The following is a 70749-nucleotide window of genomic DNA, read 5'->3' as shown; positions in this document are numbered from 1 at the left end:
AGAACACAATTTGCAAATGAAAAAACTCGATTTTTGTCAGTCCTTCCTCTTCTGCAGCCTGGGCTCCACCCCGCCTTTCTTGTGTTTTCTGGTTTCTTCTGGGGTGCTGATTGCGTCCCTGTGGCGCCACATGCGGACCATGAGGGCCAAGACCAGCGACTATCGCGACCCCAGCCTCGTGGCCCACATCAAAGCACTCAAATCCCTCATCTCCTTTCTCGGTGTCTATGTGGTGTCATTTGGTGCAGCCCTCCTCTCCGTGCTGCTGCTGGTGCTGTGGCATAACAAGCTCGGCGTTATGGTGTGTGTTGGGGTGATGGCGGCCTGCCCCTCGGGACACGCGGCCATCCTGATCTCAGGCAATGCCAAGTTGAGGAGAGCTGTGGACAGCATCTTGCTCTGGGTTCAGAGATGCCTAAAGGTAAGGGCAGACTGCAAGGCAAACCCAGGACACCAGGTCTCTGCTGAGGGTGAATGTGAAGTGGGGTCTTCACGAACACATCTCTGATAATTCAGGAGCCTATTCCAATTTCTTCTGCAAACAACTGAGCAGTCTCTTTGTTCTACATCAAGGGACTCGCCCATAGAAGAATAAAATAATGAAGTCCTGTAGATGGCCTAAACAAGTAGAATCATAGTACTTCCCTAGGTTTCTTTTTTTTTTTTTAAGATTTTATTTACCTTTAGAGGGGAAGGGAAGGGAAGGAGAGAGGGAGAAAAATATCAATGTATGGTTGCCTCTCATTTGCTCCCTGCTGGGAACTGGCCTGCAACCCAGGCATGTGCCCTGACTGGGAATTAAACCATGATCCTCTGGTTCATAGGCCTGCACTCAACCCACTGAGCTACACCAGCCAGGGCTCTAGTTTTCTTTTGATAAAAGGAACAAAATAGAAAGATGAGGTACTCAGTATAAATGCCTTGTATGCTATAGCATATCGGTGTTTGGCATGAGCAAAACCACGAAAAATCAGTTCCTTCTGAAATAATGTCTAATTCCCAAGATAACATGGCTGACTTTTCAAGTGACTGCTGAGCCTATTCCTTAGAATAGGTGCTATCATAGCGTTTGAGAGTGTGCACCGCCATGACAATTAGATAATCCTGCTCCAGCTCCGCAGCGTTATGAGGTATAAAAAAAACAAACTTGGAAGAACAGTGATGTCGGCATTAAGAGGGACCTTCATTAAAACTTCTGCAGGAACCAGAGGATAGAGGGCATTTTGTCTAAAAATATACTGACTCAGAAAAGCACACTCAACCGGCTGTGCAGTGGTGGCCAAGGGGGCAAGGGAGGGGGACTTTTCCTCAGTAGACACCCCAGCGCCTTATGAGTGCCTTCTTGCTCTGCTTGATTGGCCCTTGAAGACAGTACTTTGCCTGGTACCAAACATTGATCAAGATATATATAGCAGACATACAAGGCCTGTCCAGAAAGTATCCAGCTATGTAATATGAAAAATAGAGACATTTATTGAAGAAGATACAAAAAACATTGTACATAGGACAATGACGCCTCAGTCACCTTCAAAGTGAGCACCTTGGGACTTCACACAGTTCTCCCAGTCGCCATCAGCTGCCTCACTGTGTTTTTCTGAATCTCATCAATGATCTGAAATCTCTTTCCTTTAAGATGATTTTAGTTTTGGAAAAAGCCAGAAGTCACAGGGTGCCAAATTTGGGCTGTAGTGGGGGGCTCAGTCTCTTGGGTGATTTGATGTTTTGCAAAGAAACTCTGCATAAGACATGATGCATGAGCATGTGCATCGTCATGATGAAGCTGCCAATCCCCAGCTGTCCATAGCTGTGACCTTCTGGATCATCCAAATAGTTTCTGCGGAGGAATGTTCAAGTTTAACGCAAAATTTAATGCAGAATCACTGCTCTACTCACTCATTTTGAATGTGATGGCCACACAGTGCACATGCTCACTCAACAACATCTACTGCCCCCTACTGACTAGTACAGTGAAGTTACCACTGTTCACGCATGTGCATTCCAGTCCACTCTATTTGCTGCCAGGTTACATCAGTGTCATGCAACCTGTTCTCATTACATTAACAGTGGCTGGACTTTTTCCAGACAATCGTCATAGATCTTGATGAACTTCAAAGGCAGAGCAAGGACATCCACAGTGTCTCCTACTACTGCCAGCTGTGGGTGCTGCTACAGAACTGCTTCCTTCTCTCAGGCACCCGGCCTTGATAAATCCAATTCTTCCTCTGGATTTTCCCAGATTTTCCTTTTCGTCACCTCCGTGGCCATGGATTACAACTTCATCTTGCCTTGATGAACACCCAAGTTGTCCTCAGTTTCCTTTAAAAAGTAGTAGCTCTGACTCTTAGCTGCACAGTAAAATCTCCTGGGAAGCTTTAAAAAAAACCTCAATGCCCAGGTGACATGCTAGGTCACTGGAATGGAATCTCTGGAGGTGGGGTCCAGGCATCATTTTTAAAGCTCCCCCAGGTGACTCTAGGGTGCAGCTAATGTTGAGACCCTCTGTCCTAGGTGCCCTTTGTCTCGACCTGGGTGATGGGACTCTATAATTCCATTTCCCCCTTGAAGACTTGGAGGAATATCATCATAAAAGACAAACATTAGAGGACATTTTCATTGTGTTCTCCTCGTTTTGCATAAGTTGTCTCTGGATAGGTCTCCACATTTTATTGTTCTCTGTGGCTTTATGTTTAACATTATATTTTAACACAATTTCAAATTGATAGAAAATTTGCAAGAATTCCCGTATACCTTTTGCCCACACTTACCCATTATTGACATTTTGCTCCGTTTTCTCTTCTCTTCCCTCCGATCCCATGCTGATACCTCCAGTTCTCACCCAATTATATATGATTTGCTTTAGTCTTCTCTTTTCCACACTTAATTTCCTTCTCTAATCATGAGAAATATCTTCTATCCATGCTCAATATATTTCCTTATTTACCTACAACCAGAATACAGAAAAAGTGGTTTCAGAACTGCTGTCCTACAACAATGCGAAATGCAAAACAACTAACTAAAGTTTAGTATTTGTTTATAGCAATTTTTCACTTTTAAAATTTACATACAGCAAAATGCCCAAAGGTTAAATGTGTAACTTGGTGAGGTTTGATAATATACACAGGCATGTAACCAACACCCCACATAAGACACATAAATTTTCCATCAGCACTTTCTGTGTGTGTGCCACCCACTATGGGCAACCACTACACTGATTTCTTCCCATAGAATAGTTTTACCTGTGTTTGTGTGCTGTGAAATAGTAAATTTGTTTTTGCTTCTTTCACTCCACACAGTGTTTTGAGACTCATCCTTAGTAGTATGTGAGTCACAACTTGTTTGTATACTCATTGATAATAAATATTTGTATTGTTTACGGTTTGAGGCTATTATGAATGAAGTTTTTATAAACATCCTCCAATCCATCTTTTTGTGGCTACAGTTTTGGTTTCTCTTAGTAAATACCTTGGAGTGGAATTACTGTGCCATACAGTCGATGTACATATAACTTTACAAATAACTGCTAAAGAGTTTCCCAAAGTGATTCTGTCATTTTATGCTCCCCTAAATAAGGCGGAGGGGTTGTTCCACAGTTTTATCAACATTTGGTATTGTCAGGATTGAAATTTTGGCCATTCCCATTCTAGCGGGGGTAAATGCTATCTCATTGTGGTTTTAATTTGTGTTTCCCTGATACCTAATAATATGGAGCACCTTTTCACGTGGTCATTTGTGTATCTTCTATTATAAAGTAACTACGTGATGTTTGCCCTTTTTAATATTGAGTTGGCTTTTATTATTTATTCGTAGGAGTTTATTGATTCATAGCATTGTGTGTATGTATAATTATTCTGGATATAAATCCTTTATCTGATAGATTATGTATTGTGACTATTGCAACCTAGACTATGATCTGCCTTTTCATTTTCTTAATGATGTCTTCTGATGAACAGAAATGTTGAGTTTTGATAAAATACAATTTATTAATTATATATTTTTCTTTAATGCTTAGTGCTTTTTGTGTTCTAAGAAATATTTGCCTGCCTCTAAAATGCAAAAATAATCTGCTACAGTTTCCTCTAGTATTTTAATAGTTTTCATTTTTATATATAAGACCATAATTCATTTTGAATTAATTTTTGTATCTAATGTTAAAAAGCATCAGGGATTGAGATGTATTTTTCCATACATCTATCCAGTTATTCTAGTACCATTTTTTGAAGATTTCCTTTCCTTGATGAATTGATTTGACACCTTTGTCAAAAATCATGTGACTATATATTTAGGTATCTCTCTCCATATATATTATATATATGTCGTATACATATTGTGGTTCTCTATATTGTGTTCCATTGATATACTATATTTGTCTGTCACCAAAATTCGCCTTCTTGATTACTGTAGGTTAATGGTAAATATTGAATACTGTAGGTTAATGGTAAATATTGTGAGTCTTCCAAACTTACTTTTTTCCCCAAAATTGTTTTGCCTCATCCAAATTTACAAATTTGGGATTAATTTGTTTATTTCCTTTAATACTATTAAAATTCTTATTATGCTGAATCCAAAGGTCAACTTGAGAAGAACTGACTTTTTATTTCTATTTATTTATTTTTTTCATATTTTTATTTATTTACTTTCAGAGAGAGAGGAAGGGAAGGAGAAAGAGTGGGAGAGAAACATCAATGTGTGGTTGCCTCTCATGTGTCCCCTACTGGGGACCTGGCCTGCAACCCAGGCATGTGCCCTGACTGGGAATCAAATCGGCTACCCTTTGCTTCACAGGCCCATGCTCAATCCACTGAGGTACACCAGCCAGGGTGAGAACTGACTTTTAAAAAATATTCAGTCTGAAAATCTATGAATATAATATATCTCTTCATTTATTTACATCTTTAATTTCTCTCAGCCATGCATTATACCTTTGAGTGTAGAGGTCTTACTTGTCTTTTGATAAAATTATCCTAAGTAATACTTTATAATGTTATTATATGTAAATTTCTTAATTTTATTTTTTAATTATTTGTTGCTAGTATATAAAAATGGAATTGATTTTTGTGCATTACCCATGTGCTTTGTTACTTTTCTAAATTAGCTTATTGGTTCTAATATTTGTTTGTGGGTTCTTCAAAAGTCGATACCTAAACTATTATGTCATCGACAAATAAAGATAATTGTACTTCTTCTTACCCAATCTGTATGCCCTTTATTCATTTTATGTAACTTATTTCACTGACTGGAATATTCAGTACAATGTTGATTAGAAGAATATGAATATACATCCTTGCCTCTGTCCTGATTTTAGGGGAAAAACATCCACTATTTAATCATTAAATACAATGTTAACTATGACTATATATTATACTTATAGACCTAATATAAGTTAGATCTGTTAGATCTCCATTATTAGAAAACAGCTTTTTTTTAGGTTATTTTATTGTATTTTTCCCATGACCATTTAGTCCCCTGAGAACCCCCTCCCCCCAGTCACCCCACTGCTGTCCATGCCCATGAGTCATTTTTCCTTTTTGCTCAAACTCTCTGCAGTCTAATTTCCCCCCTCCCCCTTAGCTGTCATCCTGCTCTCTGTGAGTTTATTTCTATTTTAATAACTATAGTATTATTAATATTTTCCATTTCTCCTATGTCTATTTTGGTAAGTTGTATTTTTCAAGGACTTTGTCTATTTTAGCTCAGTTTTTTAATTTATTGGCATAAATTTAATTATAATGTCCCTTTATTGTCATTTTAGCATTTATAGTATTTGTTTTGCTATCCCCTTTCATTCCCAATTTTAATAACTTTTGTTCTCTTTTTAATTCATCACTCTACCTAGAGATTTATTAATTAATTGATATTTCCAAGCTTGCTTCTTTTCTTTTCTTCTACTTATTTTCTATTGCTCATTATTTCATTTTTTCTACTTTCTTAGGTTTAATTTCTCTCCCTCATTTAGCTTCTTAAGACATAAAATGATATTGTTAATTTCTGTTTTTCTGTTCTAATGTAAACATTTTAAGCTTTAAGTTTCCTGCTATTTTTGCCATATTCTACAAATTTCAATATACTGCATCCCTTCATTATTGAGAAACATAACTGACATATAATATTTGTAAGATTAAGGTACACAATGTAATGATTTGATACACATATATATTGTGAAATGTTTACCATGATAAGGTTAGTTAACACATCTGTTGCCTTGCATAATTACCATTTTGTTGTTGGTGGTGATTATGATGCAGTTATTAAATCTCTACCTTCATGGCAACTTTCAAATATATATACAATTCAGTATTATGACCTATAGTCACCATACTGTGTGAGGTTCCCAAAATGCAATCACATTATAACTGAGAGTTTACACCCTCTGATCAACATCTCCCTACTGTCCTCACCCCCAGCCCCTGGCAACCACCATTTCTGAGTCCACTGATTTTAAATTTCAAATGTGACATCACACAGTATCTGTCTTTCTCTCTCTGACTCACTTCACTTAGCACGATGCCCTCGAGGTCCATCCATGTTGTCTCCAAGGGCAGGGTTTCCTTCTTTTTTTTTGCGGCTGAATAATATATATCACATTTTCTGTACCCATTTATCTGTTGACGGACCTTTGGTTGTTTCCGGTTCTTGGCTATTGTGAATAACGCTGCAAGGAACCAACAAGAAGTGCAGGTAGTGCTTCAAAACAGTGACTTCATTTTCTTCAGAGGTATTCCTAGAAAGAAGGGAGACTGCTGGATCATGTGATAGTTCTACTTCAACTCTCTGAAGATCCTGACACTGTTTTCATGGGAGCTGTACCAGTGTACATCCTCACCAATAGTGTGCAAAGGTCCACATCTTCACCAGCAACTGCTGTTGTCTTTCTGATAATGGCCATCTGACAAATATGAGATGGTATCTCATTACGGTTTGGATTTGCATTTCCCTAGTAATTAGTGATGCTGAGGACCTTTTCATGGACTACTTGTTGGCCATTTGTATGTCTTTTTTGGAAAAATATCAATCCACAGTCTCTGCCAATTTTTAATAAGGTTTGGCTTTCTGTTTTGTTTTGTTTTGCTGTGGAGTTGTATGAGTTGCATACCTATTTTGGATATCAATCCTTTATCAGATATATAGCTTACAAGTATTTTCTCCCCAACTCAAGAGGCTTGTTAAGCTAATGGCTATAAGAGAATCTTAAATAGGGAAGTGACGTGACCATCACAGTGATTTTATAATGATTTGTCTAATGGTGTTGCCTAACACTGACTGGAAGCAGAGGACGCAAAGGGTTTGAGCCATTTGCACCCCAACTGTGATTAAAGATTTGGACTTGGATGGAGTAGTGGAAATGGCAAAAGTATAAAAGAGCTTTTGAAACACATCAAAAGTGTTTTAATGTGTGGTTGATAGAAAAAGAAGAATCAAAGATGTTTTCAGTGTGTAAGTGTGTTGCAATATGACACAGTCATTAACAAAAATAAAGAAGTGGAGAAAGGAAGTTGGATTGAGTTTGGGGAAAATGGTAAGTAAATGTGGTTTGAAGCATAATGCAACTGGGTTGACATCATGTCACCTTGTTGTAAAATACCAGCCAACTCATGAAAATGAAGAATGAAAATTCAGGTTAGAGAATAGAAGTGGAAATAGATGTGTGCTCATCCAAAGAGAAGCTAGTCTGGGAAAGGTAAATTTGGAATTGGGTTATAAAGGTAGGGACGAAGGCAAGGCTGGATGGAGGCCATAGCTCTAGGAGGAGTGAGTAGATAAGAGGTAATGAGGATGGCTGGAATGGACCAGAATTTTTTCCTTCCTAGTACCTTCTTTCTTCTGAGAACCACCACCTACTTCTGCAGGTAACTGCTCCTCCTTGGCTCCATCTAAGATGTTTACCATAATCCTGCCTGCACCGTATTTGATGGCTCGGTTCCAGGTCTTAATGCAAGAAAAAATGTATAAGACATAAAATCCAAAAGCTTGTCATGGCTATGTTTCTCATCCTAGTTCCTCTCACAAACAGAAATGAGCATAGATTGAGAAAAATATTGCAAAACCAAGCCTCATTTGGCTCCTGATGTTCCAGAGGTCCAGCTACATCCTTGCCCTGCTTTGGTTTCACTGTAAAACACCTTATTGTATTTCATGAGTCAGTACATACCACTCTTGCCTACGTTTGGTTGTGGGGAAGTTCTCACACCTGAAACCAGAAGATCTATAATATAATGGGTGGGCCAAAATCTGTAAATGGAACCAGTAAGCCCCGGAGCAGATACAAAGATGGTAGAAACATTTCACTCAGCTGTGGACAGCCTTATAGGCACTCAAATATCACCTCCCCCGGGGAGCCCACTAGTCATTTCAATAACCAAGCAAGTAGGGAATCTTGGGACTGATGCGGTGTCTGTGTTCCTTTTGTTCATCTCAGTGTTGCTTAGTGTATGCATGGAGTACAACACACCCTCCAGTTCACCCTGCCAAGCCCTGGCTTTTCTGTGTTTCTGGACATTCAGGCATGTGTGGCACACAGCTTGCGTTGCCACATCCATGAATCTCCCAGCGCAGAGGGCTTCCTGATGAATGATGCAATGAGCAGACCTCAGAGCCCTGCCGTTGCAAAATGCCATCCTGGCAGTTTTCAGCTCACGAAGAAGTCTAACTTTAACAAGTCCCGTCACAGAAGTTCTGGCTGGTCACGCCTAGGAATTTGGCTTTTCTAGAGGAAAATGTCAAAGCTTTTCTTAGCACACAGGTACAGGTCATTTCTCGATGTTGTAAATATCACAGGTACCATTTTAATCATTCAAAGTTGAGATGGGACCTGATAGATATCCAAAGAGTTGAATCCTAGAGGACTTGATAAGGGAAGCTGGGCCAGGGAGGGAACAGGGTTGTTTCCCTCTCATTCTGTTTTGCCGGGCTAGAGGCAACCTAGCAGGAAGTCTTACTGCTAAGCCAATTTTCCCTCTGCCTTGTGCTGTGGCGCTGGACAGAAATGGAGTTGTGTCCTCATTATTCCTCTGCAGCACAGCTTGTAACTGACTCGCTAAGCCACTGCTCAAAGTGCAACTGTGACAGTTGTCCTGGAGTCTCTGCTTCCCACAGCCACCCCTCACCTATAGGCCCTGACTCTTCAGGTGAGTGTATGTCACCAAGTTCCATGAGGGGGTCCTTTTAGTGACTCCTTATTCTGTTCGCTCTGTGAATTCTGGCTTGTCACATGGTCCGAGTGGTGATCTACTTTAAAATAACACAGTACTAGTAACATATAAATGAATAAAAATTAACTCTATGAACTAGGGGCTGGTTAGTTGTCACAGAAGTACTATCATCACAATCCTTTCTTCAGGGTGGTTATTTAAAATGTGAAGTTTTCTCATCAGAACTCGACTCCTTCAGAGATGGTTTAGCCCTTAAATTATCCTTACTGAAAACTACAACAGCAAATTTATTAATTAGTATAAGAAATTTTGCAAAAAAATGTTAATTGATTAGAAATATTTTGTGGGCCCTGCTACCCTCTCTCCCATAAATAATGAAACCCAACAAGTCTAGAAGCCCGTTGCGGCGCTGCCATGTCTGAGCCCCGTGGATGTGCTGGAGTCACAGAGGTGGAGAGATGCTTAGCCCCACCTCCAGGGCTTCCTAGCGTCCAGCAGGGGAAGCACACAAAAGCATCATCATGCAATAAGCGCTCTCAAGGAAAAAGGACATGATATAATGAGACCATAAATAAAGGGCACCTCAAGCCAGCTGGAGCAGGGAAGGAGAATCAGTAGACGCATTTTCCTGAAAGAAGTGGCATTTAGCCTAAGACCCAAGGGATGAATCAGAATTATCTAGTTAAGCAAGTATACAGGTGTATGGGTGTGCTTGGGCAAAGGGAGAGGGTTCTATTGGTGCTTTGCTCCTACTATATGCTCCAAAAACATACTTTTTCCCCACCCCTATGTTCAATATGATTCTATTTCTAAATGAATCAATGTCCATTTTTTCTACCTACCTAGTCATCTTGGAAGAATATACACCCAGAGGTGTTAACAATGACCACAGTTAAATGTGTGAACTTATATGAATGTCTCATTTTTTCGAGTTTCTTTACCAATATATTCTAATGAATCTATGTAGCTTTTTAAGGGAAAATGTAATAAAAGGAAAACTTCAAATTTAAAAGGCAATAAACACTCTTTGATAATAAGACTTGAGCATTGTTTGCCCTCCCTTTGTCCCCTGTACCCAGCAGAGCACCATGTTCAAAAAATACTGAGGAGTCATCATCATCACAGGGCACACCATCCTGTATGGACTGGGTGAGGGACTGGGGCCAGAAGGGACTGAGCAAAGCTGTATGACAGGCAGTGAGTCTACAGAATGGGGCACATGAGGACTTGCTCACTAATATTTGTGATTTCAGATTTGCAAAAAGGTGGCAAAGAGAGTAGAAATAATTTCCAGATACGGTTCATGCAGGTTCCCTATTTGTTTAAGAGTTTACTACATTTCCTTCCCACTGTATTTCAATGGCATTCAGATACAGAGAAAGGATTAATCTGCATTGAGGTATTTTGTCTTCCACATTCTCCTAAAAATGGTCCTCTGTATTGGAACTGCTCTGGCAGGAACCTTCCTCTTGCAAAAGCTGTCAGTTCCCTTCCCCTCTTTGCCCCACCCTCTCTCTTTGCCAAGAACACTGAACAGGAAGAAGGGTTCTCCTGGGGATGCTGCCAAGACAGACAGACTGTGAAGAAGGAAGGACATTGCCTGAGCAGAAGGAATGTATTCTCAGGAAAAGGGACCTCTGCCCACTGTGCCAGGAATAACACCACCGGGAAGATCCCTACCTGCCAACAAGCTCAGCCTCCCAGGAGGGGAACACGTAAGTCCACCGGTCTGTTCTCTGCACAGATGGTTGGCTCTTCCCCAGCATCAAGACCTTCAAAGACACCCATCCTATCTGTCAGCTCCCAGCACAGTCCTTAAGACTAAGGCTTCTGACAGCTGAAGTCAGTGTGGCCAAGACAACTAAGGAAGGTGCTAAGGAACAGGAATCATTTCAAGGCTAAGGGTTTTCAAAGTCCAGGAAAGGATTTACTTTATTAGACAGAACTTAGTAGCCACAGAAGGGGACAGGGCTGAGGCCCAGAGCTAAAGGATGGGTGAAGGAGAGATGCCATGCCAAGTTCCAAGGCTCCCAACCAGCACAAATCCTACCCATCTTCGGGGCCTGTGTTGTATCTCCTCCTGGCACCTGTCGATGTCACGCCTGTCTCCCAAGTCTCCTTCCCAAGGGTGCCTGAGGAAGATGCTGGCAGGTATCCTGGTGGAAAGAGTTCTCGTCCCCAGACACTGATCGTGGCACTGTGCTCCAATCCCCATAGGCCTCCTCAGCTCCTTCATCATGAACTGGCACATGACCATCTCTGTGCTCATCGTGGTGGCGCTTAAAGTTGCCGGAATGACCTTATTTCTGCTTTATTGTGAGTATTTGAGCAACCTCTTACTCCAGCTCCATGCTGTCTTGTTCTTTGTTCTTTTCTCTGAAGGTGAGATGAAGTGCCCAAGTCCTTCCACCTGTGAGCAATGGACATGACCCTTCTCACTTCTCCAAGTGACAAGGGGCCAGGTTCCTTGGTCTACCTTAGACATGCAGAACCTCCCCCCCCCCCCACACACACACAGAGCTTTTGCCCTGGAGTACGAGTTGGCTAATCTGAGCTGAAATACTCAGCCGTGCTTGTTGTTGTTGCTAAAATGTGAAAATTCAGCCACCGTTCATCCTGATGATAGGCTGTACTAAAAGCAGTAATCTAAGATAAAGGATTTCACAGAGGCAGAAATTTTCTTCTGTGTGCATAGAAGCTTATTCGTCCAAAGCTTAGAAAGAAAAGCCTCATATTGAGGGATTTTGCTGTGATTGCAGCAGGTAGAATCTTCTCCAGGAGGGAAAATAAATGAGGGAGGGAATGTGGTTAGAAGGCATGGTAAGAGCTGGCTTCCTGATGGCCCAGCCTGAAGGTGCCATTCCTGTCACAGCAAAGAGCAGGACGAAAATACAATTAGGAATGAATAAACATAGCCACAGAAATATGTACATATGTTTACCTACCTCAGAGTCAAAAAGTTCAAAATTTTCCATGAGTAGTCAGTGCCTAGCAGCCCTTATGGGGGATGTTTGTTATACTCACCCTGCAGATGGGCCTGAGCCAACAGCTGGGGTTTTTTGCAGCCCCATGGATTTTTGGTGAAAGTAATGACAGCTTCAGCCCCACAAGGAGCTATGGAACAAGTAACGTGCGGACAACAATCTCCTCTCTACCAGGTTCTTAGGTGCTGGATTCCTAAAGACCTCACTCGAGGACTTTTCCCAAGGATTTATTTGTCAGGAAGTGTTCATAAAAATATCCTAATTTATAAGATATATAAGCTCTAGGGATGCCCATCTAAGGTACAGCAACCTGAGAACCTTGCTGACTACAGTTAACAATACTGTATTCGATGCCTGGAAGTTGCTAAAAGAGTAGATCTTAAATGTTCTTACTACCGTGAAAAGGGGGCAACTATTTGAAGTGATGAAGGTGTTCACTTATCTCATTGTGGTAATAAATTTTGCAATGCATACATGCATCAAATTATCACACTGTATGCCTGAAATTTACACAATGTTCTATGTCAGTTATAGTTCTACGAAACTGAAAAATAAAATAAAATAAGTGCAGCACACCCAGAAAACAATCTTCTAATTCGTTCCCTTCCTTTTATACTTGGGAATCCTAGACTAGACTGAGTGAAATGTCCGATCCTCCATTTCCCTCCTGGGCATGAGGAGGATTTGGATGGAATCACTGCAATGTAATGGGAAAGCTCTTAATAAACTCCAACACGTTGTGCCCCTAAAGGAATTATTACAGGACTTCCACCAAGATGGAGGCATAGGTGGAAACACCTTGCCTCCCCGCACAACCAAATTTAAAAACAATAAAGTTTTAACAACAATAAACGCAACCACACAGAAAATCGACAATACGGAGTCAGAAAACAACGAAATGCTCAGCTAAACCTGTAAGAGGGGTGAAGCCAGCAGCGGAGCAGGTTGGCCAAAAAGATCCCCAACCGGGGTGGTGTGCAAGCAGCGGAAGGCAAGGATCCCAGGTGCGGGCTAGCTACAGGCGGACACAGGGAAGAGGCATGGCTGGCTATCTGCGGTCAGTTGAGCATTTGCGTGCAGATAAACCAGTGAAGAGCTGAGCATTGAGACTGCAAGGCGCAGGGCTGTGGGTTTGCACATTTCCGCTCAGATAAACAGGTGGAGGCGAGCGGTGGGACGGACTGGGCAAGCAGAGAGGACCGCCATTGCTCCCTCTCTGACCCCGCCCCCACACATAGAGTCACAAACCAGCGACCTGGGTAGCCCCACCCTGGTAAACAACTAAGGCTCCACTCCTCATACATAACAGGCACAAACAGATAAAAACATGGCTCAAGAACAACTCAGAGCCCCAGAACCCGTAAATCTAAGTGATGAAGAAATAGCTAAACTTTCAGATGCACAGTTCAAAACACTGGTGATCAGGATGCTCACAGAACTGGTTGATTTTAGTCACAAATTAGAGGAACATATGAAAGCTAAACTAATCAAAATGAATAGTAATGCACAGGAAACCAATAGTAATGGAAAGGAGACTGGGACTCAAATCAAGGGAGTAGACCAGAAGGAAGGGAAAAATGACCAAACAGAAAAGAATAAAGAAAAAAGAATTCAAGAAAATGAGGAGAGGCTTAGGAACCTCCAGGACATCTTTAAACGTTCCAACATCAGAATTATAGGGGTACCAAAAGGGGAAGAGGAACAGCCACCAGTGGAAAACTTATTTGAACAAATAATAAAAGAGAACGTCCCCATTCTGGCAAAGGAAATAGACTTCTAGGAAATCCAGGAAGCTCAGAGAGTCCCAAAGAAGGTGGACCCAAGAAGGAACACACCAAGGCACATCATCATTACATTAGCCAAGATTAAAATGAAGGAGAGAATCCTAGAAGCAGCAAGAGATAAGGGGACTGTCACCTACAAAGGAGTTCCCATCACACTGTCAGCAGATTTCTCAAAAGAGACCTTACAGGCAAGAAGGGGCTGGAAAGAGGTATTCCAAGTCATGAAAACCAAAGACCTACAACCAAGATTGCTCTACCCAGCAAAGTTTTCATTTAGAATAGAAGGACAGATAAAGTGCTTCTCAGATAAGATCAAATTCAAGGAGTTCATCATCACCAAGCCCTTATTATATGAAATGTTAAAGAGACTTACCTGAGAAAAAGAAGATAAAATAGATGAACAGTGAAAGGACAGCAAACTCACAGTTATCAACAACCACACCTAAAACAAAAGCAAATTAAGAAGACAGCTGGATCAGGAGTGAACCATAGAAATGAAGATCACATGGAGGATTAGCAACAGGGGAGTGGGAGAAGGAGAAGGGGGGAGAAGGTACAGAAAATAAGTAGCATAATTGGTAGGTAGAAAATAGATAGGGGGAGGGTAAGAATAGTAGGGGAAATACAGAATCTAAAGAACTCGAGACACGTGTTCATGAACTAAAGGGGGGGGAATGGTGGGGAGGGTTGTGCAGGGTGGAGGAGAACTGGGGGGAAATAGAACAAATGTAATGGCATAATCAATGAGAAAAAAAAAGGAATTATTACAAAGAAGCCCATTCCCCTGGGGGAAAAATGTATTCAGCATCTCCGTGTGTGCCGAGCACTAGAGCAGACAAGCCATAGAAGAAGAATAACAACAGGGGACACTGGTTGACTATAAAGTACAGGGTGCGATGGCAGAGCTTTGGGGGTGAGGAGATGGGAGGCACAGCTCTTCCCACTAAACCCACCTCCTCCTGAACCTTTCCCGAGGATCTCCTCAATTCCTCTGAAGACACTTCCTACTATGTACATCTTTAGGAGAAGGATAATCTCTTGTTTGTCTTTGTACCAACCGTGGCTCTCAGTGGCCTGAGCTATGTGGCAGAGATGCTCATGAAGTATTTATGGAGTGGTGTTCAGTTTCTGGTGAAAACCAGGTTATCCCACACCTATCACAAAGAGCCTCTGAACTGGAGACTGAGATAAAAGGAGAGTACAAACTTGTCTGTTTTATTAATATAATTGTAAGCAGCTAATGTGGTATCTGGGTGAACTAAAGGCATCTTCCACCATAATTAGGCCACTGAGGATGTGTTTGGTCACCCCCAGAGCCACTGCGCCTGCTTGCTCCAACAGCCAGCATCCGGGACAAATGAGGCCTCTTGGAATCTAAAGACTTCCTTATTTCTATTCAAAGAAATATTTCACTCCTTTCTGCCCATAGGAATGTTCACCTGCCTTCTTGTCTGCCAATGGCCAGCCCCTGATCTTGAATCTTGTTCTAGTTAGCCATAGTCCTTATTGCTGAGCACTGCTCAGAGAAGGGCCTGAAAGAAGGGCCAAGATGATGCATTTTCATACAGGGTTCGAGGCACCAGGCCTGGGGAGAGCAGCGAAGATGCTGTGTGGTGCCTGCAGGGGAAGTGGCCCAAATAGCCCTTTGGGGAAAATACTGTCAGAGGTGGACAGGAGAAGGGAGGGAGAGATTTCCTTCTGATACTAAATTCATCCATTCCTCTTCCTTTCTCCTGTTCTTTCTCTCAGCATTTTACACCTATTGCCACACCTAAATACAAACAAACAATAAGACATGAACTAGAATTTGGGGTGTGGGGCATGACAAATAATGGTAGTAGTTAGATGGAAGTTTCCAAGGAAGAAAATCTCTGAAAAATTCTAGCACAGAGTGGCCGAGAGCCTCCTGTCACCTCCACTGTCCAGAGACAATAGTCACAGGGACTGAACAGCTGATGTCTGATGTCTGTGTGTTGCATTCATCACATGCCTACCTTCAGGTTTTCTTCTCATTTCAGTCCCACAGATTTTTGGGAACAGTAACATCAGCTTCACTCCCACAGAGAGCTCTGGAGCAGGTAAAGAGCAGAGTTACTACCTCCTCTCCACCCCCAGGTTCTCAGGTACTGACTTTTTTTTTAATCCTCTCCCAAGGATATGTTCTTACTGATTTTAGAGAGACAGGGAAAGGAGGGGATAAAACGGAGAAGGGGAAGGGTAGGGAGAGGGGGAGAGAGAGAGAAACATCAATTAGTTGCCCCCCCCATATGTGCCCTGATCGGGGATGGAACCCACAACCTTTTGGTGTATGGGACGACCCTCCAACCAACTGAGTCACCTGGTCCCAGCTCATGTCCAGAGTTCTTAAAAACTTTTTCCAATGCCCCCTTTCTCATGAAACATTTTTGCTCAAAGGGATGGAAAAAGACCTTCTAATTCATTCCCTTCATGTTATAGACAGGGAAATTGAGACTCAACTAGATAAAACTTGTTCCTAGGTTGAGGCTGATTTGCATGAACATAATCATAAACAAACCCATGTCCCTGTGTCCTCTGACTCGGTTCCAGGGCTCACACCTTCGACCACTAATCTCATACTCTCTTCCCTTAAATTTCCTTAGTCTGCCCCAGGAGGTGGGATTTTCATCAAGGAAGATGTTTTTTCTTGTCCACGTCTGAAATGTCCTGGGATGAAAGTAGGGCCATTTGTGAAGAAGAAGGATCGACTTTGGCCATTGTCAACACACCAGAGAAACTGGTGAGAGTACTAGGGGGCACATAAAGCAGCCTACCTATTGCCAGCGTCAGGGGCAGGAGGTGGTAGCAACCTGACTGGCGGAGCAGGGGCACACTGGGGGTGAAGGGTGGAGAGGTGGCTGGCTGGGAGCTCGAGCTCCTTGTCCTCAACAGGGAGATGGGAGACCCTTCTCGGTAGCTCTGAGATGTGCTCCTCGAACTACTTGAGCTCATGAAACCCACCCTCTGTGGTTTCTCCCGGGGGGGCACAAGAACAGACTAGTATCCTGGGAATGGACCAGAATACTTGAAGTGCAAGGAATGGCCAAATGAGCTAATGTGTATAAAAGTTGTTTAAGAATTATGGAAGACCTGCAAAGATATGAGCTGTTAATTAATGTATCATCACAGTTTGCCTCGTAATATGGAAGCTGCAAATTAACAAAATGAGTGATATAAGAAACACAAAGAATTAGGTCATAGAATTGGAATTTCAGTTTCCAATTACGATGAAAATAGCTAACACTATGCAAAAATATTTGTTTTATTATCTCCTTTATTGTCAGAACAATTCTGAGGAGATATTATTATCCATAATTTATATATGAGAAAACTAGGGCACAGAGGAATATTTTGACCAAGGTCATACACCTACCAAGTGTATGGACTTGAGAGCTCTCTAACTCCAAAACCTACACTCTATTCAATTTTAGACCATAATACATTTTAGTTTATAATAGCCTCTCCTGCAAATCCTAGGCATTCGTAGACAGTTAGACACTGTGCTGCATACAGTAATCTTGCTTCCCTCCCCTTTGTCCCTTCACCCTTTTTAGAATTTCTATGAGGATCTTCTGTGAATCTTGGATGTAGCCATCCAACAAACAGTGATAGATCTTCTAAGGCTAAGGACCCCTGTGGGAAGAAAAAATACTTTATGGTAGAACACCAGGAGCAAAAGAGTGGGGAGAAAAAAGAAGAGAAGCAAGGAATGGGACAGAAAGTTGATAGCCTCTTTTCTTCTACTCAACCCTTAAGTCTTGGTGCATCTCAAGCATCATCCTTGGCATTTTCTACCACTCATACTCCATGCTAAGCCAAGAAAAAGCTCCACACCAGTGGTTCGTTGAGGATTCTCACATCTGTATCTGCAGCCCAGCCTCTTCTGGCTAGCTGAAGACCAGACCAGACAGTACATCAAATTGCCCTTTGATGTTTCAGAAGCACCACAAACTCACCATATTCCAACTGAGTCCACTAAACTCTACCCACCTGCCCCTCTTATTACATTCCAAACACTGGTGAGTAATCCTGCCACCCAAGATCAAGTGCTGACAGTTTGCTGGGACCGGACCTTTTCTCTTCACTCTTAAATTAGTCACTAAACAAATCCTTTCCTATCCATCCCTATAGAAAATAATTCACTTCTCATCTAGATTTCTTCAAAATTCTTCTAACTCCTCACTTTGCCTCTAGTTTTGACCCTTCTTACCTACCCTCCATGGAACTGATCTAATAAAATCTCTATGGCTCCAAACTGCCTGTGCAGCAGGCATTTGCCATGGAGGGTCCAGCTTCCCTAGCAGGACACACAGCCCAGCCTCTCAAGGTCTGTGTCCCACGCCATCTCCCTCCTACCTTTTCACTAACCACACCAAACATTTAGCAGTTCCTCAAATGCTCCAGGCTGCTCTGCAGTCTACCTGTGATCAGATGCTCCCTCTTCCAGAAAGTCAAACCTTGACCCACGCCCTTGCCTAGCATTTGCCTAATAGACAGCTATCTGCCAAAATTCATCTCAAGCATCACCTCTTCTAGAGTCTTTCTGGAAACCCCCAAATTCACGCAGAATCAATCACTTCCTCTTTCTGCCTGTGCCCAACTTAGCATGTATTTCCTGGGGCACCACACTGTGTAGGTTGACTCATCCACCTTCTCTTAATATAGCTCTGCATCTTCAACATATTGGCATGACTGAGGTCTTAGAACTGGAAGTGAAATCTATGCACCTCTTCCCAGAAACATTATATGAGCCTGATATTTTGAATACAATTCTAACAGCTTCATAGATCCCCTAGAAAGCTTGCCAAGCAAAAGAGTTAAGAGCCCTTGTGTTAGGCCACAGGTCAGCACATTTTTTTCTTAAAGAGTCAGATAGCATATATTTTATGCCTGTCAGGTCATAAGGTCTCCGTCACACTACTTAATGCTGCTGCCATTGTACCTCAAAAGCAGCCATTAAACAATATTTTTTTAAAGTGGGCCTGGCTATGTTTTAACAAAGCCTTATTTATGAAAATGGGCTAGAGTCTGGATTTAGCCTGCCAACCGCTGTTTTAGATAATAATTTCTATAGGAGAAACAAACTTGTTTCCATATCCCCAGCCTCATACAATGTCTGGCACATAATAGACACTGAAATGTTTGTTAAATGAGTAAATTTGGTCATTGGTTTTTAAAAATAATAAAAGTGGATATTTCCAGGAAGGAGAACATTGGGAAAGGCGGGACTAAGGCAGAGAACAGCCCAGTGGACTTGGATGTCCACTGAGTATGTAAAGAGTATAGAAGAGGCCAGGAGTTCCCAGCCTGCTGGCTGGGAGATACGTTATTCTTTAATTTAATATAGAAACTAAGATGTCTTGGATTAGTGTCAAGTCAACAAATACTCAATAAGCACTGATTATTTCTCGTGGAATTATATGCTTTAGCAATACACTTTAAATCTGTTCTCTCTTGCCAAGTACTTGACAAATTCACTTGACCAAATCTCGTTTGGAATATAAAATTTCTGGCAATCAGTGAAACAATCCTATGCAGAGAGTGCCAAGACAGGGGATGTATATGAAATGACTTTGTTTTAGATGGTATAGAACCCTCCCCTGTCATTGCCCATCACTTGGGAATATGTTAGAATCTAAATCCTTGGTCCCCTACAGCAGACTTCACAGCCTGTTTTGACAAGGTCTCCAAGGGATCCCAATTCCCTGGGTAGACTGGGAATTACTTCTCTGGGGTTTATGTTGGCTGCCAGCAGTAGCCGGTCCCAGAGTCCCCTGCCAGTCTTCCTTGATCCCGGAATCGGATATAATCATGGGCCCCCTGACACAAGGGAAATGACAGCAAAGAACCTTCTGTTTTCTAGAAGTTTCTCCAGAACATAACTGGAGCTGAGAAGTATTTTATTGGCTTACAATACCAGCAAGCAGAGAAAAGGTGGCGTTGGATCAACAACTCCATTTTCAACGGCAAGTATGTAAACATTTCACATTTTCCTAGGGATCTTTGTTTGGCTCAAGAGTCTAGACCTGAGATTCGGTGGGTTTGTCCTGGATGACACGAAGGCTGGGACCTACATCTTTCCTCTCCATCTTTCCTTGTTCTCTTCCTCTCCTTTCTTCCAACCCATCTATTCCCAGAGACACATTTTTCTGTAAATGCTTTACTATTGTGGAACATATCAAACATTTCTAAGTAGAGCGAAGAATATTCCTGTAACAAATTATTTTATGTTTTCAATTTTTTTTAATCAGGATCCAAATATATCTCGTAAGTCTCTCATGCTATAGCTCATAAGTCTTTTTTAACCCACAGATAACATTTTATTACTAGGTTCTTACAAGTTCCCCAGATGTGACTTCTTTATCTAAAAGAAAGGAAATCATAAACAATTTGCCTGCACCTTATATCTATGAATGTTAACTCCCAAGAGCTATCTCCCATCTGCCCTGACATGGACAGAGCACTGGTGGACAACATGACACTGCAGTGTACGTCAGGAGAGGTTGAGTCAGACAGAAAGCAAGTCAGCCCTCCAGCCTGTAAGTGGGCATCCTGCAGAGGAGAGGAAATGCATATTCACTGTCCACTATGTGCCAGGCCCTTTACACATGTCATTTCTGTAGTATTAACAGTGATGCTGTAGAGAAAGCTTTTATTAATCCTCATTTAATAGGCAGTTGACTGGAGGATGAGAGACTTAAAAATGTGTCAAATGTCACCAAGCTGAGAATGGGTGGAGCCACAATTTGATGCCATATCCATTTGATTCTCAAACTCTTGACCTTTCCATGAAACCAGACTCTTTCCAGTCAAACTGGAAGGGACTAAATGATAGAAAAAGAGGTGGGAGACGTCCAACCAAGTGTTTCCTAAAGCTGCCTGCTGCCCAGAAAGGAAAGAGAAATCTCTTCCTCCCCCTGTCAGGCCTCCCGCTGTGCTCACAGTACCTTCAGTACAAGAATATTATTTCTGGGGGGAAATGGGACAGATGACCCATGAGATGTTTCTGACCAAACACAGAGTGAATTAATCCAAGGCTGTGAGTCCAGAAAAGCTCACAGGAGAGTTCACATGAAAGTTAGAGATGAACTTGGGACCTAAGAGAACTGAAATCAGGAAAAAACAGGGCTAGCATGATGGGTTGTAACCACACGATCTTTTCCCCTTTAGTGTCACCAATCAGCTTCCAAGTTTCAACTGTGTGACCATGGGCCTAACAAAGACATTTGATGCTGCATTGTGTGACACCCAACACCGGTGGATCTGTGACAAGCCCACCAAATGACTGTTCTCTGTGGTCTCTGACAAGAACAAGAAATACACCTATGAGGACAGCAGAAGAAAATACCAAACATCAAATTACTGTGCTGTCTCCCACAGGTTATGGGCAGAGCTTCCTAATGAATCCTCAGAGTGGACGCACAGGCCCTTCCACAAATTAACTTGCATAGACACAGCTGAGGTGCACTCCCGACTCTGACCCAGCAATTCCTCAAGATCCCATTTCCTGGGACAGTCACACCTGTGATTCTTTTTGGACCCGAACGGGTCATTGAGTCAAAGCCCCCTTCATCCATCTGTAAACTGGAACAGGTCCTGGACTGTTGGTGGGGGGAATGGGCTTCTGAACTCCACCTTGGGGGATTGGAGACCAGCCATATCCAGGGAAGAGGGTCGGTTTTATAGGGGCACCTCAGGTGGTATTAAGTCGGGTGTGTTTCTATAGAACTGAGCATCTCTGATGAGTCAACAGTGTTTCTCCTGCTACCTCTGTGACCTCATCTGTTCCCAAGAGGCCCCTGTCCCATGACCCCAGCCCACCCTAGGTGGGACAGCACAGGCCCTCCTCAGCCTGAATTGAGGCCAGAGCTGGGGAAGGGCTCCTAGAGCCAGGCTTGGAGCAGAGAAAGCACTGTTCCAGGGGAGAAGAAGGGGTCCAGGCAGGCAGGAATCTGCTAGGAAACTCCTTTTAAGACAACCAGTGGCCAAGATGACTGAATTCCTGTTCTCTAGCAAAGTCCTAAGAGAGATTCAAGCTAAAAACCTTCTTGGTCTTGACCTGAATGTTCACTTTAACAGATTATATTTGATTATATCTGATTATAACATATTCTATTTGTTATATCCTATTTGATCCTATTTCTTGTGTATATTTTAAGAAACTGGGATCATCTCTTAGGCCTTAGTGATCACATATTCCTCCTTGCAGTTCCGTAGAGACTCGGCTATCGGGGACAGCCTACTGATCCAAAGACACCACGGCCATGCACTGGTTGGCATCACCCTGGCCCTGGACAGGTCCAGCTGATCAAGAAGTAGAAAAAGTGGAGGGATAGGCCCTGGCTGGTGTAGCTCAGTGGATTGAGTGTGGGTCTTCAAACAAAGGGTCACCGGTTCAATTCCCAGTCAGAGCATATGGCTAGGTTGCAGGCCAGTGGTATGCAAGATGGGGGGCATGCAAGATGCAACCACACATTGATGTTTCTTTCCCTCTCTTTCTCCTTCCCTTCCCCTCTCTCTAAAAATAAATAAATTAAATCTTTAAAACAGAAAAAGGGGAGGGATGCTCAAGAAAACATTGGATAGAGGCAAGGAGTGGGCATTTGGGGAAAAGGGACACCAGGGACAAATGGAAATCATATGGGAAAAAAACAATGAGTTCACTTGGCAAGACAGGAAGGAAGGCAAGAAAGAGGCAGAAGAGTTGTAGGGCATCCTCTCTCTTCTCCATACTCGAAAGATGACTTTCGAGTCATCTTTGGCTACACACCCTCCTCAGTGCATGGCATGAAGAAAAGAGATGCCGTGGGTTTTCAGTGACAAGAAGTAAATCATAGGAGAGACTTACAAAATTAACGGAGATTATAGTCGCCTAAGTAAAATGCTTACCATTTATTTACATCAAATGACAAAGTGTCATAATGGTTCTGTCATTAGATGGGTGTTGAATTAAAGTGTCAGTTTTATTTTTATTACACCACTAAGTTCTGTTCCTGTATTTCTATGCTTCATGATTTTTTATTAATTAGCATGCCACTTATTCATAATTTTAAAACATGAGATGATGCATTGGGTATTAGGATTTGCTTGAAGGAGATTGCCAGAAATAATTCAAGTTTGGGGTAGAGCGGACATTGGAATTATATCAGTAATCTGATGGTATTAGCAAAGAAGAGTGTCACAGCTAGGGAAGGGAAGAGGAGCTGAGTTTGTGGTAAAAAAAAAAAAAAAAGAATAAGCAGAATTCTAACCAAAGGTAATCCCCAGAATTCAGACTACAGAGAAGAAAAAACAACCATTCTGCTTTGAAAAGGCAGAACTGTGGTTGCCACACTTCCTATTCTATGACAGAGTAAATTGCAGACTTTCAGAGTCTGGAAATGTAGACACCCAGTGATTTTTCCAGGTGACAGACAGCTCAAATTTTCCCCAAGATGAACAAGTGTTCTGCACAGTTCTGAAAGGGGCCTCGTGGGCTGGACTGGGGTGCGGGTAGGGAGTACAAAGGAAATGTGAGGACCAGAAGTTTATTACTGAGGGACAGGGGTGGCCAGATAATTTGAAGAATAGATCAATGTCACTTCATAGGGTAGCAGTGGGGTGGTTTTTAAAAAAAAGCAATGGAAATCTAATACACCATTGGATTAGATTTCTGATTTTGTGTCCAATATGCAATGTGAATCTGCAATTCCTTATCCTTCCTGTGCCTTAATTTCCTTACTGTTTTAACAGACAAGTAATGCCCTTCATACAAAATGCTTGTGTCATTTAAAATGCTTAAATGATCCCCACCATGGACCTCAATGGCAATAACAACAGGGGAAGCCCTTCATGGAAGATTTGTGGCTGAGATCTTTCTCTTAGAAGTGGCTCTTCGATTTGCTTTTTCACTCTCTTGATGGTGTCCTTTGATGCACAAAAGGTTTTACTTTTGATAAAGTCCAATTTACCTATTTTTTCCTTTTGTTTCCCATGTTTTTGGTGTCATATCCATTAAATCATTGCCAAATACAGTGTCATGAAGCAGTTCCCCTATGATCTCCTCTGAGAATTTTATAGTTTTACCTCTTATATCTAGATCTTTGATCTATTTTGAGCTCATTTTTGTATATGGTATAAGATAAGAATCCAAATCCATTCTTCTGCTTGTGGATATCCAGTTTCTCCAGGTGCTGACTTTTTAAACTTTCAGGATTGAAAGCAATGTTCTCTCCGATTTTTTTCCTTCTTGAATCTAGTTATAAGCACGTATCCAGATGATAGAAGCAACAGACTATAACAATCTAAGAAAAGTGCAATGTATAAAGTTACCCTTTTTTAGACATTCATGATCTTATGCTTTTGGATAAAAGTTAGACATTGTGGTAGATGATATTATTGTTCACAAATTCACTGTCCCTCCCAGAAGGAGGAGAACCCTTTCTTACCCTGCTGACAGCAGGCTTGGCCTTGTCACTTGGTTTGGCCAATGAAATCTGACCACGGTTTACCCCACTCTGTCCCCCCGTCCCATTAGGGATGGGGCTCCCCCTGTTAACCTGGACTATACTAAAGACCATCAGGAGCAGAGGGACACTGACCATGATGGACCAATACTGAGAAAACAATACGCACTGGTTATTGTGAGCTACAGGGATTTCTGAGGTTATCATTATAACAAAACCTAGACTATCCTGATACAAGAGTGAATAACGAGTAGTTCAGATGAAGACAGACAATTAGCATTGCACAATGCGGCAATGTGGGCTATTCAGCACAGTGGTTAAGAAGATGAACTCTGAAGCCAGACTGCGTAGGTTTGGGTCCTACATACTAACAGTGTGACCTTGGGCAAGTCCCTTCCTGGCTTTGTGCCACATTGATATTCTTCTTCAGCTCCCAGCTTTTATGTTACGTTCTAAAAATATTTCCCAAAATGTTTTGATTTTTAGAGGAGGCTCCACTTACTAAATATCTTCCTGTCAGAGAAATATATGTATATATCAATACATAAGCAGGTATTTCTGTGTAACAGAAGTAATAAATACATTAGTTCATAAATAAAAGATAAGAGGTTAAATTACTACGTTTCTAAGACATGAAGAAAGGCAACTATTTTATTTGTGCAGGCAAGACACACACAGCCACACACCGGGAACAGCCAGGCTCCCTTCCCCATTCCGTGGGCCCAATCCCCCACTAGATTCTTGCCACGCTGTCGACATGCAAATATAAGCACACACAAGTATAAACGTGCAGCAGGTCCTCCTCATTTTGTGGCAAAGTTGCCATAGAAATTGAATTCTCATGTATATCATTACACTCACAATAAAACTGGTTTTATAACACATCATTTTGCCAATTTTAAGAGCCTATCAACAACGTTCAGTGAGGACTCACTGTACATCTGTTTCCACTCTCTCCTTACACAGAAGGCTGAATACTAACTTCAGTGAGCTTTGCTTTTCTCGTTTAACAATATAGCTTGGAGGTCATTTCTAGTCATTGAAAACAGAGCTTCTTTATTCTTTTTATAGCTACACAATATTCCATTGTTCAGATAAAACATGTTTCTTTAACCAACCACCTATGCATATTCCACTCAGCTATCAGTATTTTGTTATTACAGAAATGTGGTAGTGGGTAAAATTGTGCTTATGACATAGCAATGGAAATGTTAACTGGAAACAGGGTGGGTCAAGGTTGGGAAACACAGGAAACCAACATGGGGACAGCTCAGTGGAAAGCTGGGTCACAGCAGGGTAAACTCTGGGATGCTGAGGGGGCAGAGGAAAAGGAGAACTAAGCAATGCCCTGGAGAACCAGAGCCGCAGGCTCTGTCACCAAGAGGAGACAGGACAGGAAGCCACAGACCATGAATAGACTGGAGAATGTGAGAACTGCAGGGAGAGGCAGCAGAGCCTGCCCCTGCTTTTGCCCCCAGTGCACGCCCCCTCAGCCCAGAGAGCCCGCCCACCCTTGTCACTTCAGCCCCACAGCTGCTCCACTGCCCCCCTTCCACCCCGTGGCAGGCAGCATGGTCTGGATGCTACTGAGTGAGAGAACACTTCCTGCCTCTCTCTCCCTGAGGCAGTCCACAAGTTACAGGTGTGTTGGTGTTTAAAAACCAGCCACCCTGGTGCTGTAAAGGCGTCTGGAATTGTGAAATGACTTCCTTCTCTACACTCTGTGGAGAAGAAACGAGGCCCCAGGGCGTTCGGACAGGAAATCAAGAGAATACGTTTGAGCCAGACAAGGAGCAGGGAGATTTACATGCAGGACACAAAGAGCGGGACACGTCCTAGGAAAATGCTCAAAACCTGTAATTAAGTAGGCAGCTAGCCTTTTCTGTTCAGAAATCTAAATAGCACACATATTTTTTACACTTAGTTTTTAAGTTTTACTGTGAACTGTACCATAACTTGAAAAATCATATATTTATATGTGTACGAATACAGGACTGGGCAAATTAGGTTTTATACTTGTAAGTACCTGAAACACGGAGTTCATTCTTGTATTATTATTTACTAGTTTTGTATTATTTTCCATATGAACAACTGTAAACCTGCTTTTGATCCACCCTGTATATGTATGTGTGTGTGTATATATCTTTAAGATAATAAAATAAGTTTTTGAGCTACCAAACAACCACATGAAAACCATGGCGATGACTTGTTAGACTCATGTTGCACACAGACGATTTGATGATGACAAGATGCAGCTCAGAGATGAATAAGTACTTTTCAGATTATTCCTGGCTCCATGATGAGAGTTTTCCCACACAAAATGGCTTAGGGGAAGGCCAGATCCTGAGTAGCTCACAGCATCATTTCACTCCATCCCAAAGGGCCTCTTTGACTCTGTTGTTTCGGAGGGTGAAGATGAAAGGGTTCAGGAAAGGGGTTACCACAGAAATCAGCAGGGAAACTATCTTATTGTACTCAGCTGCTTGCGTTTGCTTGGGTGTCACATAGAGGAACAGGCAGCTGCCGTAGCCGATCACCACACAGGTGATGTGGGAGGCACACGTGGAGAAGGCTTTCCTGCGGCCGGAGGCTGAGGGGATCTTGAGGATGGTGGAGATGATGTAAGTGTAGGAGACAACTGTTGGTGCCAGAGAACCCAAAAGAACAAAAACAGCCATTAAAAAGGGAATGAACTCTACGAAAATAGTATTATTGGAAAAGAGTTTGAGCAGTTGCCCTCAGTCACATAAAAAATGGTCTAGCATGTTTGCTTTGCAGAATAAGCTGAGACGTGGCACAGACTGGCCAGATTTCACAAAGGAACCCAAACACCCACGACACACTTACCAGCCAGCTGCAGGTGTGGCTGTTCATAATGATGTTGTACCTCAAAGGGTTACAGACAGCCACGTAACGGTCCACAGCCATGACTCCCAGTAATGCAAACTCCGTTGTCCCCAAAGAAAGGTACAGGAAGAGCTGGGCAATGCATCCTGCCAGAGATATTGTCTGCCTCCCGGGGAGCAGCAAGCCCCAGAGCATGATGGGGACGATGACGGATGTGATCAGGATCTCCAAGGCAGAGAGGTGGCTGAGGAAGAAATACATGGGGGACTGCAGACGCTTATCCACACAGACCACCGCGATGATGACCGTGTTTCCCATGAATGTCACCGAGTAGAAAAAGAGGAAGGCAGCAAAGAGCATGTGATGCAGTCCTTGGGAGCCAGGGAAGCCAAGGAGACAAAATTCAGTGGCACTAGAGTAATTGCTCATCATTCAGTCTCAGCTCCTGTTCCCTATGAAATAAGTCTAAAGAGCATTCCAATCACTCAGAGCTTTCTTCCGAGAGACTTTTTGCTGCTGCTCTCCTGGCCTCATCTTCACGGCCTTCTCCTGCTCACAGACCAAGCACAAAACCCTTGCTCCCCCTCCCCTCTTCTCAAGTGATGCATTCCTGACTTCTGGGCTTGGGAACTTGGTTTGGAGTAAAAGAATCACCCCATCATCCCCAGAATCCCACAGCAACAACTCTGCCTCAGACTTTATGAATATAAAATACATTTTATTATGGTGCTATTAGGTTAAGATGTGTTCTTAACCTTGTAACCTGAAGGACCCTGCTAAAAGAGTATTTTATGAAGTATTTGCCATTAATTTTCTAAAGACGTTTCTCCTTGGTGATTATTCTTCTAAATGGTACCGCTGAAGGTAGAGTCTGAGAGTTAGAACCTCAGGGATGTTCACCTAAGTTTTGCAGTGACTTGTTAGGTACGTTAGACCAAGTAATTCAGCATCCAAAATCTCATTAGAATGGCAAGATAGGCTGTCTTGAAAATTGGCAGAAAAACCTGTCCTAGTGAGATGGATCCTTAGATATGCTGGTCCCCTTACATTTTCTCTTGATTTGACAGGGCCCGTAAGTATATGGAAGGCCATGTGAAAAATTCTAGGATGGTGTTGGCATGTGAAGAAGAATGTGCCCTGGATAGACCAGCTTGCTGAATGGGATTCTTGGACCAGGTTCATAGTGTCTCCCTAAAAATGCAAAGGTCAGCATTGACTTCTGTTCTTTATCTGACCAGTTGATGGGGAACATCGCAGGGAGATGACTCACATGAAACTGTTCACTACTCCTCTGCCGAAGTGGCCTAAACTGCCTTCAGGAATTTAGTACAGTGGGTCGTTCTGCTTCCCATACTCGTACTTCATCTGCCTCCTGGTTAATAAAAGAAGAGTGTAAAGTATCCACTGTGCTCCTGATATTGAGAATACATTTTATGTTGAATAAGGTCATTCTCTGACATAACAAGGATACCATTATCACATGAGAAAATTAACATCACTGCAGTAACATAAAATGTATAGTCTGTATTAAATTTTCTAAAATACCTTTATAGCTTTTTAAAAACCCAAAGATCTTATCAAGGTTCCTGAATTGCATTTGATTATTTTTTTGTTTTCATTGATCACATTTCCTTTGATCATTTTTATCTTTTTATTTTTTAAATGCCATTTTCTTTTTAAAATTTTCAATGACAGTTGACTTACAATATTACACTCGTTTCTAGTGTACAACATAGTGATTACACATTTATACGCCTTACAAAGTAGTCGCCCTGATAGGTCTCATATTCATTTGACACCATAAATAGTTATTACAACATTACTGACTGTATTCCTTATGCTGTATATTATATCCCTGTGACTATCTTTATAACTGGCAATTTGTACTTCTTTATCCCTTCCAACCTTTTCCCCCATTCCTCCAGTCCCCCTCTCATCTGGCAACCTATATTGTTCTTTGTATCTATGAGTTTTTTTGTTTTGTTTGCTCATGTATTTTGTTTTTTTTAAGATTCCTTATATAGGTGAAATATGTGGTATTTATCTTTCTGTCTCACTTATTTCACTTATCATAATATTATCTAGGTCAATTCATATTATCATAAAAGGCAAAATTTCATTCTCTTTATGGCTGATTATTTGTGGGACACTGTATGTGTTCCACATCTTCATCCATTTCCTCACTTGGTCCATTTGTTGTAGATGGACACACAGGTTGCTTCCATGTCTTGGATATTGTAAGTAATGCTGCAATGAACATGAGGTGTTTCAGATTTGTTCCAAAGGATTGTTATCTTCTTCAATTTTTTTCTTCAGTGTCTTATAAATTTCCAAGCAGAGGTCTTTTTCCTCTTTGGTAAAATTTATTCCTAGGTATTTTTTTGATGCAATTGAAAATGGGATTGATTTCTTAATATCTCTTTCTGATAGTTTATTATTGGTATATAAAATTCAACTGATTTCTAGACATTAATTTTGTATGCTGCTACTTTACCAAATTCATTTATCAGATCTAACAGTTTTTTGGTGGAATCTTTAGGGTTCTCTCTATACAATATCGTTTGCAAATGATGAGTTTTACTTTTTCCTTTCCAATGCGAATGCCTTTTTATTTTTGTGGTCTGATTGCTGTGATCAAGACTTCCAACACCAGGTTGAGTGAAAGTGGACATCCTTGTCTTGTTCTTCATCTTCCAGAAAAAAAGCTTTCAGCTTTTCACCATTGAATATGTTAACTATGGGTTTCCCACTTATGGCCTTTGTTATGTTGAGGTATGTTCCCTCTGCGTCCCCTTTGCTGAGAAGTTTTATCATAAATAGATGTTGGATACTGTCAAATACTTTTTCTGCACCTATTGATAGGATTTTTATCCTTAATTTGATTTAGGTGGTATATTGCATTAACCAATTTACAGATAGGGAAACAAACTTGCATTCCCCTAAAAAATTCCTCTTAATCATGTTGTATGGTCTTTTTAAAGTATTGCTGAACTCAGTTTGCTAATATTTTGTTGAGAATTTTTGCATTGGTGTTCATCAGGGATATTGGCCTATAATTTTTATTTTTTTAGGGTCTTTGGTTTTGGTATCAGGGTAATGTAAAGTTAGTTCAGCCATGGCTGGTGTAGCTCAGTGGATTGAGCATAGGCCTGTGAAGCAAAGGGTCGCTGGTTTGATTCCCAGTCAGGGCACATGCCTGGGTTGCAGGCCAAGTCCCCAGTAGGGGACACATGAGAGTCAACCACACATTAATGTTTCTCTCCCACTCTTTCTCCTTCCCTTCCCCTCTCTCTAAAAATAAATAAATAAATAAAATATTTTTTTAAAAAGTTAGTTCAGAAGGCTTCCCTTCTCTTTAAATTTTTGGAATAGCTTGAGAAAAATAGGTATTAATTCTTCTTTGAATGTTTGGTAAAATTCACCTGTGAAGCCATCTGGTCCAGGATTTGTGGCATGTTTGTTGAGGGGTTTTTGATTACTGATTCAATTTCATTAGTAATTATCATTCTGTTTCTGATTCAGTCATGGAAGATTGTATATTTCTAGGAATTTATCCATGTATTCCAGTCTGTCCAATTTGTTGTCACACAATTGTTGTAGTATTTTATTATAATCCTTTGTATTTCTGTAGTGTTGCTGGTCACTTCTCCTCTTTCATTTCTGAATTATTTATTTAGGCCCTTTATCTTTTTTCTTGATGAATCTGGCTAAAGGTTTATCAATTTTGTTTATCTTTTCAAAGAACCAGCTCTTGGTTTTATTAATCTCTTATATTGTTTTTTAGTCTCTATTTCATTTATTTTTGCTCTGATTTTTACTATTTTTCTCCCTTCTATTCACTTCATTCTTTGCTCTTCTTCTTTTCCAAGTTTCTTTAGGTGTAAGGTTAGATTGTTTATTTGAGATTTTTCTTGTGTTCTGAGGTAGGCCTGTATGGCTAAGAATTTCCCTCTTAGAACTGCTCTGGCTGTGTCCCATAGATTTGGGGTCATCGTGCTTTCATTTGTCTCAAGATATATTCTGATATCCTCTTTGATCTTATTAACCCATTCATTGTTTAATAGATTGTTCTTTAGCCTCTACATGTTTTTCAGTTTTCTTCTTGTAATTGATTTCCAATTTCATACCATCGTGATTGAAGAACATGATTAATTTCAATCTTCTTAAATTGTAGACTTGTTTTGTGGTCTAACATGTGGTCTAATGTGGAAAATATTCCAGATGCACTAGAAAAAATGTATATTCTGCTGCTCTTGGATGAAATAGTCTAAAAATATCTATTAAGTCCATCTGGCTTAATGTATCATAGAAGGCCACTGTTTCCTTATTGATTTTATGTCTGGAATATCTATTAATATCAATGGGGTATCAAAGTTTCCTATTAGGGTACTGCTGCTGATCTCTTCCTTTATGTCTTTCAATATTTGCTTTTATGAATTTAGGTGCTCCTGCATTAGGTGCATGGATGTTCACAAGCTATGTCCTCTTTATCATTACTAAATCCCCTTGTTCTCTTGTTACAGCCTTTGTTTTAAAGTCTATTTTGTCTGATATTAGTATTGTTACCCCAGCATTTTTGTTTCCATTTTCATGAAGTATATTTTTCCATCCCTTCACTATCAGTCTCTGTGTGTCTTTCAGTCTGAAGTGGGTCTCTCGTAGGCAGCATGTATATGGGTCTTGATTTTTATGCACTCAGCCACCATATGTCATTTGATTGGAGGATGTGGCTTATTTACATTTAAAATAATTGTTGATAGTGCATACTTATTGCCATTTAATTGTTTGCTGATTGTGTTTGTAATTCTGTTCCTTTCTTATTGTCCTGTATGTTGATGACTTTTTACAGCATTATTTTTGGATTTCTATCATTTTACTTTTAGTAGATTTCTGACAGATTTTTGGCCTGTGGTTACCATGTGATTTATAGAGCATCAAGGGGACCACAGTGGATGTGATCAGGGTTTCTAGGACAGAGAGGTAGCCAAGGAGAAAATGCACAGGGGGCTGCAGATGTTTATCAACCCAGTCATGATGATGAGGTTTCCCATTCCTGTCACTAAGTAGAAATAGAAGAAGGTACAAATAAGATATGGCAGAATGCTTGGGAGCCAAGGGAGCCTAAGAGATAAAATTCAGTGACACTGGGGTGATTTGCCAACATTTATTTCTGAGTGCTTGTTCCTTATTATATCTAGCGAGCAAGAGAGAGCTAACTCTGCTTCTGATGTCAAGTGGAGTAGAAACAATTCCAGGTACAGAAACAGTATCTTTCCCTCCTGTTCACGGGCTCTACAACATGACTAGGAAGGGCCTGTGTTCGAATGTCTCCCCCATGTGGTCAATGCTATCTTTTTAAGAATATACACAATACATGAAGAAAACAACCTGGCCAAGAAAGAGCCCAGTCACCAAAGTGCCATCTCATAAGCTCTGCCCAGCACACAGCACCTGCATCTCTCAATCCACAGGCCATCCGGTCTCTCCCTCTGGTCCAAACAGCCATTCAAGGCTGCCTCCTTCAGTATAATGTGCTCCTTTGTACCACTAACTCCCTTCCATCTGGAATGTCATAAACAACCTGGTCCACCAAGTACATTTTACCCATGAGTCCTCCAGTATTACATCCAACAGAAATGTTTTCTGGCCCCATCCTACCCAGAGCTCGTTATGAATTTCCTTTATATCTTCATGACCCAGAGACCATTTCCACAACAGTCATTTTAAGGCTTTTCCTTTACCTCTGGCATCATTGGTATTACTGAGGGGAGGGGTATGGGAAACTCACTTAAGAGCTCTGTAAGATTTCGCAGGCAAGGACCGAGTCTTTTACAGCCTACTGGTGAGTTCCCTGAGTGAATTACTGCTTTCTTCCTCCTTATTCTTGGTAGAAAAGGTCTACTTGGCTTTTCTCCCCAGTGAATGTGTCTTCTCATGGGAGAGGGACTACTCAGCATCTGAGCTCAGTCAGCCAGGTCTAATAGCAACAATCACCAGACTCAAAGGAGGACGGTCTCCAGAAGGGGCTGGGAGGAGGTTCCACCTGTCCCTCAACCTCCACCTGTCTGACATCAACCTCATGCTGGGAATGGCAGACAGGAGGCTAAAGATCCAAGTTCAACATCCCCTGTCTTTGCAAGAACTCCAAAAGCTAGATAAAGGAGGGAATCAAAGCAGCCAGATGTGATCTCTGGGTCCAGCCCAAGCCCCCCAAGTATGTGTTCATCTCAGAAAGTGACCAGAAAGTGAGGCAAGTCCTCCAGAGCCAAAGTTCCTTTACAGCCAAAGTTTTCCTCCAAAATTTTTTGAGCCCCTTAGGATTTCTGGGATCTGGTCCTCAGTTCCTTCGGGTCTTAGCTCAACTGCTCAAGATTAGGGGGCCTTTTCTCACCATCCTAAGAACACAAACCCCTCTTTACTCTGTCACATCACCAGGATCAATTTATCTTCTTAGTTTTCCTTGCCTAAAATTATGTTTACTTTTTATTTTCTGTCTCTCATTTTACAGTGTAAACTTCATGAAAGCAGAAACTCTGTCATGTTTACTTACTGCTTCTGATAGGTGATGAACAGTTTTAAGTGAATGAATGAATGAATCAATCCAGGGATGAACCTATGAACAAAGTTCATCTAGTCCTGACTATGGCTGATTTTGAGCCAAACTTTGCCTTCAGTCTTCACTGAAACACTGTCCTGTCAACCCGCAGTCCTCCCTCTGGAGATCCCTTATGAACTGGCAACTGGGTAACAAGGACCAAAGAGAGACTTGTTGGGAGACTATTTTATCTTCCATCATTTCTGTTTGACCAGGACCCGATGACAAGGAGAGAAGAGAGTCCTGACAAAACCAAGGAGCTGTGTCTTGTCTGACACCGAGTTAAGGAAGCACTGAGTCTACTCTCTTCTGTGCAGAGGGTATTTGGAGATGAGCCCACCTGTTGGGCTGCTCCCCAGGCCCGCTGTAGATGTCCTTGTTGAAGATAGCAGGCAGGCCTAGAACTTCCCATCCTGATTTCTCCTCCTCTGTCCTTTACAGAGGGCAACTCCTGAAAGACACTCACCTCCAGAGAAGGGGACTGGACTGGACTGGAAAGTTCTATGGCTCTCCTAGAATCAGACCAGGCCACTTCCTACCTGACTTGTGCTGAGCAGGCTCTGGGGGCCAGGGCAAACCTCCGCTGCCCTCACTCTCAGGGGAAGGGAAAACGGTCTTCACATAGGTACTCAGGGAAAAATCCAGAAATAACAGGGCTGCAGGAAGTCCAGCTGTCTCTGACCTTTTCCCTTCTTCTTTCCCTCCCCAAGGTGTCCCCAAGGAAAGGCACACACTAAGGAACCCTAGGGATGCAGCCAAGGGAAAGCCAGAGAAACATTCAGCCCTTCTCTCCTGAGGCTAATCAGATGGTTGAACTCTTCAGAGGTTTTTTTAATGGGGAAAACTTGAAATCTCCCTTATCAGGAGCTTCTTAGCACCCACGCTGCCTTTCTCCCAGACCACAAGTCCTAGTTACCACAAAACAGTCCCAACCAGTCTCCTGTTCTCTCTTGTGCATCTACCTCATTCTATTTAGCACTACAGATACCCCCAAGCAGAAGATACACAAACTATTCTAAGATATACATCAAAAAGACAGACACCGGGGATGGGCAAGGGACACAGTGAAAGGGTGGAGGAGGCAGGAGTTCCACAGAGACAGAAGACAAGCGGAGGCTGTCAGAACTCTGCCAAGCAACCAAGCAGACACTGATTCAAGAAAAAGGCAACTAAGAAATGTTACATTCCCAGAACCACTGGTTTTAGTAGTCATTATTTTCCTGTTGAATGTTTTTGGAACCTTGTTGAAATTAACTGACCATATACAGTTCAACACCAAGAAGAGATCCAGTTAAAAAATGGGCAGAGGATTTGAATATACATTTCTCCTACAAGGACATACAGATGGCCAATAGACATATGAAAAAATGCTCAGTGTCACTAATCATCAGAGAGATGCAAATTAAAACCACAACAAGGTATCACCACAAACTTGTCAAAATGGCCATCATCAATAAATCAACAAACAAGTGCTGGTGAGGGCATAGAGAAAAGGGAACCCTAGTGCACTGTTGGTAAGAATTCAGAATGGTACAGCCACTGTGGAAACCAGTATAGAGTCTCCTCAAAAAATTAAAAATATAACTGACTTTTGACCCAGCCATTTCACTTCTAGGAATATACGCTAAGAATCCCAAAACACTAACTCAAAAGAATATATGCACCCATACATTCAATGCAACATTATTTACAATAGCCAAGTCTGGAAACAGCCCAAGTGCCCATCAGTAAATGGGTGGATACACAATGGAATACTACACAGCAATAAAAAAAGAAGAAGAAGGAACTCTGACCTTTTGCAACTGCAAGGACGGACCTGGATAGTATTACGCTAAGTGAAATGAGCCAGTCAGTGAAAGACAAATATTATTTGATCTACTTTTATGTGGAACCTTATAAACAAAATAAATTCATGAAAATATAAACAGAAGCATGGATAGATGGGACAGACTGACAGCTGTCAGAGAGGAGAGGGTACTGGAAAAAAGAAGGTGAAGGGATTAGCCAAAGAACATACATGCATAACCCATGGACATGAACAATGGTGTGGGGATGGCCTGAGGGGGTGAGCAGGGACTGGGTGCAGGTGGGCAAAATCAGGACAACTGTAATAGTATCAACAATGAAAGATAAAGAATGTGAGCCCTGGCTGGTATAGCTCAGTGGTTTGAGCGCAGGCCTGCAAACCAGAGTATCACAGTTCGATTCCCAGTCAGGGCACATACTTGGGTTCCCAGGCCAGTTCCCAGCAGGGGATGCATGAGCAACCATACATTGATATTTCTCTCCCTCTCTCCTTCCCTTCCCCTCTAAAGATAAATAAATAAAATCTTTAAAAAAAATAACAAAGAATGAACAAATAAATCATCGATTGCCCATGAGTTTCTTTCTCTGAACTCTCAATTCTGTTCTATTGATCTATATGTCTATCCATATGTTTGTACTAGTATTTTGATTATTGAAGATTTGCAGTTAAGTTCTGAAATCGGGAAGCATTTGAGTTACAGATGTAGATAAGGAAGTCTTTGAAATGTATGATAGGCAATATCTAATATTGGAGAATATGAGGGGGAACATATTGCTTCATAACTTAAGGTCACACAGCAATTGAATAGCAAAACAGATTTAATGATGAGGGTCTCCAGACTCCTGGACTAGTGTTCGTTGTTAATACAAAATACTGTTTTGTAGAGCATTTTCTGTAAATAATAAATTGTCCCAGAAGATCCCTTAGAACCTACAAACTTTGAAATTATTAGACTCAAAGATATCCTATACAAATGGTTTCATTTTGGTGTATAATAGATATTGAGTGAATTTTTCCCATATATCTTATCCTAGAGTAAGCTCCAAACAGATATGAGGGCTAAATGTAAAACCTGAAAATGGAAAAAAAACTGGTAAATTTCCTTTAAATTTGAGAGTACAAAAAGATTTTCTCACTGCGATACAAAATCTAGAAGCATAAAAGAAATGACAGATTTGACTACAGAAAAAGGTTTTAAAGTTTGACTTTTGCCTGTCAAAATAACTTTAAGCAAAGTCAAACACAAATGATAAAATTGGAGAAAATATTGGTAAAGTACTAGGGGGGCCTCCCCAAAATGGAATTATCTTCTGGACGGTGGGCCCCTTGCAGTACAGGCTTCCCTGACTAGGTGAGTGTTCTAGGAACCCGTCTGTGTCAGTGCACCAGCTGGTATTGTTGTGAGAGGCTGCATTTGGCTTCAGTGAATTTTTTTGAAAACTCTTTCAACACATTTGCCCATTTCCTGATGGGTGATTTACGAGCTCACCTGCCCACACTGCACTGAGTGGTCAGCAGTTTTTGAACAAAAACAGCATGTGACCCAGATGCCCCGTGCCAGATCCTCCCTATTTATCCATCTCACCTGGACCGACTTTGTTTGTTTCCCCAGATGATAAAATTTCTCAAAGGGAAACATCTTACCGATGCGGGAGAGGTGAAACAAAAAATGGCAGAAGCACTAAAAGGCATCAAAATCAATAATTTAAAAACTGTGTTGAGCAGTGGAAAAACACCTCCATAGGTGTATTGTGTCAAACGGAGAGTACTCTGAAGGTGACTGAAGTTTAAGCATGTAAGAATAAATACACATTTTATAAATAAATTCTAGTTCGGAAGGGGGATGCCCCCTCATATATCACAAATAAAAAGCTAATATTAATATCTATAAAATCCTCTTAAAATCAAGAAAATAGACCAAAAAGCTGATAAAAATAAGCAGTAGAAATAAACAAACATTCCTTACAAATATAATGTTCAGCTTCACTCATTTTAAGAGAAATTCACATTAAAATTACATGAGATACCATTTCTCATCTCTAACTTTGGCAAAATGATTTGTCGGGGAGACGGAGGCAGACAGAACAGAGAAAACTGCTTTCTCTGACAGCCTACTCCTTTGAGGGCAGGTTCAAGGCTGCTCACAGAGGGAAGGGAAGGGTGGGGGTGTCTATCCATCCATCCCTCGGCCTTCAGAGGCTGCCTAAGGTTCATTCTGCTCTATGCTAATAGGAAACTGACACTTTTGGATTATGTCTTGTGATGACACATCTCAAGAACACCCATAAAAGGGGAAGAGACTGATGGAGATAAACAGGTGCATATAAATAAATATATTGCAGCCTATCACTGATAAAAATTGGCTGAAATGCAAGGCTTGGATAGGTGGGATCAATGCACCTCAGGCAGAAATAAAACCTGCTGGCTTCCCCCCTCCTCCTCCATGGCTCGGAGCCCACCTTTTTGCAGCTCTGCCCCTGCAACACCCACACAATGGGGCGCTAGGGCATCATCTCTCAGAGGAGCCAGAGAAGGGAGGGAAAAGGGGATGAGCTTGGTTTCTGCCTGGGACTCATCAAACAGACAGAGCTGTCTACCTCCCTTTAGGAGTAGAGGATGGGGTAGAGTAAGAGGTCAGGAGTGTTTAGCGACAACCCCTCCTACAAACCAGTGAGATGAGCAAATGTCAAATACCGTAAGAATAACCTATTGCTTCTATCATACAGCTGTAACAAGCCCACCTCCCCCGAGGTCATTTTTTTTTTTTTTGCTGTGTCCATTAATATTGTCTTTGCCTGCCACTGAGTGTTAGGAATTGTGGGTCTCAATGCCAGAGTTTAGTGAAAAGTAAAGGAACTAGTTACTCAAAAGTTATACCAGTTAAAGTAATGGCAGAATCTCGCTGTTAAAGCCTAAAGTCCCTTTAGGGGACTTTAAAACACCCACAAACACACACACACAATCCAGCCTCCCCTTGCCAAACCAGGCCAGTCAGGGGTATCCTATCTCAGGAAAAGAAAGCAGAAGTCTGAATTTGGCTAGGCTCACGTTGTTAATCCAAAACCGCGTCTTCGTGGTGAGCCAGGGAGTTCTTCTGCACTCTTTCAAACAGCTAAGAGAGGGCTCTGCACGCTGTTGCATCTTGCTTTCCTGCTTCCTAAGCCACATGGTTAAAGGAGCCCCCTCTCTGCTCCTAAAACCGTGTGGTTAAGTCTCCACATGGTTGCCTTACCAGGGTTTAAATCCCAGGCAAGGCTCTTCCTCATAACCCCATTTCCGACTCCTCCCACAATCGGCTACACCTGCCAGCACTCCCGTATTTTTTTCTGCCTTTTTTGGCCGCCATACTTATTCGGGCAGGTGTGGCCCTGCGGTGGCTTGGGGCAAACCAGCTCCAAGCTGTCTCACAGGCGCTGTAACCTAGGAGCTGCTCCTGAGCCACATCAGGGGTTAAAGTCATAAATACCTTCCTGGCTCCACACAGACTACAGGCTAGTCTGCCATCATTGATGTGCAAAATAACTCTCAATCCCTGTGCTGCTGCTTTTCCCAGCCCCCAAGTGAGACGTGGGGGGTTCTGGGGCCTCTCAGCCTATGCCCCATTAAGTCTACACCCCTTTAAGCCTACACCCTGTGACCCAAACCCACCCTCGTTATATGCACCTAATCTTCTGCATTCACTTACCCTGACTCTCCCCATTCTGGACTGTTTACTGTTTGCCAAATGCTTACTTACCCAATGCTGCCCCCATCTCCCTGAATTCAGACTTTGCTGACTCTCAGAATGCCCTCTCCGCCCAGCTTTGTCCATTAATATTGTACCTGAAGTTTATGGACTAGCTCTTTCGAGTAAGCTGTTCTTCCTCCCAGCTATAATCCCTTCCTCTCTGGAAGTGCCCAAGTGCTCTGTACCTACCTTCCCTCCAGAACTTTGCAGGCTCAGCACTGCACTACAGGTACCTGTGACTATGTCTCGTCCTAATTATGTGGCTTCTAATTCATAGTTCCGTTCAGGGACAGGATTCACTTTTCTAGTCTTCATACAGGTTCGGTGCACTTTTTAACATGGTGTAATTTTTCAGTAAGTTTTTGTTAAGAGAGAAATAAATGTGTGAATGAATAAACAAGAAATCCCCCAGATCCTCATTTCTAGAAAAGTTTTGGCAACTGAAAATCCCAATGCTCCTTGATATATACAGACATGCATCGTGATCTTCAGAACGAGGGATCTGCTTTACCGCTGTGGTTGCACTGACCTTGGTGTAGCCTCAGCAAACGTAAGCAAAACCTGAGTTCTATAGATCTTTTAAGTAGCTAATGAAAACCACTACAACCACCCATAGACACAAACACAAACACATACACACACACACACTCACGCTGAACCAGGAAAGGTCTTTAAAAGAATTGCTAAAACATCTAATCAATTTTCAGCAAATCACTGTTCAGCCGTGCGGTATGTGGTTTATAATCTTGCCCCAATAGAATCCTGGTAGCTTATTGCCCCTCATTTCTACTTGTCCTTTTTGTTTTTAGGATAAAGCAGATAATATTTTAAAAGACATATCTGAGCTAATAGAATCCCAAAAGCTTCCTGGGTGGCTTCCACTTCGTGAAACCAACATTTATGTTTTTGGTGTTATAAACACTCACTCACACGGGTTGGGGGGAAGCAAGCAAGCAGTTAAAGAAACCAGAGCCATGACAACACCCAGGAGTCAGCGCTGATCTCTTTTGAAACTCCAGTCCAGCCCAGGTCCAGGGAAGCCTGGGATGGAGACACGCATGGAGTGGCCACAGGTCGGCTGGTGTGTGAGGGCGTCAGTGGAGCATGAGGTGAGCTTATTTTGTGGAAATGATGTTCTTGATCCACGGACTGTAGCTGTGGAGGTCAGTGAAGACCATGGTGTGTCCTGTCAGAATACATCCTGTTGCCCAGGACATAACTCCTTGTAATTCACTGCCACATATGGCAGGTGCAGCGGCGACCACCTGCCAGACGGAGTAGAGGAGATCAGAACTTCCCTCCCACCTGAGGATCGCTCAACACCCGAACAAAAATCAGAGCCACTCTCTTTGCCATGCAAAGGAGCCCAGCATATAAGGAAGTATGTGACAGCTCCTTTCCACTGCACTAACTGCCCCCACCTCCCAGCAGTCCCCAGACAGACATTTCAAAGCAGTAGCTGGCAGGTAGCTTTGCACTGTCTTCAGCTCCTCTCTCTCTGAGCTCTAAACTAACTGTAAATCCCATACCCTTGGTGAAGGATGACAGGTAACAGACACAAAGACAGAAAAGAGCTACGGAGCCTATGGACAAATGAGATAAGGAAAGGTACCTGGCATGGATCCCTGCTGCCTAGTGTGTTTCCCATACAGAACATGTCTGGAAGGAATTTTCCATCCAGTAATCTTCTGCAGTTTAAATGAGGATTCAGTTGAGTTCGCATGCTGTATGGGGTGCTGACTGTATTTCCTAAGCGCGAGAAACAAGAGATTTTCATTCCGGTTTGCATTATCATAAGGCATGCTGCCCCCGCCTCCCTCAGGGCTTCTCCTCAGTTGAAATGGACTCAGGGGAAGAACTAGTGGAAATCCCATGAATTAAACACATCCTCCTGCTCAGTCTATCATCGCTAATGGGCCAGCAGCCTCCAGGGGTGGTTGGTAAAGAGACAGCAAGCAAGATCTGAATCCAAGCTATGCCATCACCAAGGTGATGGCCTTGGACAATTTGTTAATCTTCGAGTGTTGATTTTCTCAATTAAAAGATATATACCCTAGCCCCGGCTGGTATATCTCAGTGGATTGAGCACAGGCCTGTAAAGCAAAGGGTCACTGGTTTAATTCCCAGTCAGGGCACATGCCTGGGTTGCAGGCCAGGTCCCCAGTAGGGGACACACAAGAGGCAACCACACATTGATGTTTCTATTCTGCTCTTTCTCCTTCCCTTCCCCTCTCTCTAAAAATAAATAAATATTTTTTAAAAGATATATACCCCAATAACACATCTACATGATAACAACTGAATAATATGTACAGGGGACTTAGTGCCTAGTACATAATTAGTGCTCAAAAAATGGTAGTTATTATTGATGTAATCATCACAATATCACTCCTGTTAGGCAAAAGGAAAATAGGACTTTCACAAATTTTCAAATTAAGATTCAAAGAAGTTAAGTGATGTGTCAATAACCCTATCATAAATGGCAGAACCAATATTCAAATGTAGACCCCAGGATCCCAGCCCTCTGCGGCGTGTGCCAATGTGATACATACACGTAACAGCTCGATTTAGGATTTGATTCCCAAAGGCTTAAAGGAGATCACCCTTCTACTTTACACAGCCAATAGTGTTGCTCTATTTCAGCTTCACACCTGTGCTTAGAAATCTGGCACCAGGCCTCCAATTTTCAAGTCCTTCCCCTAATTCCTCAGAGAGCCTAAAGATGCAATATACCTAAGAACACAACTAACTCTTCCTTTCGATAGCCACTCACCAAAAAAATCTGTAGTCTGTAACCAGGTGTGAATCATGCAATCTTTAACCTCATCATTCAGGAGAGCAGGTAAATGCAAAGTGTCATTGGAGAAGAAGGTGAGAGGCACAGACAACTTTATCAGCATCAGGTCACTTTTTGGAGATGTAACAGTGAAGTTTGGGTGAATGAAGATCTTCTTATAAGGTATCATCTCCCCAGTAGTGTCTTGGAAACTTCGATAACCACCATGAAAGATAACCTGAAGATCTCTGGAAAATGGACACACAAAAAAATTTGATGCTGTCATACATCATGAGGCTAATCTCTCTTCCACACACACACTCAAACACATGCACACCGTTTTTCTTCTATAATAACCCATTTGACCTTCTCTTCTTATCTCTGTCCATTTGGCCTTTTATGTGTAGCTATCACAGGTGGTCATGTAGGTTGTGTACTCTACAAATTGAGCAGTCAATCAGTGCAATGGCTTGGGCTCTGCTCTTCGAGTAATTCCAGAGAGTAGCTCCAATTCCAGACCAAGAAAGATGAAAGAAGCATGCAAATACATAGTCAAGGCTTGTATGAAAGTAGTAAATTCTATTAGAGTGCTCTTTGAAAGTAGGAGCGAAAAATAAATGTGTGATTGTACAAGGAAAATAGGTTATGGCTTAGAGAGAGATGAAATATTTTAAAGCCAGGGAAGACCATCTGAATATATTATGTGTTGGGAACTGCCCTTTCTGGTTTCAAAAGCTGTAACCCCCCACCCTCCACCCCCCACATGGCTAAGGCTGAGTGAGCAACCTTCAGACCATAAGCCACTAAAGGAGACAAAGCTTATCTCCCTGGTGGGGCACCACCTCTGCCCCTTTTACTTCACCCTGCTTGGCCCCAATGCATGATGGGTTAGCCAATGATGGGTAAGATTTCTCAAGGGAGGGATGACCTAAGACAGGCATGATCATGGGGGACTCCAGGGAAGGACTTGGGGCGCTATAGCAAAAGGGGGTGATGGACCCTCACCCCTCATCATTGACATAGCCTGAGTCCTCATTCTGTCTGCGAATAGAATAGTCTCCTATTCTCTTGGCGGCCTTACTTCCTGCCTGATATAATGACAGAGGGTGGTATAGTCCTGTGCTGGAAAGAGTGGGTTCCTCAGGGTGATCAGGCCTAAGGAAGAATATATAAAATCCTGTGAAATCTGCTTTGCTAAGAATGCTCTTAGTTAAATGATAAAGGCCCAAGCAGGAAATGAGTTTGTTTCCCAAAGTTTTGTAGCCCTTTAGCTAACAGACCCTGACTCAGAATAAGCCCTCATAGTTCTTAGTATGCTATCTATTGTTTGATCCTTACTGCCTGACAATGATTAATGAGCTTTACCTATATTCCTGTGCAAATTGATCCCAATAAAAGCCCATTGAGGAAAAGGCTCTTGGCCCTTCTCCTTTGAGAGATTGGCCACCTTTCCTCCCCAAGAAGATCATGTCTTGGTAGACTCATTCTTATCTGTGATGGCCAGGTGGCCCTGTGGGCAGACCCCCCCCCCAATTATGCTCTACTGATTGCTATAAAAACTTTGCTGAATCAACAACTTTTTCTGGTGGTCCTTTAGGAGAACAACAGTAAAAAATCTTGGATGTTCCACTGAGATCCATTTAATATCCACTTACTACCATGGCTCAGGACCCTAAATGCAGAACAGGATACTTCCCTGAGGCCCCTGGGTCTCTGACTCAGGGATCTCTGCAACCATGACAGTAAGGTTGAGTACCACACTGGGAACTGAGCACTAATTTGTTTGCTAACCTTCCAAATGCCAAGTTTACTTTGTCTCCTAACAACAATACCACTCGCCTCTCAGTGTGTTCTTGTCATTCCATTGAGAGTACATAAAATACAGTCTAAGATGATAAGACAGGAATGGGCCCAATAAGACTATCCTTCAGGCAACCCCATGGTCTAAGAAGCTTAGGAGATCTCATCAAAGCAGCATCCTTTAGATGAACTTTGTTCGGGGTCAATTTTATAAGACACTGTACATTCTAAGAGCTCTCCTTTGTCTTGTTTTTACCTTGTCTTTATGTTCATCTGCTTTTTGTGGTGAAGGATTTTGCGGGGCCCCAGTTGTGAGTGACTGGTCTTTGCCAAGTTGTTTTTACTGACCGCTGTAGTTCTTGTGGGATCATCTCAGTCTGTCTGGTCCTCAGTAGCAAACATGTAAATGCCTCTCTAAATGGTGTAATTCCCCAGCGACAACAGGGAATTGCAGCAGCCCCTTAGGGGAACTTTTGACAAGAGCAAGATTGTTCATTTGAACACACTTTAGAACAAAAAGGAAAGAAACCCTCATGATAAGATTCTCTCCTGACCATCTAAATCAGACAGCACTTACTGGATCACCTCCTGCATTTCCATGCCCTGGGGGATTAATAAAGACTGGCGTTTCAATGACAGAACATGATGGAATCATGAAATCGTTAGGCCTGACTTACTGTTTAAATCAGCTGTAACAGGTCTCTCGTATGCCTGTGTTTGTCAAATTGGCCTTTTCTGTTTCTAGGATTACTCTCCTTTCTTGTAGAAGGAAAAGCACTCATGTTTACAGTGTTAATTTAATAACTATATAAAATGGGTCCCCTGTTACAATTTCTGTTTTCTTCCTCTATTTCCCTTTTCCCCTTCTTTTAAGAATTTACTTTAATTTACCATAAAATATGTTTGTAAGTAAATACAGAAGTTTATATTGAAGAGAGTTCATGATAAATAGATGACTATCTCATTATGGTAAATTATGGTGAGTAAATTTTGGCTTAAAACAACTCAAAAGCATGAGTGGATAAACTATGGTGGATAAAAACAACCAGAATAATGGTTGCCTCTGAGGGATATGGATGGAATATACCTGAGAAGGGACATGAGGAAGGCATCAAGATATTGTTTAACTTTAGACTTTGCTACATTAAATAACCATATTAAAATTTATAAAGCAATGGCTAAAGGAACAGAAATAGCGTGCATATATTCCTAAAAAATTAAATTTGAAAGTTATCTAAAAACATTAATCTAGTAAAGTGGCAAAAAGTATTTTCAGATTAACATAAACAGAATAGAAATTCATAATAGGCAGAAACAAGTCCAAATATAGCAATAATCAAAATAAATATAAAAGGCCTAAACTCACCAGTTAAAAGACATAAATTGTAATATAGCACTTTTCAAAAATCCTGCTACATGTAAATTAAGAGACATGCTTAAATCAAAAGGATACAGAAAGATGTAAAGAAAAGATGTAAAATTATATACCAGGACAATACTAAGCAAAAGAAAACCAGGGCTGGTATGTTAATGTCTAGCTAAAAAGGTTTTAAGACAAAAACTTGTCTCTCTGAGTAAAATCAATAACATAATAACATATTCAATATTATCAAGAAGGTACAAAGTACATAATTTATAAATGAACCTAAATTTACAGATACTTAACAAAATAACCTGAAATATATCTCTAATAAACTTATGAAACTATTTTGACCATTCTATTAATACTAGAGAATATTTCAATGCAGTTCTCTCAATTGTTAATATCAAGCAAGAAAATATTAGTAAGATTATAGATTTGGACTCCACAATTAAGAGTTTAATACATTTAACATATTAAGACTTTCCACCCTAAGATCAGAGAGTATACACTCTTTCAAGCACATGAGGAAGGTTTATAAAAATTGACTCCATACTGGTCCAAAGAGCAAGTTTTAATTATATTAAAAAACACAGTATTATAAACATCACACTGTCTGATCACAAAATAATTATTTTAGAATACAAGTATGTTTGCCTTGACTTATGAATTACTTATTTCTGAATGTTTCCATTTCATATTTTCAAACCACAGTTGACCACAGGTAACTGAAGCCATGAAAAGCAAAACCACAGATAAGGAGGACGACTGTATATACTGTATATATGACTGGTACATAACTCTAGAGCAATACTTGTAGATAAACACCAATACATGTATACACCAACACATATAAATGTTGTAGATGTATATACAAGAATATCCTTAAGAAACATGGTACAGATATGTTTACAGTAACTATGTTCAAAATACAGTGACAGAAAACTAGAAATAACTCAAATCTCTATCAGGAAAAGGAAGAACAAGTTGTGTGATATTTACACTGAAATGTTATACAGCAATAAAAAATGAAATATAGTCATACACCTAGCACTGTGGATAAATCTTAATAGAATGATTGCGCGATTATTATTACATATATATAAGATGTCATACACAGTAGTTTTCCTTCTGCACATGTTAAACATAAAAATGTGGGGCATTCCTCAGCCCATTTCTATCGGAGTAACTGAGGCCCTGTTAGCCACCACAGCCCTAGGATTTCCTGACTAGCACAGGTTATTTATAACTCCCCAGGGGGTGGGTGTTGAGTCCCGGCCTTGGAGCTTTGGAACAGAGCGGACTGGTCCCCATTACTCACGGTAAGAAGCAGTGTGCAGCTGTTATGACCCACTGAGGGGCAATCAGAGTCCCCACACAGGGCTGGTAACTAGACTTCAGATATAATACGTAGAACATATGATTGAACTCTCCCGTGCCTGCACATGGAACAGCACCTGGAACAGGAAGAGAAGAGAATCAAGAGACATTCCAGCTGATCAAAGAGAACAGGGTGGTTATGGAGAGTTTGGGATGCCAGTGTCAGACTATATCAACATTTACCATGCTTTATGGTGCCAGAAGATCATACTATAAAAACACTGTACTGAGCATGCCCCATACTTTAAAAAAATTTTTTTTTAAATTTTCACAGAACAAAAAAACTGTTGGGTGGATCAATTTTAGATTATTTTACAGATTAAGAACCTAACATTAGGAAACTTCCTTGAGGCCATATAAATAGTGTATGATGGCTGGTTCAAGGATTTAGACTTTGGTCTATCGAATTCCAAATCCCATGTATGCACTTATTCTCTACATGACCTCCTTACTTCTTTCTAGACATCCTTGTTCATGTCCAGTCTCCTAAGAGCTTACTATTTCTTGGCTCCTTCCAGTCTCAGCAATGCAGCCTTTCCCACATCTCCTTGACTTTTCCTATTAATCAACTGTAGGGTCGTTCTGGGGCCAGTTATTATGACTCCAGAAATGAAAATTTAAACTTTAATTCTGATGTGAGAATGTAGGAAGAGATACTTGGTACAGATGAGCACTTAAATTCAGTACAATACTTATTCTCTGAAAATAGGTGCCTACGTTGAGATTCTATCATTACTATTAGTATGAACTTAAACAAATTATGTAAATCTCTATATATTAATTTCTTATTTGTACACTGAGATCTTAAACTTCTATCCTAGGGTTGTTTTGAGAATTAAATGTGTTAATATATTTAAGTTGTTTGGAAGAAGGTTTGGCATATAATGAATGTTCAATAATGTTATCTCTCAACATCTGAAAATCAATTTGGAGCTTCTTCCTTGTGTTTTTTTTCTAGGAATTTTATTGTTTCTGATCTTATGTTTAAGTCTTTAATCCATTTGAGTTCATTTTTGTGGGTGGTGTAAGACAAGGGGTCCATTTTCATGTTTCTGCCTGTGGTTATCCCATTTACCTAACAACCTTCACTGATAAGACTGTCCTTTCCTCATTGGGGAAAATGATCTCACCTTTAAGTGGAACCTAATCAACAAAACAAACAAGCAAAATACAACCAAAGACATTGAAACTAAGAACAATCTGACAATAACTAGAGGGGAGGTGGGAGGGGATAATGGTGGGGAAGGAGGGAAGGGTTTTCAGGAACAACTATAAAGGACACATGGACAAAACCAAGGGGAGGTAGAAGCAGGGGAGGAAGGTGGAGATGGCTGGGGTGGGGGGAGTGGAGGGTAAATGCAGACAACTGTGCTTGAACAACAATAACTTTTTTTTTTAATGTAGCAGATTTATTCATTGATGTCCTTTATTGGGTGAGTAATTCAACAAACTGTGGTGCATCCATACCATGGAATAATACAATAAAAAGGAACAAATTATTGATATGAACACAGCTTGGGAAAATCTCAAGAGAATCATGCTGAGTGAAGTCACATGAACCTTATTAAATCATAAATGTGGTCATGTAACTCCCATATTTAAGACTCTTTAAAGGCTTTCTATTGCCACCAGGATCATTTCTAAAACCAAGGACGAAAGACCCTCTGCGGTTTGACTCTCACTCCACTTGCTGCTTCTGCACTCCAGCTGCACAGGTGGTCTTCTGATCATGTCACCCCTCCCACCTTCACACCTGCTGGTTTCTCTGTGTGAACAAAAAAACCCCGGTCCCCTACCGTACTTAACGTGGTTCACCACATTCAGTCTAACATAGGTTTAGGAAGCATTATGCATTGTTAAAAGATAGACATTATTTTCCCATGTTTTGCATAAGAAAACTGAGGATCAGAGAGGATAGGCTATTTGTCCAAAACCACTTAACTATGAAGCAGAAGAGCATTACTGCCTAATTACAGAGCTGTACTAATTTCATTATAGTAAGTTACTTAATTGCTCTGGGCCTCAGTTCCCTCATCGATAAAATTAGAACACTTATCTCACAAAGTTGTAAATAAGAATGAAATGAGTTAATGTGTAGAAAACAGGGCAGCGTCCATTATATAGGTGCTATATAAGTATATGCTTTTATGGTGCTGGTGGTGATTATTACTATACATTATGTTTTAATGCCCAAAGGACAAGATCTACTTTTTCCTTTTGAACCTTACAGCAAAATATCAGCTGTTTTTGCTTTTTATGTCTTTTATAAATTCCAATTCCCCCTTCCAGGATCCTCTCTCCATCCTCGCTGCTGGCATGCCTCCATACTGCAGCCCAAGAAGGTCATCAGAAACTCAGAGGAGGTTTCCAGCCCATAATAAAAAGGTTTACTCAGGTACAACAAACGGCCAAGCCTGGACATGAGATGACTAGTATATCACTCACTTCCTAAGCTCTCATGTTCTGATCCACCAGCTCTCCCTCTACTAAAGCACCACAGCCTCACCCTCCCTCCACAGAGTCCCAATCAACTTGACAAAGAGATAGCTTCAGTCACTCACCCGTCACCATCAGCAAGACTACTAGCACACACTTCATGTCGATGCCTGAATCCTGTTCCGAAGATAAGGACCTAGTGGAAACCAACCGACACAAAGCAGGTTTAGAACTTATCGTGGGGATTCTGAAGAGCAGGAGAAAGTGCAGGGGATAGAACCGGAGTGAGGGCTCTATGAAAGTCTGTAGTCTAGAAGACTTTCCTTCCAGGCTTGAGCCTCAGTGTAAAAAAAGGACAGTACACATGGAAATCTTCTCGGTCCAAGCGAAGTCTGTCCAGTGGGATGATGAGTTCAAGACCTGGGCTGTATCTGCCTCGTCTATGGGAAAGAATTCCAAAGGAGTCAAGTGAACCCTCCGTGGAGTTAAAATTCATCCCAAGTTCCTTCCTTTGCCTCACAGTTCTTTTCACCAGTTCCTTCCTCACAGAGTGTGACTTGCACCCCTCCCTCTACACGAGGGGTCCCCCCTGACCCCTCTTCTTTCTGGGCTACTCTGATGAAGCAGAGCTGTCCCCACCCTCTGTGTGACTCCGTTCCCCTTTATGCACATGTCACACTCAGCCCATGCCCCTCAGAACTGCTTCACCTGCACAGATTCATATCGCACAGCCACACACCTCATGTGAATGAAAGTTCCCCACCGAGGCCCACAGCAGTGGCCCATCAGATCCTTCCATCCGTCCTGACCACACTGCCCTCCCGGACACGGTCCACACATGCTCATTTGCATACTCACTTGCACATGCTCTCTCTCCCTCAACTTTCTCAGTAACTGTCTTTTTCAAATTTATTTCTGGTGGCAAAATAGAACAAGAATATTACTTAAATAGAAAATCGGATGGCAGAATGAAACAAGAATAGATTTAGAGTCCTATAAATTTGAGATATCCTGTGGAATGGGACCAGGGATTGATATGTCTCCGTATGTACGCAGAGTCTGTTATAACATTAATAGACAAAGAACTTAATAGTAAATCACTTACAAACATATGAGGAAAAATTGACTATTACACACACACTCTCCATCCATCCATCAGATTCTCAAGTTATTTTTTCAAAGAGAAACTTGAAGAGCAATGTCCATATCAGCTATCAGTATCCAAAGACAAAAATGAAAACAACAAATGAGAGTGACAAACTAAAGGAAGAATTCAAAGGCTAAAGTCATATAAAAAGGTATTGGCATTAAAACAAGAAAACTCACACTTTTGGTAGGTCTCAAAAAAAGCATGTGAGGTGGGCAGGTGGGAAGGGGTGGCAGGGGGATGAGAAGAGAGGGTGACAGAGATGAGAGTCCAGGGGAGGCCCCTAAGGCACAGCTTAATGTTTAGTCTTTAGGCAGCAGGGAGCTACCAAAGAGTTTTAAGAAGGAAACTAGGCAACAGCGAGAATGGAAAGGCATGAGTGGATTTTCGAGATCCCTCCAATGAGCACGGACTTTGGGATTCAGTGGTGAGAAAAAGAGAGGAATCTAACAAGCAGGGCACATTTATCTCCCAAAATAAGGAAAGCAGGTAAAAGAATGCATTTGAAAGGCTGGAGGAAAGAGGGGTATCATTTTAATGTGCTGTATTTCAGGGGCCTGAAGATGCCAGCAATGGCCTCTAAGGGGCATTCGAAGATGCGGAATTGGATGCCAATGTCAACTTCAGAGACACGAAGTGGTTCCCAGTGCCAACCTCCTGCAGACAGTCTGTTGTCTTTAGAGAGCTCCTCCTAGACAGAAACCCTGCTTTTTCTGTTCTTAGCCCTCACACTCCTGAACCAGGCCTCCAACTCCCTTCCTGGCCCACAGTATTTCCCAAAGATCTGGGAAAACAACCGTAGAGTAAACCTATCTCTTCCTCAACTTCTTACCTGTGTGAACTAATCCTGGCACCCACCACAGAAAACCTTTCACGACTCCATGCTGTCTTCAAACCTCGGCATACAGGGTGGGGCAGAAGTGGATTTGCGGTTGTGAGTATGTGAAACAGAGTTTATTCTTGCATTGTTGTTTATTAATTATTGTATTATTTTCCATGTGAACAACTGTAAACCTCCTTTTGCCCCACCCTGTGTTTCATAAACCAGCCCTACTCCACGATGCACCTCTGTGTCCACTGAAATGTCAGCAAAGTTCTCGCCATGTCTGGTGTTCATTTCACACCTGGGGGACTCTGTGGGCGGGAACGGGGAGTTTGGGAAGATCCGCAACAGTGGTCGATCAGCTACAGCCTAGAGGCTGTATGCAAATGTGCAAGTGAGTATGCAAATGGTTGAAAAGTCGCGCATACCTAATAAGATCTAGATTCTCCATCTAGTCTTCCCAGCCAGGTATGATTTTGAGAAAATTACTCAAATTCTCCATTTCAGTTCTGTCACCTACAGCTCTGGAAAAAATAAATGATACCAGCCCAGCCCTGTCTTCCCTTTCTAGGGTTGTTGAGATATCGGAGTGAGGTTATGGGTTTAAGAAAATCTAAAGGGTTATAGTGATATGGAGTGTGACTGATTTACATCATATTAGACTAACTTACTATAAAATGATCACTAACAACGTCTGTGAGAACTGAGCCCGGTGCACGGCCTTCGGTGAGTACTCAGTGGGTGTCAGCTGTTAGCAGGACGGCTCTTTCTCTTCCTGCGTGCGCTCTCAATCATCCCAGGATAGCACGGAAAAAGCGCTTAGAGGTCTTGCCTTCTTAACTGTCACCAACATAAGTAATCTGGAATTCAAACATTCTCCAAACATCAGAACTGCTCAGTGAGTGCTTCCCATTTCCACATTTCCTTAGCTCCAGGCTGTTGGTCAGGACCACCCACCCCAGCTGGTGATGACTGAGTGATGAAAGAGTGATCAACAGGGAAAGATGAAGCCAGTGTAATAAAGAAGGGAGGGGCCGAGGGGGAGTATAAATAACTATGAGGGGATTCAGAGCAAACCTGGGGACACTGTCTTCTTGAGCTAAGGTGCAGAATCCTGCCCCCCACAGTCCTGGCCTCAGAAATTCCATGCGGAATATTAGTCCTGAGCCTGAGCTCCCTTTCCCAGACAGCTGAGCTGCCTTTAGTCAGAGGGGCCTCCAGGAACAGCAGGGAGAGGGGCCTGGATTGAGAAGCCTGGGAACTAGGCTTCTTTTTCCTTCCCTAAAGGCTCCAAGAGAGGTGCAGTGCCCCACCCCCTGAAGCAGAAGGGCCTCCAGCTGTCCATCTAGAACCCTCTTTCTCCCCCCGCCCCGCGCTGTCATGTGCCCCTGTGCCTAACCATAGCCACTGACTCTCCCAGGTGTTCTCAAGGAGAAGACTGAGCCGCAAGTTCCATACTATGCTGATCTTCTACATGTCACAGGGAAAGATCTGGACCGCCATGAGATTTATCTTCTGTTTGAGTGTCCTTGTTGGTATGTATCTATGACTTCTGCTCCATAAGGCAGAGGTTAATGTAGGATGAAGTGAGGCAAACAGGCGCATGATGTGTGGAGGGCGCAAAAAAAAGGGTCATGAGCAGAACTAGGGTCCCCCCTGCTTCTTATACCCCATCCACAGCGCTCGGGACAGGCTGAGGCCACTCTTCCAGGGCTAAGCTGTGGGATGCTTCACGGTGTACACCCACCTTGACGAATACTCAACTGTGAGTGTTCCCTCTGGTTTTTTAAAAATGTGGGCCTTATCACCCACGGGAAAGTCCCAGGTAGCCCTAAGGACAGAGCTCATTTTGACATCAAAAGCTTAGAAACTCAGAATGCTGGGAAGGGAGAAGGGGGAACAAAAGATCAAATGCAAGAGCCCTGTCCCCACACTCCCTGACTTCCAGAAGGTTCTGAAGGCAGGATTCGCTGGCGACACTGGACTGCCTGGGTCACGTCACCAGCTGGACAAGTTAATCAATCATCTAGGCTTCAGTTTCTGGGGCCAAAACAGGGATATTCCTGCCTACATAATAGGGTCATGGTGAAGGTTAAACAAATCCAAGAGCTCAGTGTCTTTTATCCTTGTTAATACTCTGCCTTTTTTCCCCTGGATTTTTCACTGTGACCACACAGAGGAGCTTACATGAGAAGCCGTTCTAGCTAAACTTGGGGAGGATTAAAGAAGTACTGAGGGCAGCCCACACAGGAACAGGACTTTATTTCTGATCCTAGGATTAGCCTTTTTTCTCTTTCATCTCAAGTTTTTAAAAATAATTTATTTATAAAAAATATTACATATTCACATCAAGAAATTTAGAAATATTAAAAAGTAAAATAAAGATAAACCTTACTCATAATCCCACCTCTCAATCAATGCATGCTAATACTTGGTTGAGTTTACTCCCAGACTTTATTTTATTTATATATTTTTTTTAATTTAAGTGATTTAATTTTGGTTTCTTATTTTTAGACAATTGAATTAGTACACTTAATTATCTTTAACTTAAAGAAAATGTACCAATATGTTCTTTGCTGTTTAATATTTATAAATATTATTTGTACAATTTGAATATGTATGGGGTTCCATTTGTACATGTACTTTTTCACTTCAATGTCCAACATTACTGTATTGGACATTTATGTTTCCAATGTTTACCTATTATAGATAGTGCTGATATGAGCAGACTTATTCATAATCTTTATCTACATCTGATTATTTCAGTAGAATGGATTCTTGGGGCTGGGACTATTAGGCCACAGGTGATGAATGTTTGTAATTCTTGATGTCTATTTCCAAATTGCTTTTCAAAAAGTTAGAATCAATTGCCACTCCTATGGAGCAGTTAATGAGAGTTTCAGTGTGCTTTCTGGGATTGAATCTTATCAACATTAAAGAAAAATGATTATTATAAATATTAGGTAACGTGGTACATCATTTTAATTTATGTTTTTGTTAGAAGAAAATGACAAACATTTCCAGGCCAATCAATTACTTTTTTAAACTGTACATATTCCTTTTCGACTAGGAAACAGTTGATGCTACTGCTTGTTCTAAGAATGTCTGATGTATGGAGAATGTTATTTCCTCAGGGACACTCCCCTCTGCCCTCTTGGCTGTGCAGCAGGAAGACCACGCCCCCTATTTGGCATACCTCCGGTCCCACTTCAACCCCTGTGTGGGTGTCCTCATCAGAGAAAACTGGGTGCTGGCCCCGGCTCACTGCTACTTACCGTGAGTGTTGGGCACCTCCCCTCGCCCCTGAAATAGCTACTACTCATTCGACGTCAGTGATTCTCAAATAGAGGCAATGCTCCCCACATCCAGGGCACGTTTGGCAAAGCCCAAAAATATTTTTGGTTGTCATCACAGAGTTGGGAGTTGGGGGGACAGTGCTATTGGCATCAACTAGTGAACAGAGGCCAGGGCAAGGCAAGGATACTGCTGAAGATCCTACAATGCACAGGACAGCCCCCACAACACAGATATCCAGCCCCCAAATGTCAATAGTGCTGCCATTGAAGAGCCCTGTTCCAGATATTATGCCTCTTCAGTCTCTCATCAGCTGGTCCAAGTTATGTACTAGCAATATGTGGTATGAATGCGTTTCAGAAGTTAAGGGACCAGTAGCTAACTTAGGAAGGCTCAAATTAGATAAATTCAGGAGAATTTTTAAAAAGAACTAATGACAAAGGTGTGGACAAAGGAAATAGTAAAAACACAAAGATAGGTTCAGTACTCCCACAGTTAGTATTAGAAAGGTACAGTTACTACCCCTAGACCTGAATGGGCGAGGAGAAAATGAGCACAAGTGGGGTTAGAGAGGGGGTAGGGGAAAGGAGAGAGAAAGGAATCGTATGGAGAGACAGCCTTATATGAGCTGTAACCTGTGGTCATGAGACACAGCCAACAGCCAATCTGTGACAACGCTGCAGAAGAGGGAGCTGGGAGGATAAATACTCCAGCCTCAGGCTTCTTCCTCCAGTTACTGTGCAGTGCTTCCTACTGGACAAAGCCCATCGATATATGGGCTTTGGAAAGCCCACTTTCCAAAGGTACAGAGCAGGATAACATAGGGTTGGGTGTGGATCTGATGAAGCAAACAGGAGCTACCCAACACTCAGGTCATGCCATTCCCTTACCCGCAGCAGAAAGGAACTGCCCAACTGGATAGGCTGGAGCCGCAAGGGAGGGAGAGTAATATAACGGGTGCCATGAGTAAATTTCCTCTCCTCTGCACTAAGGGCGCTTCTGAAGAACCTAGTAATTAAAGACTGCACTACTGACTGTGTGAGCAAGGTTGATTACTCTCACCTGCCTCCATGACTTAGACAATGGGCATTAAAAATAGAATTCTCTCCACAGATGTGTTGAGTGGTAAATGAGGTAACTCAAAATCCAGATGGAAAGCTTGCCACAGTTCCTGGCACATGGTAACATTCAATATCGGCTTTGGTGATGATGATGATGATGATGATGATGATGATGATGATGATGTATTGATAGTGATTACTTCCAAACCCTTCTCCCTCCAGAAGCCTGAAAGTGATGTTGGGAAATTTCAAGATCAGAGTCAGAGATGGGACAGAGCAGATTATTAGCCCCATCAACATTATCCGCTACTGGAATTACAGTGATAGCTACCCCCAGGACGACCTCATGCTCATTAAGCTGTCTAAATCAGCCAACTTCAGCCACAAAGTCCAGCCCCTTGACCTCGCCACCAGCAACGTCCGGCCAGGCACTGTCTGTCTGCTTTCGGGTTTGGACTGGAGCCGAGACAACACTGGTGAGTGCACCCCCACAGCAAGTTGGGGTCATCAGTTATACCTTGAGAGGGGCACTCATGTCTACATAACTGAGAAGAGAGGACAGGAGATTGGGGAGACTGAAGGGAGAGACTACACAAGTGGTCTAGCAAAAAGAGACCCACTCAGAGTCTGAAGCTCCTCCTTTCTCAGGATGTCTAATGCCCCACCCACAGCTTGTCTAACTGTATGGAGGACGTGGGTCCTGACGGTCAGAGACATGGTTCACATTAAAGAGGCCATGCCCCTCCATCCCATACAGGCTCATGTTACGTACAGAGAAGGCCTCTGAGACCCTGAGTCAAGCCACCTCTTCTTCCTCCAAGACTGGACACAGAATAGAAAGAAAACTCTGCTTCTGACAGAGACAAAAAGGCTCCTTCAAAATCCTCAGGAGTGAGTCTCATAACCATGCCCAGGGTCATCTCCTCCTGTTTCTTCATTCCTTATTTTCTTCAGACACACAAACAAAACACCAGTTGTAGGAGAGGGTGGTGGCCAGAGGGGCTAAGTAACAGCTGTGAACAGGAAGGTTTCCTTATCCCTGATTCCCTCAGGCCGACACCCCGACTTAAGGCAGAACCTGGAGGCCCCTGTGATGTCCGATAAAGAGTGCCAAAACACCGAGCAAGGGAGAAGCCACAGGAACTCCTTATGTGTTAAATTCGTCAAAGTGTTCAGCCGGATTTTTGGGGTAATCTTTCCTCTAGATTCAGCTTTCATGAACTTGTATGTGTCTAGTTAACTACTTAATCTTGATACTGAGAAAAATGGAAAGCCCTCATCCTCTCAATTTTTTTTTTTTGGAGAATCTGATAAGGCTGCAGCAAGCCGCTGTGGCTTCTTCAGTAATGGGCTCTCCGTACCAATGCCTTGGTCCATTTAAGGGCTTCTTGCAGTTCCTTCAGTTAATCATACTGTTACTCTCATAGCTGTAAGGGAAAATGGGCATTGCTGAAAAAAAAATAATTCAGACTTTTCACAAATGGAAACCGGCTTCACTAGTTCAGATAAGTGGGATTTGACTCATCTTACATGTGAGTTTTCAGAAGGTTTTTCTCTAACCTTCTCAAGATCACACAGGGATAATGACAGCCAAGCCAGATAAATGACTCAAGCTTCCTGTCTCCTCCTTCCGTACTCTTTTCAGTACCCAGCATGCTACCTCTAGCCAGTGAGTACTGGCTCACTCACCCAGATTGGGGACTAAAGTGTGCCTTTGATTCTGACCAAATCTCTCTCTCCCTCTCACTGTACCGCCTCTGGTAGGAGGTGGCCGTTGCGACTGTTGTCTGCAAAAACAAGCTCCAGGGGATCGAGGTCGGACACTTCATGGGCGGGGACGTCGGCATCTACACCAACGTTTACAAATACATATCCTGGATTGAGAGCGTCACTAAAAACAGATGAGACCCTGCTATTTGCTCTGGGGCCCACCAGCTCTGCCACTGACTGTGTAAGCGCTCTTTTCCCCAAACTCAAAATATCCAAATACAAACATTTGGATGCATCACACCAATAAGCTATGTTTTCTTGTTTTTGTTCTTATTCTAAATGTCTTATTTTGTTCTTACTCTAATTTCTTCTTTTGTTTCCTATTCTAAAAGAACCAGAAAGAAAAGATGAAACGAAAACTTACTATACTGCACCGGGGTACACCTGCTCATAACAAACCTTTGAGGGTATCTTTTTATCCCCGTGTCACAAATGAGAAAATTAGAACTAAAAGAGGTTACTTAACATTGTCTATAGCTGGTGGATACCAGGCCCGGGACTGCAACCCCGTTATGTCAGATTCTCAATCCCATGCTCTTAGCCTCAAAATCAGAGTTTGCGTGGCATCATAACAGATGTTGACTTCTATTTTCCCGCCATCTCTCTTATCACTCAAAGGGTTTAAGGTTCTCACTTGAGTCCAAGATCCCGGGTACTGGAATGAGCTCCCCTAAGACTGGTCAGGCTTGATCTCACTGATGTATTGACTGCAGCATGAAGCACGGAGAGAGCCAGTGGATGGGTAGAAAGTAAAAAACAGAACTTTGAGAAAGCGTTACCAACAAAAATGAACAAAGTCTAAAAGGAGGCTTGGCCGCTCCAGAGCAAGGTGAATAAGTCACCTAGATCCAAGAGGGGCGTAATCTCGGGGCAGCAGCAGAGCTCAAGAGGCAGAGGTGGCTGAGAGGAGGAGAAGGATGGTTAGAAATTGGGCTTGGCCACAGATCCGTGAGATTAACAAGGTCGAGAAAGCAGGTACCAGTCCTCTTGTTGAGAACTTGGTAAAATACCTCTCCATATATCCCAAATCTTGAAGTGATAGAAGAATTCTGGGTACCCAAGATTGAGGCATATAAAACAAGGATGAATAAAGTAATTTCCCAGCAGAAGATACAGAAAATAACCACACACTATCCTTGGGCAATATTTTGTATTCCTATGGTTTCAAATACAATCTACCCTTTAACAATTTCTGTGTTAGGTATAAAAACGCTCCTCACCAAAGTATCCACACCCTAATCCCAAGACCCCATGAATATGTTATTTTATACGGAAAATGAAGCTTTACAGATATATGCTTATATTGGTGGACCTTAAGATGGGGGAGAGTATCCTGGATTATGTGAGTGGAACCAATGTGATCACATGGGCTTTTTAAAGGAGAAGAGGAAGTCAGACTATCTGGCCAGAAAAACATGGCAACAGAAAAAGAGGCAGTAAAGATTCAGAGCATGAGGAGGACCTGACTCGCCACTGTAGGCTCTGAGGATGGAAGAAGCAAGGCCATGAGGCAAGTAATGCAAACAATCCAGAAACTGGGCAGGACCCGCAGCCACCAGCTAGCAAGAAAATGGGGACTTCCACCTGCTCTAACACTGCTCTTTCTAAAGTCACCCACAACTTGTATATTTCTAAATTCAAAGATCTCATTTTACTTGACCTTGTCAGCATCATTTGACAAAGTCAGTCACTCCCTCTCCCTGAAAAGATCCTTACCTGGCCTCCAGGACATCACTGTGTTTTGTCCATCTGCCCTTCTGGCTACCTCTTTCCAGTCTCCTTTACTAAAGCAACCACTCTAACCTCTTAACACCAGACTTCCCCAAGTTTTAGTCTTGGACTTCTTCTTTTACCTATATACACCTACTTTCTTAGTGACCCATACCAGTCTTATGACTTTATTCATTTATCTATTATTGGATTTATTGGGTGACATTGGTTTATTAAACCGCACAGGCTTCAAATGTACATCTCGATAAAACAACATCTGCACACAGCATCATGCACTCACCATCCAAAGTCAAGTCTGTCTCGGCCACCATCAACCCCCACTTTGCCCTCTTCCACCTTCCCCCCCTTTCCCTCTGGCTATCACCACACTGCTGTCCATGCCTGTGTGGCATATATACACATTTTTTTTTGCTCAGTCCCTTCATTTTTTCAGTCTCCCACCCCCCTGCTCCTTAGACAGCTGTCAGCCTGTTTTACATATCTATGCTTCTGTTTCTAGTTTGCTCATTAAATTATTTTGTTTACTAGATTCCACATATAAGTAAGAACATATAGTATTTGTCTATCTCTGATTGACTTATTTCACTTAGCATAATAATTTCCAGGTTCATCTATGCTGTTTCCAAAGATTTGTTCACTTTTATAGCTGAGTGGTATTGCATCATGTAAATGTGTCACAGCTTTTTTATACCCTCGTCTACTGATGGACACTTGGACTGTTTCCAGATCTTGGCTATTGTAAATAACACTGTAATGAACACAGTGGCACACCTTTATGGCCAATTAATATTTTACAAAGGAGACCAGGGCCTGCAATGGAGTAGACAGTTTCTTCCATAAATGGTGCTGGGAAATTTGGACAGGTACATGAAAATAAAATGAAACTACACCACAAACTTACACCACACACCAGAAACACTCAAAATGCATAAAAGACCTAAATGTAAGCTGTGAAACCATAAAAATCATATAAGAAAACATAGACAGTAAAATCTCAGACATCTCTTATAGCAATATTTTTACCAATTTATCTCTACAGACAAAGGAAATACAGAAAAAAATAAACAAATGGGATCACATCAAACTAAAAAGCTTTTAGTTTGTGCAGCAAAATAAACTGTCAATGTAATGAAAAGGCAACCACTGCATGGGAGAGCACATTCGCTATTAACACCTCTGATAGGAGGTTAATGTCCAAAATATATTAAGAACCTTAACAACTCAACACCAAAAAAACAATGCAATTAAAAATTAACAAAAGATCTAGACACTTCTCCAGCCCTGTGATTTTAAATACCATATACAATCTAAGAACTCCCAAATGTACTTGAATATCTCCAGTTTAGACTTGTCCCTTGACCTCCAGTCTCAGGTGTAGCTGTCCACTCAACACCTCTACTTTGATACCCAATATACATCTCAGACTTAACATGCCCAAAACTGAACTCCAAGCCTTACCCCCAGACCCACGTTCTTCACCCAGTGTCTTCCCCAGATAAGCTGATGACCCTGCAAGTTGCTCAGGCCCAAAATTTTAGAATCACTTCTCTCGTACCTCATATTTAATCAATAGAGAAATCCTGCCAGGTCTACCTCCAAAACCTTTCAACAATCTTTACATCTTTAATTTGTAATATGTCTTGGAGTGTATAATTCAGTGGGTTGTCTATAATTACAGAGTTAAGCAATCATCCCCACTATTTAATTTTAGGACATTTTCATGACCCCTAAAGAATCCCCGCACACATAGGCAGACATTACCCAAAAGACAAAAGACAAAATACTTTGTCTTTTGCCCCTAGAAACAATTAATCTACTTCCCATCCCTATAGATTTTCCTACTCTGGATTTTTTGTATAGTAAATGGAATCATATAATATGTAGTCTTTTACAACAGGCTTCTTTCATTTAGCATTATGTTTTCAAATGTTATCTATGTTGTAGTACGTATGAGCACTTCTTACCTTTTTATAGTTGAATGACATTCTACTTATGAATACATGCACCATAGTTTATGTATCCATTCAGCAGATGATGGACATCTGGGTTGACTCCACTTCTTCACTATAATGGACAATGCTGCCATGAGCATCCATGCCCAAGTTTTGTGTGAAAATATGCTTTCATTTCTCTTGGATATATACCTACAGTGGAGTTGCTGGTTCATACAGTAACTGTGTGTTTTTGATATTTTGAAGCACTTCTGAATTTTTTTCCAAAGTGGCTGCATCAGGTTGTATTCCCACCAGTAATTAATGAGCGTTCCAATTTCTCCACTTCATCAACAGGTATTATTGTCTTTTTTATTTTAGCTATCCTAATGGATATGAAATGGCATCTCATCATGGTTTCAATGTGCATTTCCCTAATGACTAAGGATGTTGACCATCTTTTCATGTGTCAGTTGTCCTCTGGTATATCTTTCCTGGAAAAGCACCTACTCAAACCCTTGGTCCATTTTTAATTAGATTGTCTTCTTACTATAGAGTTGTAAGAATCTTTCTATTTCCTGGATATAGGCCTCTTATCAGATATATTATTTGCAAATATTTCTCCTATAGTTTGTCTTTTCACTTCCTTGGTGGTATCCTTTGAAGCACAAAAGCTTTTCGAATTATTCAAATCCAAATGATCTACTCTGTTTCTGTTGTTGTTGCTGCTTTTTTTGGTGTGAATCTAAGAAACCATTGCCTAACCTAAGGTTACCAACAGTTATAGAAGTTGTTTCTGAGAGATATGGAGATGCATAGTCATAAGAATTACTCTTAGGTCTATGATATGTTTATAATCGATTTTTGTATACCATGTGAGGTAAGGATCCAACTTCCCAGCACCATTTGTTAAAAGGACTTCTTTCACCACAAAATCGTTTTGGCACCTTTAACTGAAATCATTTGACCATAATTCCTTAATTATGAGGATTTATTTCTGGACCCTCAATTTCATTCCATTTATTATATGTCTCTCCTTCTTCCAATAAGAAGACACTGTTCTAACTACTATACCTTTGTAGTAGATTTTGAAAGTAAGAAGTGAGAGTCCTCCAAATTTGTTCTTTCTCAAATTGTTTTGGTAATGATGGGCTCTTGCAATACCATATAAATTTTAGGACCAGCTTGTCAATACCTGAAAAAAAAGAGGGGCAACTTGGTTCAGATAGAATTGTGTTGATCTGTAGATCAGTGTGAGGAGTGCCAATACCTTACCAATGTTAAGTATTCAAATCCATGAACATGCAATCTCTTTCCATTTATTTAGGTCTTATTTGATTTCTTTCAGCAATGATGTATGGTGTTCATGTATGAGTCTTGCACTTCTGTTAAATTCATTCCTTAGTATTTTATTTCTTCTATAAATAGAAAGCCTGTCATTATAAATGGAAGTGTTTTCTCAACTTCATTTTTGAAAGTTCATTGCTAGTGTACAAATATATAATTAAATTTTTTATATCAATCTTGCATCCTTGTAACCTTGTTTAAGTTGTTTATTTAATAGTTTTACTGTGGATTCCATAGGATTTTCTATATACAAGATCATGATAATATTTTTTCTCTTTTAGTAATCTTATCGGTAGATTTTCTACTTAGTCTCTTCGAAGAACAAAATTTGACTTATATGGGAGTCAAAAGAATAATACACTCAAAGAGATAATTGAAGAGAAGTTAACCCTATATAAAGGTGTGGGCAGGATTAAAGAAACTAGCAAGGTACAGTGAAGTACACAGATACTTGGGAAGCCACTGCCAAAGCATATTTATCAGGCATTTCTATCCTATGTGCTCTGGCGTTAACTACTCCTTGCCAGGGCAAATACTTGGCTACTTTTCCGAAGAGTAGTATAATTATAATACTAAAGGTATTATTGTATGGTAATATTAAATACTTATAGATATTACTATGCGCCAGCACTCTTCTACGCACTTCACATATATTCATTCATTTAATCCTCAAGACAAACTTATGACAAATAAGTCATCCTGCTATAAAGTGATATATGTGTTCTCATAAAACATATTTCAAAATCACGCACACAAATTAAAAGAGCTTATGAGGAAAATAATATTGGAGGAGACTATTGAAAACCTATGCAACCTTGTAACCCCAGCACCAACCGAAATAAAAACAATCCTAGTAAGAATCCTGGAAAGATATGTATTTCTGCTAGCCTTTGTGCTCAGCATCCATCACTCACAGCTTTTAAACTAGGGCTTGTTCCTCTTTCAAAGAACAAATCTTTGAGGGCACTACTTTCTAACGATTAGTTTCACTACCATTAAGAATACAAACCAGCCCTAGCTGGTGTAGCTCAGTGGATTGAGCACAGGCCTGCGAACCAAAGGAGGTTCGATTCCCATGGTTTGATTCCCAGTCAGGGCACATGCCTGGGTTGCAGGCCGGTTCCCTGCAGGCCAGTTCCCAGCAGGGGACGCATGAAAGGCAACCATACATTGATGTTTCTCTCCCCCTCTCCTTCCCCTCTAAAGATAAATAAATAAATAAATCTTAAAAAAAAAAAAGAATACAAACCAGTCACCTAACAATGACTTTTTAAAACACACAAAAGGAATGTTTTTCAGCTATTGACTTCTCACTCGTTATTTCACCAGTAACTCAGTATTGTGTAGAATGTAGATTCGTGAAGCTACTAATCCACTAGCTCCCACGAAAGGAAAGCACTTCAGCAAACTTTTCAGCTCCCTTCTTAGAACACCCAGATATTGCTAAGGCTTCCATTGTAATGGACAGTAAATTACCCCAACAGTTTATTTTGTCTTCAGTCTATATGCTTAATTTTTTGGTCTATTTATCCTATTTACTTCGTTCTATCACATTTTGTAGCACTGATCATTATTTGTGCTAGATGATTTTTTCCACCTAGACTCATCTTCATTTACATGCAGAATCGACCCCTTTAATTCAGTCATAAAGTCACACCACAGTCTTTCTAAGTCTTCAGAGTTTCGAGATTTTCTTTCATTGTTAGAATGCTTCAGAAATTTCTCACTAACTCGTAATCATCAACCCACTAAGCTTTCACTGACGTTTTAAAAATTAACTCCTTGCGATTAATGCAAAGTAAATACTTTATTTTAGCCAGAAAAAAATATTCCTAAACTTTTCTTCTTGGTGTTATTTGAATCTAAGAATAAAACATTTGCTGGAATAAAATGTGATGCCAAACCTTGTTTTTCTGTTTTCTGCTGAGACATGTCACTCTGGTTTTTGATCTGCTCTTTCTCTCTTAAAGTTCTGGAAACTTTCCTTCCATCTGCATGAGTCTTAAACTTTTCTATAATGTGCGTAAGTGTGAAGGGTCCCCCCCCCCAACTTATCTGTCTTGTTTAACACACTTTGAACCTTTTGATCTAGTATTTTTTTAATCTTTCTTTAACTCAGTGTAATTTTTGGTCATTAATTCTTCAAATATTTTATTCCTTCTTTTCATTTTTACCATCTCCTTCTGGGACTCCATTTACACAAACACCCTGTTCTTTCTTTCTTTCTTTCCTTCTTTTCTTTTTGCTTTTGTATTACTTGATTTTATTTTACACTAGGTTGTGGGCACAAAGCAATTGTCCTTAATGAAGTTCATGAGTAGCTTTACTCCGAACATTTTTAATAATGCACATTAAAAATATTGTTGCAAATTGTTCTGCAATCCAAATATACAAGAGCTTGGAAAATGTTTAGAAAACAAAAGCCGATGTAGAAAGACAGATTAAAACAATTAGAACGGTACAAGTTTTATCTGGCTCTGATTTCATAGTTTTCTTGCTACAGCATCAAGGTCGGAAATCTATTCCTTCTGCTGGCTCCACCGCTCAGGATTGAAAGAAATGCCTTTTCTTCCTTGTTTCACTCCACCTTCTGCATCCATCCAGTACTCTCTGCTGTTAATCAGGACTTTTGCTTTAAATCCCAGACACTGGCATACGTCCTTTCCTCAGTCTGAAACATGCTGCCAACTCTGCTGCTGAGGGTATGCCTTAGACAGTGACAGGGCTCTTGAGCTTTCGCCAGAATTTGCTTCTTTATATGTTTTTCTGAAGAAACTTGCTTTCTCCTCTTTAATTTTTTGTCAGCGTCCCTCCCTGTCGGAATGGCTGCCAGAGAGCGTTCCTTTGATGGAGGTGTTGCTTCCCTCCTGCTCCCGAACAGCCCTGCGCTGCAGCTCTCTGACTCTACCCTGTTATTTCTGTGCATCGCATAGCTTCTTTTCTTTTACATTTTCCATCTTTCTGTTGCATCCCCGTACCTTCTAAGAGAGGTCTTTGGGCCGACTTTCCTGTTCATTAATTCACCATCAGCTGTATTGATTCTGCTGCTTAAGCTAGTTGATGAGTACTTTATTGCATCTAATTTATTTATTTTTTAAATTTTATTTAGTTATTTTTCAAGTACAGTTTTTTTTGTCTATTTCTCCCATCCCAGCCTCCCCCACCCCTTGCTCCTCACCTCCCTCCCATTTCCACCCCCCTTAGTTCTCGTCCCTGTGTCCTTCCTATTTGTTCCTCCAAATCCCTCCCCCTTTTTCCCCTTAACTTCCCTTTCCTCTCCCCTCTGGTCACTGTCCCCTTGTTCTCTATTTCAGTGTCTTTTTTTTTTTTTTTCTGCTTGCTTGTTTGTTTTGTTGTTTAGCTTCCTGTTAAAGGTGAGATCATATGGTATTTGTCTTTCAGCACCTGGCCTATTTCACTCAGCATAATGCTTTCCAGTTCCATCCATGTTGTTGCAAAAGGTAGTAGCTCCTTCTTTCTGCTGCATAGAATTCCATTGTGTATATGTACCACAATTTTTTGATCCGTTCATTTACTGATGGGCACCTAGGTTGCTTCCAACTCTTGGCTATTGTAAATTGTGCTGCTATGAACATTGTGGTGACATCGCTCAGAAGCCAAAGGGGAATCAGACTTTTCCTTCCCCTCCACCCCAAGACCTGTCCTCTGGGCAGGAGTGTGAGCTGGAATCAGCCACCCAGAGGCTCTTCACCGGGATTTGGGACCTTGGAGCTATGCCCGAAAGGGACATATTTTCAGAGACGGTGGCAGGGTGAGGATACAGTGCTGACAGATGGGATGTGGGGGGTGGTGCCAGCGCCAGTCCTGTCGAGTAACTTAGTTGTGTTCTCGGTTGTTTAAACCATCTTGGTTGCCATTTTGACACTGACTCTGCAGCCTTTCCCTGATCCTTGATGAAAGCCACTTTTCTTCCAGCAGACTGATCTCTTCCTTAAGCTACATGGAGCTGAACAATGAGTTGAGTCCTGGGAGAAGTACAGGAGTTGAAACACTAACTTCCTCCTTCTACTTTAATTAAGATTCCCTAGATACTGCCATAAGTTATGGTTCAAAAACTAAGTTGAAAAGCATATTATTTAAAGTTTAAAAATTAATGACTGGTGGAATGACAAATAAATAAAACTAGTCAAATGTTGGAGAGGGGAACAGATTTGGGGTTGAGATAATCCCCAAACTTTAATGAATGGGATTCAGAAGTTATAGTTCAAATGTGATAAAATGAGTAAGAGGGGCAAACCTTAATTAGAGTTGTGAAAATAATCACTAGAAGAACTAAAACAAATGGGAAATTTGACTACATTTGGTCAGTGAAACTAACAAGAGAGAGAAAGAGGCACATGCTGCAGTTCATTTTCTATCTTTCTGTACCATTTCAATCCCTCTGAGTCCTCCTCTGGGCTACACGGTCACTCCCCATAACAAAAAGGAGGGCTAGTGATATCTACACACACGAGCACACACGCATGCACGTGCACACGGATCCAGCTGCGGCTCTCAGAATGCAAACTACAGAAGGTTTAATTACATAGGAATCAGTTCAAGAACACAGATTTGCCTCCAGATTTGTTTTTTTGGATAAAACACAAAGCAACCTCATACCCATCATGAGCTAAATCATGTGCAGAGACGGAAGGAAATCTAATCCCAAAAGGTGACTGGGAAAACACTAGGGTTTTGTCCCTCAGAAAAGCGAGTCGTAGAAACATCAGATTGTTGTGAGTTTGGATCGTGCTCCGATGCATCCCACCAACACCAGACTTGCAGGATTTGCTGCTGATTTCATCTGTTTAAAAATACTCATCAACTTGAATACTCTACTGGCCTGCTAGCATAAATTCCTACAAGGCCTGCTAGCATGAAGTCTGAACAAGAGGGACTCCAGGTTTACTGGACAGCCATGAGACTTGGGAGCCCAAACATCTGTCACTCTTTTATCTGCACTTTCACCAGTTGACAGTTGATGATCTTAAGCAAATTATCACTCCAGCCTAAGTTCTGTAAAATGGAGTTAGAATAGCTAACTGCACAGAGTTGCTATTAAAATCTAATGGAATGGTGGACTATATGTAAGAATACTTGATAAAATGTAACCCCCCCCCCGCAGAAATGTTAGGTGCTATAACTGCCATTACAACGGTTGGTCACAAAGAACATCTGGCTAAACATGGCCATGGCATAATGAAAAATTCACGCTGCTGCTAAAAACATGACCAAGGAGAGGCTGCTCTCTACTTGAGGAGAACGGACTATCACTCCCAGAGAACAAAAGACAGTGCTTGACTGCAACAACTCGCTGTGACGTTGGCGGAGCCAGCTCTCCCCTCAGTGACAAACACCCACACGTGGCTACCACGTACCGCAGTTCACAACTTTCAGCAAGGGCAAGACACGTTAGAGAAAATAAATTAATGAAAGTAGAGTAGCATGATGTGTAGGAAGTGGAAAAAGACTTTAAGCATCTTAGGTATTGTCCATTAGATTCCAGATGCCCTAGAACTGAACCAAAAGCAATGTGTTAATACAAGGCTAAAAACTGAGGCTAAAAAAGCACACAGAAGATGGATGGGATTCGGAGGAAGGTACGGCGAAGCTAGGTCGTTAGGAAGGCAGGACGATGTCAAGGACAGAGCCCCACACCAGGAGTCCGGAAGCTGCATTTGAGATAGGGGTCCCAGCACTCCAAACCTAGGATGTATCAAAAACAGACACAGCTCCTGCTGCTTGTCATCTGCCCCCAGGGTGCTGTCTGTCTGCCCCAGGGTGCTATCCAGCTTAAAAACTCTGAATTAGGGCTGTGGGGAGGCCCGAGTGGACCCTCAGGGAGGCTAAATGACCACAAAAGATGAGGGGCTTAACCTCGTCTAGGAGAGGTGTTCTTTTTAAGAGCAGAAGCAAATGACCCTCACTCCTTTCTTGCCCCACTCCAGGTTTAGGCTGTGAAGCTTCGTATCAATCAAGGGAGCCAAGTGACTTCTAGGGCTCAAAGAAATGTCCTGAAATAATAAAGATGTTTTATTTTGTTTTTTAGTTAGATAACTACACCTACTATGTTAAAGAAATGGCAAAAGAAAATTAGATACATATTCTTTTAAAGCTTATCCAAAATGCTTGACATTAAGGGATAGACGAAAGTTCACAAAAATTCATCTTACTGTCCCTCAGCTCTGTTTCCTACAACAGAAAAAATGTGACTTACATATGTAATTTAAAAAGAAATGTATTATTTATTATTTGTACACAGACTATAACACCCCTTTTATCAAACCTAAAGCCCCAGCGCTGATTTCCATAATGTTAAAATAATGTACTCTACATTGTCAAGAGAGAGACAGTATTTTTAGTCTACGATTCCTGTTGCCCGTTTCTGTCAAAGAAGGAAAACTTCAGAAGCTGTAAGAGTCAACGCCCCCATAGAGAGCTGTCCAAAGACTGTCTGATACCCCAACCACTCTTCTCCCTTGGGCGTGCAGGCCTCAGGACCGCCAGGCACACACTGTCTTCCGCAGGGTCTTCCGACAAGCCCCCTTCACCCTGGGATTCCCCATGATTATTATGACAGAATGCAGAGAAGGATAGGCAGCCATGAGTATCTCCGAGATGAAGACGGTGAAGAGATCAGCAGGAGGGGCCTTAGAGGTGATGGAGTAGGGGCTGACCACGAAGTAAACCACGTAAAGTATAAGGAAGCAGACCAAGGACTTCAGGACAGTGATGTGAGCCTTGGCCCGAGCATCACTCCTGCCAGCGGTGTGGACCTTCATCATCCTGTGGTGTCTATACAAAGAGACAATCAGCATCCCAGAGGAAATAAGAAACAATGCAAAAGGCAACGCATTTCCCGAATTGAAATTCATTATACGCTGGTAGTGCCAGTTTGAAATGTGGTACAGAATGCTACTGTTTCTTTGGGAAGGACTGTAGAACTCTGAGCCAATGTGGGCTACAAGTAATATATTGATCATGAGACCTCCTAAAATGCACCAGCCACTCAGGCAATAAGCTCTCCGCTTCAGCCACAGGTAGACGCGGTGTTCGAAGGTCGTGATCTTCTTGCAGTAGAAGACACTGAGGACAGTGGCAAACCACAGGCTAGCCTGGCTTACCACAACCCAGAAGACATTGAGAGAGTGAAGCCCAGGGCTGTTCTGGAAGAACGGACACAGGATTAAGTCCACCATAATCAGGCACTGCAGGAGAAATCGGCAGCCAGCCAGGCCCAGGATGATGAGGTGGTAGGAGAGCCCCTTAGATTTTCTGATCCATTCTCGAAGGCTCCAGACCACAAGGACTCCGTTTCCAACCAGGCCAATGAGGAACTCCACCACAGCCACCAGCATGAGCAGCCCTAGGACAGCAGTCCACATAGCTGCGGAGGGAGTCCTCTTGGTTGTCTCAGGAAGCGCCCTGCTCCTGTGCTGAGGAATGCCTGCAGCTCCAGCTGGGGCTTCAGGACCCCTGAGCGTGACACCACACTCACGGTGAATTTTCTCACCACAAAAATGTGGATTTGGCCTTGCCCTTCTGCAGCCTGTCCTCAAGCAGACACTGACCAGCTGTGACCAGGAACAGAGTATAGAAGCTATGATTCCCCTTTGCATTTGCATCCACGTGAGTGAACTCTGAGCCTAGACCCAAAGACCTGGAACAGCAACGCAAACACCAAGTTTCCTTCTCTGGGCTCACAGGCCGACATCTAGACATCAGCTAATAATATAAGCACAAAAGTCAAACAAACACAAAAATGTAAAATATATTTCATTACCAAAGAGAGAAGTAGAGGAAGTTTGGGGGCAGAAAACAACCAGAGAGCTAAAACATTATATTAAGTGCCAAATAAAAAATATATGTGTAGGTCAGGTAGAGAAGACGTTCTTGTTAATCGGGGTCTTCAAAGTCCCCTGCCCTGATGACCAGCTACTCTCATGCATTTGACTTAGCATATATCTCACATCGAGGTTGCAGAGGAAGGAGATGAGGAAGAAGATGAGCTGCAAGAAGTGAAATATATATATATAAGTACAGATATCAAGAAACATAAGAGAAGCTTCATTTATCATCCAGATTCCAACTTCCCTGGGACCAGCCCCACGCAGATGTGTCTGTGGTAGACTAAATTCTGAGACAGCCCCCGTGATTTCCACCCCGAATAATCTTTGAGCTGCAATGGGACTGTGAACAAAATGGGATGGCACTTCTGTGCTTACATTATGTGGTAAAGATGATGGGCTTTGGCAGATGTAATTAAGATCCCAAATTATGCAAGGTTGAGTTTTTCCAAAGGAGATCATTCTGGGTGGGCCTGACTCAATCAGTTGAAGTCTGGGGCAAGGGACTGGGCCTTCCTGCTGTCCCTGAAGAGTCCCGCTGCCACATGGTGATAAACTGCACAAAACCTCTAGATGCTGAAGTGTGCTCGCAATTGACAACCAGTAAGAAAACCTTGGTCCCACAACTGTAAGGAACTGAATTCTTCCAACAACCATTGAGTTTGAAAGAGTACTCTGAGCTCCACGGAAGGA

General features: G+C 41.7%; 6 protein-coding genes across 9 annotated transcripts in view; 3 read left to right on the top strand and 3 right to left on the bottom strand.

Moving 5' to 3' along the window:
• The window catches only part of TAS2R38 (taste 2 receptor member 38), a 1007-nt gene extending 539 nt beyond the window's left edge, over positions 1-468 (top strand). The window contains 2 exon segments of the mRNA XM_037138604.2: positions 1-440; positions 443-468. The exon segment at positions 1-440 is cut by the window's left edge and continues 539 nt beyond it. Coding sequence (XP_036994499.2) covers positions 1-440; positions 443-468 — 466 coding nt within the window.
• Positions 469-10717: 10249 nt separating this feature from the next.
• On the top strand, positions 10718-22674 carry CLEC5A (C-type lectin domain containing 5A). 4 transcript variants are annotated; one of them, XM_037138592.2, is made up of 6 exons: positions 10718-10861; positions 11364-11462; positions 15933-15992; positions 16536-16672; positions 19799-19902; positions 21103-22674. In XM_037138592.2, the coding sequence occupies exons 2-6, from the start codon at positions 11384-11386 to the stop codon at positions 21215-21217; spliced, it is 495 nt and encodes a 164-aa protein (XP_036994487.2). In that variant the 5' UTR covers positions 10718-10861; positions 11364-11383; the 3' UTR covers positions 21218-22674. The 4 variants fall into 4 exon arrangements, with proteins under 4 accessions (XP_036994487.2, XP_036994478.2, XP_036994471.2 ...); XM_037138583.2 differs by having other exon boundaries at positions 19796-19902; XM_037138576.2 differs by having other exon boundaries at positions 15933-16037.
• Positions 22675-25944: 3270 nt separating this feature from the next.
• LOC119044293 (olfactory receptor 9A4) lies at positions 25945-27656 on the bottom strand. Its single transcript, XM_037138562.2, has 2 exons — positions 27225-27656; positions 25945-27015 (listed from the first exon to the last, which is right to left on the bottom strand). Exons 1-2 carry the CDS (start codon positions 27654-27656, stop codon positions 26911-26913), a joined length of 537 nt encoding a protein of 178 aa, XP_036994457.2. The 3' UTR covers positions 25945-26910.
• Positions 27657-40468: 12812 nt separating this feature from the next.
• LOC119044600 (serine protease 58-like) lies at positions 40469-49280 on the bottom strand. Its single transcript, XM_037139053.2, has 5 exons — positions 49231-49280; positions 46611-46746; positions 42127-42377; positions 40966-41102; positions 40469-40618 (listed from the first exon to the last, which is right to left on the bottom strand). Exons 1-5 carry the CDS (start codon positions 49265-49267, stop codon positions 40469-40471), a joined length of 711 nt encoding a protein of 236 aa, XP_036994948.2. The 5' UTR covers positions 49268-49280.
• A 3296-nt stretch (positions 49281-52576) lies between these two features.
• Positions 52577-57335, top strand: PRSS37 (serine protease 37). The gene is made up of 5 exons (XM_037138550.2): positions 52577-52610; positions 54210-54351; positions 55653-55906; positions 56483-56619; positions 57195-57335. Exons 1-5 carry the CDS (start codon positions 52577-52579, stop codon positions 57333-57335), a joined length of 708 nt encoding a protein of 235 aa, XP_036994445.1.
• Positions 57336-68703: 11368 nt separating this feature from the next.
• Positions 68704-69594, bottom strand: TAS2R5 (taste 2 receptor member 5). The gene has a single exon (XM_037139041.2). It carries the CDS (start codon positions 69592-69594, stop codon positions 68704-68706), a length of 891 nt encoding a protein of 296 aa, XP_036994936.2.
• Positions 69595-70749: the final 1155 nt, after the last annotated feature.

This window comes from Artibeus jamaicensis, unplaced genomic scaffold (genome assembly GCF_021234435.1).
Source record: "Artibeus jamaicensis isolate MK-2021 breed Jamaican fruit bat unplaced genomic scaffold, CSHL_Jam_final scaffold_2172, whole genome shotgun sequence".
NCBI classification, from domain to species: Eukaryota; Metazoa; Chordata; class Mammalia; order Chiroptera; family Phyllostomidae; genus Artibeus; species Artibeus jamaicensis.
The sequence above is the reverse complement of the archived record's forward strand: the minus strand, read 5'-3'. Positions and strand labels throughout refer to the sequence as shown.

Excerpts from the sequence above, each read along its gene's own strand:
- CLEC5A (XM_037138571.2), top strand. The coding sequence starts at position 11,384 with ATGAACTGGCACATGACCATCTCTGTGCTCATCGTGGTGGCGCTTAAA. Across the intron at positions 11,463-15,932 it reads GACCTTATTTCTGCTTTATT|TCCCACAGATTTTTGGGAAC; the intron begins GTGAGTATTTGA and ends TTCTCATTTCAG. Across the intron at positions 19,903-21,102 it reads AACTCCATTTTCAACGGCAA|TGTCACCAATCAGCTTCCAA; the intron begins GTATGTAAACAT and ends TTTCCCCTTTAG.
- LOC119044293 (XM_037138562.2), bottom strand. The coding sequence starts at position 27,656 with ATGATGAGCAATTACTCTAGTGCCACTGAATTTTGTCTCCTTGGCTTC. Across the intron at positions 27,016-27,224 it reads GCCACACCTGCAGCTGGCTG|TTGTCTCCTACACTTACATC; the intron begins GTAAGTGTGTCG and ends TGGCACCAACAG.
- LOC119044600 (XM_037139053.2), bottom strand. The coding sequence starts at position 49,267 with ATGAAGTGTGTGCTAGTAGTCTTGCTGATGGTGACGG. Across the intron at positions 42,378-46,610 it reads GCTGCACACTGCTTCTTACC|AGATCTTCAGGTTATCTTTC; the intron begins GTGAGTAATGGG and ends TCCATTTTCCAG. Across the intron at positions 41,103-42,126 it reads ACAGACTACAGATTTTTTTG|GAAATACAGTCAGCACCCCA; the intron begins GTGAGTGGCTAT and ends TCTCGCGCTTAG.
- PRSS37 (XM_037138550.2), top strand. The coding sequence starts at position 52,577 with ATGAGATTTATCTTCTGTTTGAGTGTCCTTGTTG. Across the intron at positions 52,611-54,209 it reads CTGTTTGAGTGTCCTTGTTG|GGACACTCCCCTCTGCCCTC; the intron begins GTATGTATCTAT and ends TTATTTCCTCAG. Across the intron at positions 54,352-55,652 it reads CCGGCTCACTGCTACTTACC|AAGCCTGAAAGTGATGTTGG; the intron begins GTGAGTGTTGGG and ends TTCTCCCTCCAG.
- TAS2R5 (XM_037139041.2), bottom strand. The coding sequence starts at position 69,594 with ATGTGGACTGCTGTCCTAGGGCTGCTCATGCTGGTGGCTGTGGTGGAG.